The following is a 65874-nucleotide window of genomic DNA, read 5'->3' as shown; positions in this document are numbered from 1 at the left end:
TATCATCCATTTCTCTCAAAATCACTCATCTTTTATCGTCTTCTTCCTCTCGCACACATACTCAATCCTGTTTTTCATCTTTTCACAAACTCACTCAAATGGCCGCTGAACTCCCTTCAAAGCTCCTCACAATTACTTGGGTCTACTCAAAAACCAAGTCACAACGACCTTGATCCGTCATTGATGCTCTTGTGTCTTCAAAGTACAAAACTTTGTTGACTTCTGATGCTCCGGTTTACCTGGCAACCCAGAGAGAATTTGGAAGAATGCGACACTTGAAACTCAAGATTAAAACCCATAGCCATGAATTCCTCGATAAAGGGTATTCCAGTCAAAATAACTCCTCATCCATCTCAGAAGTATTTGAACTCGATGATCTTCAAGGTAAAACTTCTTTCTCAAAAACAAGTATCAAACGGATTTCATTGAAAGGGGTATGAAGGAACAAATGAAAAAAGAAACTTTAAAAAAAGGCAGCTTTCCTCCTGCCACAAGGTTTTTGTTTCATACTCTGCTGATGTGTATTTCAAACAAGAGCACTTGCTTCAATGAAATCCCATTGAAGATTCAATACCTGGGTTTATGCTATTTTAAATGGTGAAAATTTTAACTACTCCCAGGAGATCTTCAATGATCTGGTAAAAATGTTATAAAAAATCATTTTTACTCTTTCCAAGGTTCTTGAGCTTTTTATTTTCAAAAAGAAATTTGCAAAGGATAATGCTCATGTGCTTATCCAAGGTGAACCTTGTCAAATAAATGGCCTTACACCTGAAACATTTACAAGGCTATCAAACTTTCTTCCAAACACAAGCAGAGGCTCCTGAGCAGAATTTAGCAGCTACCACTGCTCCTCAGGCACCTGCTGCTGAGCCCACTGCTCAAGGTGATCACAGTAGCAAACAACTGATGTGAAACCCACACCTAAAACCACCAGAAAACCAAAACAAAAAGAAAACACAAAAGCCCCCCAAACCTAAAACAAAGGCAACTCTGGAAGACGAGATCCCAGAGCAACTGCCAGTGACAACACAAAGTCACCAGAAACCATTGTTGCTACTTCCTCCCAGTACTTGGTAGAAAGATCTCAACCTATGCCTCAAACTATTCCTGCTTCTTCACAAAAATAACAGGTTGTAAGCCAAGGGACACCACAATATGATACATATGAATCACTTGATTCTATGATCAATAGCCTAGCTCCCGGGGCAAATTCTCTTTCAACTCCAATACTCACTGCCACAATTCCAAAACAAACAAAACTTTTGTTGGATGCACTTGATATAGCTCAGACAGAAATCAGTTCCTCTCAACCACCTATCACTGAGAGCATACCTCAACAAGTGACTGAGTCTGAGCTTCCTATCATTGCTAACCCACCAACAACACCTGAGGAGGTTACACCCCTTGAGTTACAAGTAACTCTTGGTGGTAGTTCAAGTGGAGCAGCTACTACAGATGTTGAACCCACTGGTTTACATCTAGGCAATAGTTTCATAAGTGAGACTCCCTTGAAGGAAATTTCTTCCTTGGGAACCAGGGTGTTTCCAGTTTTCACTAGTTCACTAAAACTGGTTTCCAGACCTGAAGAAAGAAGTCCCCAGTACCAAGACAAAGGGGCATCAGTGGATGACTTTTGGAGTACTTTCCCTAAGTTCACTGCGGATACAACCACTGCCAGTGGGAAATCGGATGATCCCATTAACTTGGGTGATGATTTAATGTACCGAGAATTGACGGATAGAGTTGACAAGCTTGATACATCTGTTGCAGAAATCAAAGACATGCTGCAACAGTTGTTGAAAGCACAAAAGGTACCATCCACTGCTGCACCAACTCCAGCAGCTGCTTCATCATCTACTCTTACTCCAAATGAGCTGTGAGTTTATTTCAACCTCTGCTCCAACAACAAAGGGAATATGCTGATCAACAACATGAGATACAAGTGCGAAAGATCAGAAATATTATGGAAGCAAGGTTTAAAGATACCCAGGCAGATATCAAGGCAACAAAGGCCCATTTATTGAACATCACTGGCACTGCTCCTCCCTCTATCGTCTTTGTGGATAACCCACCACCAGCTGATGCCAAAAAGGGGGAGAAAATGAAGCAGTTGAAGAAAAAGGGATATGAAGATGGGTTGTACATTGCACCAGACAATTCTAGTATGCTTGCAGACATCCCTAAGCCAGATGGGTCTAAGAAGGTTGATGTAACCACAAATGCCATTGCTGATGCAAAAGCAAGAGTGAAAAAGGATATGGAGGCAAAAGATAAAGCAAGGTTTGAGCAGGAGAAAAGAGTTTTTATGGAGATGAATGAGCAGGGTACTTCTGAGCCTAAGGATGATCAGGAAAGTCCAAAGCCTGAAAGTCCTGAGCCTAAAAAGAAACAGCCCACTAGAAAAGTGAGGCAACCCAAATCCATACCATCCAGACCCACAAAACATACTCCCAAACCTCCCAAAAGCTCCACACATCAAACCTCCAAACCAGCAGTTTTAAAACACTGTTGTACCAACAGCTGTTGGTACTTCAGTGGTTTCAACAGCTGTTAGCCAAACAACTGCCACCACAACTTCAACACACACATCCACTGCCCTACCAAAAATCACCTCACCACCAAAAACAACTCCATTACCACCAATACCACCTACTAAAAAGCAGAAGACTTCCGGTGATACATCATCTGTTATAATGACAACAGTGGCTGAAACACCAGTTGTTTCAACAACTGTTAGTCAGTCAACCAACACTCAAATCAATACTACTCAACCCACCAAAACACCACCAACCTCTCCTAAACCTAAAAGGAGAAGGATAATTTTAAATGATGAACCTTCACCACCTCCTACATCTTCACAACCATTGGCCCTTGATACCATTCCAAACCTTGTTCCTCTCTCTTCAGCTCAAGTTCAAAAACCAAACACTGCCATCACTCCTGCAGGAGCTCAGTACCCTTTAGAGCTTAAAGCAGTTAGAGAGGAGATCATATCCTTCTACACTGAAGATGATCTTGCTAAAAGGAGTTTGCCATCTCTTGAAGGATATCCTAAGCTAAGTAACATTGAAGAATATATGAAGTTAAAAGCTCAACAAGCTGAGGATATCTCTAAAAGAAACTCACATTGGTAAATATGACAAAGAAATCCAAAGATACTATCAATATCCACATTGAGCATATTATGACATTCAAGAAATACAGGGGAGGCAAAATTCAATATAAAGAATGGACCCTTGGTGAGCTCAAAGAGGAGTTGGAAAGAAAAGAAAAAATGAACAAAGAAAAGGTTAAACATACTCCTCCAGTTTGGGCAAATTATAAGAAAAATGTACCTGATAAAGCTTTAAAGTTGAAGAGAATGAAAGAGGAACTTATTGCTGCTGATTTTGGGTCAAGAAATCAGGTAACAAGGTGTAAGGAAGAAAAAGTCACGACCAGTTACAAAAAGTTGGAAGAAATCAGAAAGAAAAATCCAAATGTTCCACAAAAGCCTGACTACCCTGAAGCAGAGGTTTCAGCTAGACCATAAAAACTGCAAGTCAGGAAATCCACCGCTCCACCTGCTGCCATCCTTTATCAAAGAAGGAGACAAAAGCAGATGGATGCAGAAACACCAGAGGATATAGCAGCAGGTGATGAAGTTATAAAAATAGTCCTCAAACAAATGATAGCTGAAAACCCTGAACTTGCTAAAGCTCAAAGCACTGCTCAGCCAGTTATCACCAGGCCACCATCTCCAAACTCATCATCAATAAAAACTATCCCAAGAAATCCACTGGATTCAAAAATACTAAAATGGAAAACTGACAAACAGACCCACGTATTGACTCTGACCAAATCCAATGGAGAAGTGAAGAAAATATCAAGGGAACAAGCACTAGGCCTGGGTGTTGAAGATCTGCAAGATCTCCTTGATCTTACACTGTGCAGGGATGAGGATGATACAGATGCCCTGGATTTTGAATTACAACTCAAAGGAAAAATAAGGAACTGTTTGGGGCAATAAAGATTCACAATAATGAAAGGTTTTGGCATCATCTGTTCCAGGGGGAGATTGTTGGGATTAAACCCTACAAATGAACAGTTGATTAAAGCCAAAACTGGATCAGAGCAGTGGATCCAGAATAAGCAGATGTTTGTTTTCATTCTCTCCCCTTGAAAGTGGTTCTAACAACTGATGACCTCCATCCACTGGTCCATTACATCAACTGCTGCCTTACAACATCTGATCTAGCATAAAGACTGATGAAGACTAAAGTTCTGTTGCTCAATCTACTGATATGGGTTAAGCACTGCTGAAGATATAAAGTACTGCAGGAATCACAACAGTGGAAAAGTAGTTTAGTTTATTTCTATTGTAATGTATTGTAATCGGTAGTTAGTGAGCAGTAGTTGTATTAGATCAGTAGTTAGAGGTTGTTAGGAGGTTAGATGTCACTTTCATGGTGACGTCAGCCAAGATGCTTCAGTGGTTTGCTCGTGCTTATAAATAGAACAGTACCCTGTACTGTTCTATTAGCTCTTCACCACTTGTCATCTTGTACGAACAACTCTGTGAGCTCAGGCTGAGGGGGAGTTTGTAATACATGCATAAAGTTGTAATTGAAGATTGAAATAGATTTAATCATTCGGTTCAATGTTCAAACATGTGTGTTGAAAGCAATTATCCTATTTGATTGTGTGTAAAAGTTTGTTTCCATTTATATTCCACTGCAATTACATATTCATCTTCTTAAATTCTCAAACAAAAAACAATCATAACAAACTCAGATCCTAACAATGACGAAAACTCGAACGGACGTAAAAACGATCCAAATTACGTGACGAACGGTATTTTTGCATTCCAATCACTAAAATAAAATATTTTAATGATTATAAAATTTTTGGGTGTCCGGATATGTTCAGAACGTAAGATACGCGCTTAAATGCAAACTTATGCACTTTTTGACGCTTTTAGTCCCTATTGATCAAAAAGTTTATTTTCGCATACCGAACCCCTCAAAGCCTATTTCTAAGCTATGTAAAGGATATTTAGGGTATGTTTGGCTTATGATCAAGTTCCAGAATGTTTGTTACTATACGAATCGGCATACTTTCGCATTTATTCAAAAATAGTCCCTGCGATTGAATATACTTGTTTTCGACACACCAAACCCTTCAAAACTTATTTCTAAGTTATGTAAAGGTTATTTAAGGTATGTTAAGCCTATGTCACTGTTCTGGAGTGTTCGTCGCGTTAAACTGATTACGTTTACGCATTAATTTGCGTATAACTTTCAAGAAAGCGATTTAAAGCTTGAAATCGAACTAGAATCAAAACGTAAAATCGTCAAACACAAATACACAAATATTAACACCAAAACACATCGTTTCATTGATAATTGATATTGTTTTACATCGTACATCGTTTACAGATCACAATTGTCACATTAGTCACTTGAAGACTTAATCATCCACCACTTGTTACTTGCTTTGAACTTGGTTATACCTACTTTGTGTTCATGTTAATTTGTGAAATCTTTGAACAATTTGTATTAGTTATGGTGATCCTTAGAGGAAAAATCTTTGAGTTGTCTAAACAATGTTGAAGCTTTTGTGATTATGATGATATGGAAGTAGATGTGATGATAAGTTGTTGATCTTCATGATAATATTCTAGTCTTGTTCTTAGAGTTCATATGCATCTTCATGTTGTTCATCATGAATGTTTGATTATAATTTTGCTCATGACATGTTGGATAACCCATGTGTAGATTGTAATTATGGAATCTTGTTACTTGTAATTTGGTTCATAACATGATACTAGGAATGGTGATTGTTAACATGATATGAATGATGATTTGAAATGTGTATGAATGCTTGCATTTGAATTTGGAAAGATCATAGTAATGTTAATGTGAATTCTATAGCATGTAATTGTGTAAGTATGATGATTTAGGCCAAAATTGTTATTTAGCATGATCATGCTTGTTATTCATATCAAGAACAACACTAGGGTATTATCTACTTAAAAGCAATATAGGGTGATTAGTGTGTTTTTCATATTAGTTTTCCCTAATTTGTCGAGTTAGGAGTTTTGGATGAACAAATAACTCTTGTTAAAAGATTAACATCAACTTTACAACCAAGCTTAAAGAATGATTCTTATGTGATTAGAGTGATAGTTATTTTAATTTTCCGAAAGAACTATAAAACTAGGATCCTTGGCCGGAACATAGTTAATTTAGAGGTTGTGTCATCACTAGTGCTTCCCGTAGTTATCACATGATCAAAAGTGGATACTTAGTTTAGACAACTTCCTATTAGATATGTTAAAATTTGTTACCTTAGTATTTTTATTACTTGCATGCTAAAATTAGGAAGTCAACTTGCTATTTGAAAAGCCTTTAAAATAACGACAATTTAGTACTAAGACACCGTATCCACAACTTGATATCCGGTTCTTACCTACATACTATATTACTATCCGACGGGTACACTTGCCCTTTATGTGTATAGTTTAGTCATAAGGTAAAATTATTTTAAAACTAAATTTGTGTGAACGAAATCCCTATATAAAAATATATCTAATCCAGGCACATGAATATCATAGGTCATAGGATAGCACAATTTGAGTTAATATAAAAATTAAATAAGAATAACCTTTTAAGTGGGAAGTATTCTGCTTCAAAAGTTATAATGACCTAAAGTGTAAATCCTGATTACCTAAGTTGGTTTGGGGTTGTTGCATTACAAATATTATTGTGTATATATAAACTTAAAAACATTCTCAGATCTTGATGAAAGAAACAAACCATCTGAAGCATTTAGATGAAGTAAGTACTTTCAAAATTTCATGTTTCAATAGAAGATATTGTGAAGTTCATTCACTTTGTTACAATATAGATTCACATTTTTTCTGAATGGACATGATGATGCACAACACTTTGACTGCACAATTTACCTTTTCTGAAAGTTAAGTTTTGATATGCACAATGCAAACAGAGAAGCAAGAAGAATAGGATATAATGTAAGGATACCAAAGGTGAGTGGTAATAGGTCATGATGGTACCCAAAGTAATCTCTTATGAAAGCTTCCACAGATTTAGCTTCCCCAAAGACTAAGATCTCCGTCTTCACATCACCATATTGAGAAGTAAGCATTGCTAAGTGACCATGATGTAGGAGTTAGATAGTACAGCCATATCCACCAATTCGGAATTTTCTGCAAAAAAAAAGGAAAAAAAAAAAACCCATTAGTCCCCACAATTCCATCATGTTGGATGCAATTATAAAATTCTCGTATGAAGGGTCAGATCAAGACATGCATGTGACATCCTAGGCCGACTTTTCATAAAGTATGTAGGACCGACGTCTTTTATGGTTATATAGTTTCCAAAACTTTCTCCAAAATTGAGGAATCCCATATGAGCTTTAACGTTGTCGTCTGGTGACCTCGAATGCTATAATGGAACCATCAAGAGTGGCACACAACCTAATCGCCAGATTCCTGCCTTAACCTTTGAAGGCCACCTTCTGCTGGTGTAATTACGCTTTATCTAGTCCCACCGGTAGCAGGGTATTGGTTGGTCCGATGAGTTTTCCCTGATGGCCTGTTCTCGCTCTAATTCAAAAACCTCAAATAAAAAAGGGCAGGTTAAGAGTTTCGGGAATTACCGGTTTAGGGATTAAAAATCCTGCAAACAAGTTAAACATTGTGTAAAAGGCAGATTGTAGAATGGCAGCTACTGGAAAGCTTGGTGTAACAGCAACGAGCAGCATTCCCAGATAGGTGAAGTACATCAATGTGCCACAAGAATGTATAGAAGTAGCAGAAAACCTTGTATGCTGACCAATAAATATCCAATCATTAGGATATGTGATGCACACAAAGGCAAGTGACTGGGCAAAGAGATATGGAACTCGATCGTCACCTACAAGATTTTAACAAAAACAGTTTTAACACATAATGTTGGCCCCGAACTTGGATCTTGATCTCTAACGATGAATAACTTGAATAACAACAACTTTATAATAATCGAATAGTGTCATACATACAAATCGAATGAGAGTAGTGAATACAAAAATGAAATCTAACTATCTCTATTTATAGTTTCTAAGAGGCACGAATGAATAGACACAACTCTTCGTGAAAGGGTATGTCTCTAGGATTGTGTGGTTGAGATTGATCTTGAAAAGGGTGTGTTGATTTCCAGCCACTAATCCGAACCGTCATGTCTTTTCCTTGTGCCTTGAAGTCGAAACCGAATGGGTGTGTGAGAGGGACACACCTCTTCGCTAAATGATGGTGGTTACCAAGTTCCATGTTGTCAACTTTAGTCCCTTAGTTTTCATAAAACGCCTTGTAACCGTCTTGTAGCAATAAACTAAACTATCTATTCTAACTAACTAACTTATGGATTAAGAGATTAACTCGTTTCATTCACCCCCTTAATCTCGAACATCCATGAGTTGCTTTAAATCTTGAATTCCGAGCAGTTCCCTCATTGTAGCAAACTTGATCCTTGCTAGTGCCTTTGTTAGTATATCTGCCCGTTGTAGTTCTCCACTTATGTGCTCCACAGTGATATCTTCGTTTTCCACGCATTCTCTTATGAAGTGATAGCGTGTGTCAATGTGCTTGCTTCTTCCGTGAAAGACTGGATTTCTCATGAGTGCTATGCTGAAACATTATCTACTCTGAGTGTTATCTTCTCTTCCTTCCAGCCTGTGATTTCACTTAACAGTCTTTTAAGCCATAGTGCTTGACATGCTGCTGCAGTGGCTGCCATAAATTTCTGATTCGCATGATGAGAGTGCCAACTGTTTGTTGCTTTTGTGACAACCAGGCCTTAGGTATTCTCCAAAGTAGAATACCAGACAGTTGTTCCTTTTCCATTCTTGTCCTATGTATTAACTCCAAAACTCACTGTCGCTATTAACCTGTGATCTTACATCCTCCGTGTTTTGTAAATGATTCCATGCTTCTTTAGTTCCTTTGATTAACAGTATTTGCTTTACTGCTTTCAGGTGTTGCTCCTTTGGTTCTTGCATGAATCTACTAAGTAGACTGACTGGGTAACATAGATCTGGTCTTGTATGTAATAAGTACCTGAGAGATCCTATCAGGCTTCTGTAGTGTGTTGCATCTACTAGATCTCCTTCTTCAGTCTTTGTTAATTGAGTTCCCGGATCATGGGTGTCTTTGTGTCATTGCAGGATAACATATCAGCGTCTTTGAGTATCTTATTGATGTATCCTGTCTGCTTGATGCCTATCTCACCCCCTGCTTGAATTACTTCGATTCCCAGATAGTATGCTAGCAATCCTAGATCGCTCATATCAAACTTGTTCTTCATCTGAGACTTGAAGATGTCTATTTCCTTCTTTGATGTTCCAGTGACTATCAAGTCATCAACGTAGACTCCAACTATTAGTGTAGAGGCTTCACTTGTTCTTGTATAGATTGCGCTTTCTAAAGTGCACTTCTTGAAGTTAAGTGACTTTAGGGTTTGATCTAACTTCATATTCCAAGCTCTTGGTGCTTGTCTTAATCCATACAGTGCTTTCGATAGTCTGTAAACCTTTCCTTCATTTCCTGGCTTTATAAATCCTTCTGGTTGTGATACATAAACTTCCTCCTTGAGGTCTCCGTGTAAGAATGCAGATTTCACATCTAGATGATGTACCTCCCAACCTTGATATGCTGCTAAAGCCAACATTAGTCGTACCGTCTCCATACGTGCTACTGGTGCAAAGACTTCGTCAAAGTCTATTCCATGTTGCTGAACATATCCCTTTGCAACTAGCCTTGCTTTGTGTCTGACAATATTTCCATTTGCATCTTTCTTAGTCTTGAATACCCACTTTAAGCCTATTGCCTTGTGATCTTTTGGCAATTCCGTCAAGCTCCAAGTGTTATTCTTGTTTATCGAGTCTAACTCAGCCTTCATTGCTTCAATCCACTTTCTGTCACTAGATGCTTTCTTGTAATTCCTTGGTTCTTCTTCAGCGAGTAATAATTCATGTGGATCTAACTGAATTTCTTCTGTTTCGTCATACAGTTCTTCGAGACTTCTTAGTCTTACTGGAGTATTGCTGATATTTCCTGTTGTACTTTCAGAAGTGGATGGACCTCCATTTTGTATGTTGCTTGAATTTCCTGCTGAGTTCTGATTGTATGAATATGCTGGCGGGGTTACATAGGAGTCTTGTTCTTCTGTCTGATCTACTCCTGAATCGTCATGATGTGGCCCGCTACTGCCTGGTCCGCTACTGCCTGGACTACTTGGCTCATTTTCTTCTAACTCTGGTGGTATGTCATCTTCATGAATGACAAAGTTCGTCCATTCGGGATTCCCTGAATCTACCGTTTCCATATAACTATCCCAGTTCCATGGTTGACCTTCCATGAACTTTACATCTCTACTGACACATATCTTGTTCTTTGCTGGATCATATAATCTATACGCCTTTGATCCTTCTTCTATTCCAAGATAAACCATAGGTGCGCTTCTATCATCTAACTTCTTTTGTTGAAGTGGTAGTACCTTAGCGTAAGCAGTGCAGCCAAAAACTTTCAATGTTCTAATTTGGCTTCCTTCCTTTCAGTGCTTCAAATGGGTCTTGTTTCACCAGGGCTTTTGTCGGAACCCTGTTTAGTACGTATATCGCGTGTCGTACTGCTTCACCCCAAAAGTTCTGTGGCATGTTCATTGCCTTTAACATACTGCGAGTAGTGGATAACATCGTCCTGTTTCGTCTTTCTACTACTCCATTTTGCTGTGGGGAGTATGGTGCTGTAAGCTGTCTTGCTATGCCATTTGTTTTGCAATACTTGTTGAATTCAGCCGATGTGAATTCACCTCCTCTATCCGTCCTTAGCATTTTTAACTTGGTCTGCGCTTCCTTTTCCACCTTTTCTTTGAACTCCTTGAATGTTTCGAATGCTTGATCCTTGGAAGTTAGTAAATATGCCACATGTAGCGAGTACAGTCGTCTACAAGTAAGAATATATACTTCTTCCCAGCATGTGTTGGTGGAGTTATAGGACCACACAAATCTCCATAGACTAAGTCCAGAGGTTTTAAGGATCTGAACTTTGCCTGATTTGGAAATGGTGCCCTACTATGCTTTCCTAATAAGCATGCGTCACAACTTGACTAGCATGACTTATTTGGGGAACTCCATGTACCAAGTTCTTACGAGTCATTTCTTTAATAGCGTCGAAGTGTAAATGGCCTAACCTCGCGTGCCATAACCATGCTATGTCTTCCGTCTTTGATAGTCAGATTGGTCTTCAGTTTGACCTTGTACAGCCTGTTCTTCAATCTTTTGACTCGCATTAGTAGCTTTCTGTTTCGATCTCGGATAGTAAGTAATCTCCGTCCATAACCACTTTGCAACCATTTCTGTAAGTTGTCCGAGGCTCAATATATTGGTCTTCAGACTTGGAATGTAGTATACTTGTGAAACAATCTTTTGTTCTTGATTCATACATTCCAGTAGTATTGAACCTTTGCCTTTAATTTCTACGTGTGACCCATCACCAAAACGTACTTGCCCTGTCACCGTTTCATCTAACTCCTTGAAGTGACTTCGCACTCCTGTCATGTGGTTGCTGCACCGTTGTCTAAGTACCATAGATTTTCGTCTCCTGAGGCATAACTTGCGGTTTTATCTGTTCCTCGTTTAGCAGAGCCCTTTCTTGAACATTTTCTTCTTGTATTGTCATCAACAATACGGGTGCTTCGTCTTCCTCGACGAGGTTTGAATGTTCTTGCACTTCGTCTTTCTCAGAACAATCCTTCCTGTAGTGTCCAAACTTCTGACACTTAAAACATTGGATCTTACTTAAGTCGGTTCTTGCAAACTTCCTCCAGTTTCTTGAATTTCCATTTCTGGGCCTTGATGTAGATCCTTCGTTTCTGGGACTTTGCCTATTTCCGTTGTTTCGCCAATTTCCACGCGTCTGGTTAAACCTACCACGACCGCGGTTTCCAAATTGCCTTCCTCTGTTGTTATCCTGATGTGTAAACATAAGCCTATCTTGGCTTTCCCCTTGATTTCCTTTCTTTAACTTGAGACGTTCTTCATACGTCTTTAATCTTCCGACCGCTTCTTGTAGCGTCATGGTTTCTATATCGGAGTATTGTTCCATAGAGGCAACGATTTGAGTAAACCTATCCGGTACGCCATTTAGGAGTTTGCGTACTAGAGTCGGTTGACTCATAGTCGATCCTACTTCTGTTGCTCGGGTAACGATACTATTGATCTTTGCGGTAAATGAATCAATAGTGTCGTCATCCTTCATTTGCAACATTCAAATTCTGACATTAGCGTGTGCATACGCGCCTTTTGTACCCGATCTACGCCAACGTGTCTAATCCTTAGATTTTCCCAAATCTCCTTTGCAGTCTTACAACTTGCAACTTGCAATACAACGTCCTCTGGTATTGCTTGAAACAAATATGCAATGGCAGACTTATCTTTCTTCGTGTCTACCGTTGCATTTTCTGCCGGTTCAATCGTTTCCCACAAACCATTCGCTTCAAGAATCGTCTTGATACGAATAGCCCAAACCGTATAGTTTGTTGGTTTCAGAATCGGACACTGAAACTGGGAAAGAGAATTTCCATTTATCGACTTTGCCCGGATGCTCCTGACATATCTTCCTGCCGAATAATCTTCACTTTCTAATAAACTTTCTTTTGGTTTCAATATATCTTAACAACCCCGATTCCCGAATCGTGTAATAACCAAAACAACCAAATCAAACTAATTCGCACTATAACCCCGGAATCAAAACAAACGAACCCTAGATTCCTAACCGTTCGGTTCAACCGACTTCCTAGAACCGAAAATAAATTCTGAAATTGAAACTTTGCGAATTTAAACGAAATTGAAACCTGATCGCGAATTCCCTGCGATGCCTTGCGATTCCCACGCCTAGAGCCTGATGCTCTGATACCACTTTGTTGGCCCGAACTTGGATCTTGATCTCTAACGAGCGTGAATAACTTGAATAACAACAACTTTATAATAATCGAATAAGTGTAATACATACAAATCGAATGAGAGTAGTGAATACAAAATGAAATCTAACTATCTCTATTTATAGTTTCTAAGAGGCACGAATGAATAGACACAACTCTTCGTGAAAGGGTATGTCTCTAGGATTGTGTGGTTGAGATTGATCTTGAAAGGGTGTGTTGATTTCCAGCCACTAATCCGAACCGTCATGTCTTTTCCTTGTGCCTTGAAGTCGAAACCGAATGGGTGTGTGAGAGGGACACACCTCTTCGCTAAATGATGTGGTTACCAAGTTCCATGTTGTCAACTTTAGTCCCTTAGTTTCATAACCGCCTTGTAACCGTCTTGTAGCAATAAACTAAACTATCTATTAACTAACTAACTTATGGATTAAGAGATTAACTCGGTTTCACATAACAGCATCATATAAATCTCCAAAAAAAATTGAATAGAAAGCTTTTGTGAATACCTGTGCAAGAGCATAAGCCCATGATGCATACATCCCAGAAAACCTTTCGCGATACAGAACAGTCCGCTCCATGGAAACATATGGTATAGCTGAAGACGAGTTGTTTATGCCACAGAAAATTACAGCAGTGAAACATTGAACCAAGAACATTGAATAAACTTTGTTGGTTATGTCTGTCACGCACACGCAAGGATATCATATTAGATAATTTCAGCGTAGTTTGAAGAAAACATAAAGGAGATGATATTATAAGAATGGCAATGATGCAACTTTATGGTGGAGATTTAATTTAATTCTTGGGATTCCATGGAATAAATAAATAGTTAATGACTATTACAGAAGGATAAGCTCTTCAACTACAAAACTAGGCCTTGATATATTCTTGATGTACTAAAATCCTACCTTTTTTTATAATATATCACTATATTTGTTGGTGTAAATGGAAATTTGAGCAATCATAGTTGCAATTTGTATATTAGAAGCATGTAAATTGTACATTGAAATATTTATTAAGTGATTGAATCAAAATGATTACGCCATTCTGATGGGTTTACATTCTAAATTGAGTTAGAAATCAAGTTTTACGACTAAACGCCTACAATTATTCATGCTTTATATGAGCATCTAAAGGATTGCGTGCGATATTCTTGAATGAGTAGCATGAACGCTTATGTGCACATAAATATCCATCTAGCCCAAAAGGAGTCCATCTATAGCACCTACATTAAAATGCATTTAGGAGCACACAAGAAATGCATGAGTACTTTTAAACTTACATTTTCCTCCCTTGGTCCCAGAAGAGTAACCCGAAAATAAGCGAGGCAAGGAGCATATGCAGGGAACGCATCAAGTTGTATGAGGGACTTCTCCAATAAGACAAGTGTTGTTTCCATAGGCAAGCCTTAAACTGGCCCCAACCATTTAGTGGGAAACGTGTTGGAAAATACAAGTCTTTTGAATCAGCTGGGGGTTTACTAAATGTGCTTACAAGTTGTTTATTGCTTCTATTGTAATAAAAAGAACATAATTAGTTAGACAAAAAAATAAATGCTCAAAGTAGACAAATGCAAGCTAATAGTTGAAATGGTATGGTACAATACATGCAGAAATCCTGGAATGTCAATAACTTTTTGGCAATCCTATAATTAAACATACATCTACAGGGGCAAGGCAGGACCTGTTTGAAAATCCTAAAGCAAAAGAATATGCAACACTGCTCCATCCACAGCAGAACACATTAACCTTTTACTCAAAAAGTAGAAGTAAACAAAAATCATTTTCTAACCCTAAACCAAAAGTTCAACTGGGGAAAGAAGGGAGTAAACAAAAGGCAGACGTACAAGATCACTACAAGCTTTAATTGTTTTAGTGAAAATCTTACCTTCAGACCTACCAATATCGTTGGACTAATCTTGTCATAATCCGATTGTTGGAGGGATTATTTAGAAAGGTTTATTGAGGTTATATTATTTAGTTAAGTATATTTATTCGTTTATTTGGTAAGTTCAGAATTGGTTTGATTTACTTTCCTAACTTGAGTGTAATTGAGTCTAATTACTAAGGCTATAGGGTGTGGTCATGATCCTTATGGTCTCCATGACCGTCCACGTCAGCGCCATGTCACTCACTTTTAATCCATCATTCAAAACCACTACCCTAAGGGTGTGGTCATGACCCAAACCACTATTCTCTTATTTTAATTTATTTTTGTGAAAAAGGAAAAGGAAATATTGAAAAAGGAAAGGAGGCTCATGGTTGTCATGGTTTAATCCATGCCAACCATGGTGAATGAGGTAAGGGGGTGGTAGCAATTCATTAATGGTCCTACATGGCGATTGATGACCCAACCATGCCCCCACACCCTTTAGCTTAATTAGGTTTCTTGGTCATTAAGTTTGGTTGGTATAAAAAGATGTTTATGGTTATTGGGATTGGTGTACTTTGCTTTTAATAAACAAGAGTCGAGTGAGTTCGTTCATCTCGTGTTTTTGTGTATGTTTGGACCCGATTTCCCAACAGTTGGTACCAAAGCTTGTAAACCGGGAAGGAGGAACCAATCACAGAAGAATACGGGTCATAAGAAGAGGAAGAAGAAGAAGAAAAGGAAAAAGAAAAACGAAAGGAAGATGTATAAAAAGAAAAAGGGGACATACTTTTTTTGGAAGAATTTTATTTTTTTCGAAGAAAACTTGAAGGTACGGTTGCATGGGCTGAATGTTGATCGTGGGTTTGGTTCTAGGTTTGAAGAACTGGATGAATGTGCTAGGCTAGGTGATTCCGTGGCCACATCGGAGTTAACAAAATAAAGTGGGTTTTTATTGGTCAACACAAAGGAATAAAAAGAAAGGAAATGGGAAGCGGTCGAGCTAAGGAAAACAAAGCAAGATAATCAATTAGCTAAGGAAAAGCCGCTTTAAAGCAATAGGATGTGGCTAGTTTTTGGGGTTGTGAGGTGTTGTACGGCGGCGATGACAAGGTGGTTTGAGTGACCAGTGTCGGGGAGTACGATCTGGCCAGCAGTGGTTGGTAGTATTCTGCAGGGATTGGCTGGTCAAGAATCAAAGAAGTGGGGTTTCTTGACAACACCAGCATGATTTCTTCTAACGAAGCACCAGGAGTGTTGATCAAGCAGGTTAGTTCAATAGCAAGTTTTACAACAGGTTTGATCGCATTAACAACTTTCAATCTAGGTAAGATCAAGACCAGTTTTCTTCGTCGCCTAGGATAAGAACAAAAATGCAGGGTAGCTCGTTCTTTTGGCAGAAGTAATCTAACTAAACAACGCGGTAAAAACGAATTAGCGGGGTACTTTTCATTTAGCGGCTCGGAAGACGGAAAAGGGGCGGGGATTGTTTTCTGGTTGGTGGCCAGTAGCAGGTGGCTCACGACCAGGAAGTAATCGTAGTAGCATGGTATAATAAAGGAATTGAAGGTGCCGATAAGGGTGCGTTTGTCAAAGACGCAAGGCGCAGGCGAGGCGCATAGGCCTCGCCTGGAGCCTAGGCGCAAGGCGCAAAAAAGCGAAGGCTTTTTTAAGAAAGGCGCCTATAGAGGAAAAAAATTAAAAGATATATTATGCTTTGAAAATTAACACAATTCCACATATAAAAAAAACTATTATAAAAGCCATTTAATTTTGGTGTTTTAATTTTTAAAAAAAGATGAGTATGGTCTGGTGATGGCTGATTAGATTAAAAAGGACAAGGAGACAAATCTTTATCCAATGGTTAAAAGGTTGACTTTTTAAGTCAGTTGAAACAATGGTTTACTGCTGTGAAAAAGCTGTAAAAAGCTTTAAAAAATAGCATAAAAAAGAAAGGAGAAAGCTGTAAAAGCTTTAAAAAATAGCATAAAAAAAGAAAGGAGCGCCTGACAGAATTAAGCCCACGGTTTTCTCTTGCTCGCCTGGTTCCGGGCGCTCGCCTGAGCACCGTTTTTACAAAAAAAAAAGCCCAGATTTGCACCTAAGCTACCACCAGGCGCTTTAGCCTCGCCTCGCTGCGCCTGAGCGCGCGCCCGGCGCGCTTTTGACAACATAGGTGCGGATGTGAAGGATAATGTGTCTAAAACAAGATTAGGGAAGTGATTGTTGGACTAATCTCATCACAGTCTGATAGTTGAAGCGATTATTTAGAAACGTTTACTTTGGGTGATTTTGATTTATAAAAAAAAGAGTTGAGCCGGGTGTTTTTGTGTTCATTTGGGGCCTGATTTTCCAACAAATATGTTGAGACCAAGTCATATCTAGAATAAATAGAGGATGGCTCTATTAATAGTCAGTTTTATAAAAATCCAAACCTGCTAATTAAAATCTAGATGGGCTAAATTTTAGAAGAGTCAAAGTCAAAAGGAAAGTCAAAAGGCTGAATTTAGGAAGTAACTCTTTTACTTTTCATTCAAGTATTTCATTTCATGTTCTAGTTTTTTTTTTTTTTTTTTTTTTTTTGAACGGCAAATTTGGATCACTGACGGACCATTGGAGTATCATCGTGCTACCGGTGGAACCACCCGATCATATCCATCTCCACTAGGCATAATGCCTATACACCAATTCAGGAGGAAACCCAATAAATATGGGAAAAACTCCCTTGTGGGAATCGAACCCAAGACCTATTGGTCACAAAGCCTTATCCCACCCACAAGATGCCACTAGGCTATAAAGCCATGGGTTGTTCTGGTTATCAGTATTTTTGTATTGGAGACAAGACCCTCTCGAATCGGGCTGACTATCTAAGTTTTCCAATAAACCAGCCTATTTTCTAGTTCCTAATAACCTCCCACCCCAACTCATGCCAAAAAAGAGCAATGTCAGCAATTCCATAGACATACAATGTAACTTACTCGTACAAAGTTGAAGTAGAATAGATTTGTCCAAAATCAACTCCAACTTCAGCTTCCACTGATGCTGAAGTAATCTCTAACATCCATGTTGCTGGATTATAGTTGTCTCTAATCTTCGGCACCCCAGAGATGCTCTATTTCAAAAGACATTTCATGTAAATTGAAGATTTTACAAATTATGATACACGAAAATTCCTTGCTGGAAGCAAAAAAGGGATGATGTATGTATAACATGTACATCTGTTATAAGGTCAACTAACCTCAAAGTATTCAATCACCCTGCATGAATTGTGCCCCACGGGCCCACAGTAGATCATGCGTCCACCATTTTTTAATAGGATTAACTGCAAGAACATGGATGGGCTATATATAAGATATTTGATGTCAAACTATACAAAAAAAAAAAATTGCACCCAACGGTCCAAAAATAGTTAAGTATCTCTGTTCTACCTCATCAAAGGCCTCAAAAATGTCAATGCTAGGTTGGTGAATGGTACAGACAATTGTTCTTCCTGTATCAACAATATTCTTCACAGCCCGCATAACAATGGCAGCTGATCGAGCATCCAGTCCGGTTGTAGGTTCATCCATGAATATAATTGAAGGATTAGCAACAACTTCAACAGCAATTGTGAGCCGCTTACGCTGCTCTGTTGATAGACCACTAACCCCAGGAATCCCGACCAAGGAATCTTTTATGGCATAAAGCTCCACTGTTTCCATTATTTCTTCTATAAATTTCTGTACATCCAATAGAAAACTTATGTCAAATTATCAAAAGTAATTAAGCAAATAATTTCTGTGTAAACTTTCCAGAAAGATATCTCATACGTATTTAGTTTTTGAATCAATGTCAGGATGAAGACGGAGCCATGCAGAAAATATGACTGATTCTTCAACTGTAATTTGAGGAGAGTGTACATCAATTTGTTCACAGTAACCTGAAATCCTTGCAAATGTATCTTGAACTTTTGGATACCCCCAATCCTAATCTCTCCTTCAACAATGCCACTTGTTTTCCTTCCAGCAAGAACATCAAGAAGTGTTGTTTTTCCAGCACCACTTACACCCATTAACGCTGTAAGAACACCGGGTCTAAAAGCGCCTGTGATGTCACGAAGTAACTGAAGTCTTTTCCCAGTAAAGCCATGCTCTCTCATTTCCTAACACAACAATCACCTATAGCATAATCTGAACAAAAGATGTTTAACATTTAAGATCTAAATGAGATAATTTTGACCATATACCGGTGAGGGTTCAACATAGTATTGTAGATCTTGAAAGGTAACTGTTAGTGGTTCAAAAGGTAACACCATTTTTCCTGTAAAATAAGTGCACAGATAAATATCTACTGATGAACAACAGACCCGAAATCATATGTATCTTAGTCAACAAAATGTTACAACATATCCTAACCTTCATGCGTCTCTAAGATATTAATATTGGAATTTTTAGTTGTTTCATTGTTGTGAATTTGGTGTTTAGATCCTTCACTTCCATGTATTTGAGATATCTTTTCCTTGGAAATAATGGCACGAGTACCCGGAGCTGAAATTGTAAATACGGATGCGAAGTAATGATAACAGGGAACTATAAATTCAAAATTCACTTACTATTAAAAAGATGAAGTTACCTTTAAAGTAGCTTAAAGCCAAGATGAAGCCTATGTTGAATAGCAGTGCAAAACCATACAAGGCACCAAGACATATCCAGTAATAGTATCCCTCAAAGTCTAGACCACGGCTTTTAAGTGTTTGTAAACCTATGGTTGTGTTTGTAGAAGTCATCTGTTTGAAAGTTTAGCCAGTATGTTATTTATGCAAATTCAGCTAGCGTAGATAAAATCTCAACTTGAAACAAGTTTTGATACGTTCGGAATTATGACACTGGACAACATTAAATAAGGACTCTAGTGATTTACCTTGTTCCATCTGGGAGAAAGAAATTCATTCACAGCAAGGCCTATTTCACCATATGACAGTGGGCAAAACCAGAATCCCCATTTTAACCAAGCTGGCATTGAAGCTGCAACCAGTTCACATCCCAATAGTTAAATCTGTAAATATTTATAGAGCTACATATAAAAAAATATAAATATAAATTCAGGGAACCTACTGTGTGGTATAATGAAGCCACCAAACGTTAGCAGAAATAATATTGATATACCGCCTGCAGTTGTAGAAGAAACGACGGTTTGAAACACTGATGCAAGGAACCGGAACAAGGATATTGAAGTGAAGTGAGCCCCAAAAAGTAGCAATAGCTGGCGGAAGAACCTATGCAAGTGGAAGCAAAATCAAAACTTCTAACATATGTACATAAAATAGTTTACGCGATGCTCACCTCCCTGGTTCAGGACTGTATCCAATAACATAATAAGTGAGACATGTCCAAATAGTGGCTTCCAACAATGACAGGGGAATCTTAAAATGGATGCTGGAATTGCATAAGCCCATGCGGGGTAGAAGTACATATCCCTCTGTTTATAGAAATTTGGAAGTCTTGAAACTGTCATAGCCGCTTCTGGGAACCCATCAACGATAAGAATTATAAGTGCATAAAAGAGTGAACCAAGGTAATAATTTGCATCAGTGCTATCAGGCTTCAATCTTGTTCTGAAAGACAGTCATTGTGATTACTGCAATTATGGTGAGCTGCACACAAGTAATAGGACAACTTTTCATATTAACAGAGAGATGATAGCTAAATAATGGCATAAGATGGTGAAAGTAGTGATTAGTACCTGGACTGTTTTGAAGATGTAAACAAAAGAATTTCTTTTCATGAGAAGAAGCTCTCTAGACATACAAGCTTTAAAAAAGATCCCATTTAGAAAGAGAATACACATGGAAAGAAATGGCATCTTCATGGTTTGCATCTCGTGAAGGGTTTAGATATATCATCATCAATTTCTTTACCCGAACAAGACTGCTTAAATCTCATGGATAAGGTTTGAACAGAGACATAATTATATGCTTCTTCGGTCCGGCACCAGTATGCTGCTTGATCTTTCCTTGACACAACCTATGAATAAGTTTTTATTGCATAATAAGTCATTTTGAGAACTTATTTCCCAACTGTTGGACATGGATGTGATATTACCTCTTGAAGGAAGTCAGCTACGCCTTTTCTCTCGGGGCACTTAAAACCAAGACCCTCAAAATACTCTAATACATTACTGCGGGGACCATGATACACAATCATACCTTCTGCCATTAACATAATGTCATCAAAGAGATCAAATGCTTCTGGTGATGGCTGAAGAAGTGAAATGAGTATAGAAGCATCTGTTATATGTGCCAACTGCTGAAGACAAGTGATTATCTGATACGTAGTGGAGCTGTCTAACCCATTTGATATCTCGTCCATATATAAAGCTTTTGTGGGACCGACAATCATCTCCCCTGCAAACAACCATACAAGGTAAATTATATTTGCATGAAGGTAGCAGGCAATAAAGGTGATCAAATAGGGCTGATGTATTGACCATGTCTAAAGGGCATCAAATGAAGAAGTTACCTGTAGTCAATCTTTTCTTTTGACCGCCAGAGATTCCTCTCCGCATGTCATCTCCAAACATGGTATCAGCACAAATATCGAGTCCTAAAATCTGGAATAACATGATAATGATGGCAAAATCAGTGTACTTTGCATATCCATATATGTAACAATATATGGTAAGCTCACATCAGCTAAAAGAAATACCTTTAGTATGTAGTTTGTCTGAAGAGTTGTCCTTTGTCCATCAATGGAAATTGCCTATGGAAATTAAACATGGTTGAGTAAGACAACAGTTCCTATATATTATCACAAATGAGAAAAAAATACCCCACCGTTCCATATTGCATTATCTTATATTCTCAAAATGTAAACAGCTTGACTACATGAGGTTTTGTTGTTTTTGAGGATTCACTCCAAATGATTACTAACCTATTCCCTTAATAAATCTGAATGGTTAATATCTTAAAACAAATAATATTGTATGAAAGTTCTATAAAGGATTTCGAATAACGTATAACAATATAATAACAATCATAATGAACATAAACTTAGGATTCATAAATTTGAGAACAGAAGTTTCAAGAACTTCTAGTCAAAGTTTGAATGAAAAGATAACTTGTCCACTACTGAAAGTGATCTGTGATCTACACGTACAGAAAACACCCTAAATATGCTCCACAGAAGACTGGCGGAGGAGATAGACCAGGAGGCAGAAGAAGGCAGGGCCAATGAATTCCAAAGTAACAGCAGGGGCATTACGAAGGTTCCGGAAATTTGGTAGTAGAAACGGAAAAGATGGATGTTACTACCGAAAACATCATGCAAAATTCCGGTAAGGTTAACGGAAACAACATCCCGTCAGAGAAAGAAGGTAACGGTAAGGATGGTGCAGGAGACAAAAACAATTATGAGGTTTCAGACCCGAAGTGAATAACGGACAGAAGGTTATTGGTAATGGGAATTTAGAGATGCCACATTTGTAATTTCTGATTTTTAAGAGAGTATCGATGAGGAGGTGGAGCTAGTTCCAAGGCATAATCCTTTTATGGGAACAGGGAAGGTTTTGAATGGGAAAAGCAAGATGTTTTTCTTTCAAGGCAGGAAAGGTATGGGCCCCAGCAGCATAGTTTTAAAAAACGCTTGAGGCGTGCGCCTCGAGGCGAAACGGCCAAAAACGAGTCTGAGACGTGCCTCATGGGGTTTTTAGTGTTAATGCGCCTCAGAGGGGCTGAGGCGCTAAGAAGGGTGCGCCTTAGGGATTTTGGTAGTTGTTTTGATGCTTTGACTTTTTGTGTCGATTTCAAGCATTTCATGACATTTTTATGTGTGTTTTGGTGATTTTGATGAATTTGATAATGAAATTAGTTAGTATTATTATTTTTATAATATATATAATTTTATATTTATTTATTGATATTGCCTCGGCCTTACGCCTCGTTTCGCCTCAAGGTTTACGCCTCGTGAGGCGAAGGAAAACGCCTCGAAACTCGTTTCTGTTCTTTTAAACCTTGCCCAGCAGGATTATTAAAAAAGTTAACAAACCTAATGAAAGAAGAGGAAAGAATTCGGTGGAGGTTAATGGGCTTCTTAGGCCAAAAAAAAAAGAACCAAGGCAAAGTGACCCCTTTGATCTAAATGAAACGATTGGCATCCAGGAGGAGAGCTCGTTATCCGTTAGTCAGGAAAATGATGCAGATAACAGGTGTGTTAATGATAATATAGAAGATTCAATGGTTAATATTAGAGAAGAGGAGGTGGAGGTAGCTCAAAAGGTGTCGGACTTGAACGACTTAAATATGTGGGTCGGTGAGGAGGAGGTGAATCTGGACACCGAGACACGTTTAACATCGATACTAGGGAGTGCAGTGGGTGTCGATCTTCAAAACCATGAAAGTCTGATTAAAGAATCGATCTTGGAAGAAGGTATTGAAAAAATAAATAGATGATTTTTTTTATCAGTGAACATTCGAGGTCTAGGGGAGGGGTTAAAAATAAAGTTGGATGGATCAAAGAATTGAGAAGTGCGAACGGGATCAATTTTGTGGCATTGCAAGAAATTCAGTTTAGGGACGTTTCGGGCATTGAATTCAAGAATTTTGGGGCTCTAGCAAGTTCGAGATGGACCACGTTCCGCCAATGGTGGATCTGGTGGAGTGGTTAGCATGTGTGATCCAAACGTCTTTGAGGTACATGATTCTATTAAACATAATAATTATATTCTATTGAGGCAGTTTATCAAGGGGAGCAGTATAGCGATTAATATTCTTAACATTTACGCTCCGCAAAAAGTTCCTCTAGAAAGAGCTCTTTTGGAGGATATCGGGGCGGTCATGGAGGATTGCTCAGGGTGGTGGGTCATTATGGGGGATTTCAATGCGGTCCGTACTCAGGATGAGATAAGGAATTAGAAATTTAATAATGCATGTGCAAAAAATTTTAGCGATTTCATTAACGATAACGGATTGTTGGAGTATAGCATGAAAGGGAGGAAGTTCACTTTCCTTATAGATAAGAGCAATAAACTCAGTAAAATTGATAGATTCCTAGTGTGTCAACAATTTTTTAACGAATGGTCGGAAGCATGTCTTACAGCCCTCCCTAGGCTCCACTCGGATCACTGTCCCCTAATATTAACGTGTACTCAAAAAACTTTGGCCCCAAACCGTTCAGAATATTTAACTCGTGGATGGACAGAAAGGATTTCGAAAGGGAAATTTTAAAGGTTGTGGAGTTATGTGATTATAGTGGGGAGGCAGATTTGGTTATAATGCACAAATTCAAGGTTATTTGGGACAGTCTTAAAAAGTGGAAGAAGGAAATCTTATCTAAAGAGGGGGAGTTAGAAGTCATTCTCAGAGAAGATTTGGAAAAATTGGATGAGTTAGCTGAAGTTAAAGAGCTATCGGAAGAGGAGTTATGGTCGAAAATGGAATGCATGAAAGAATTAAGAGAGTTGGAGGCTTAAAAAGCTAAAGATATTAAACAAAGAGCTAGGATTAGATGGGATTTGGAAGGGAATGAAAACACGGCTTTTTTGATTGATGGGGAATGGATCACGAAGCCCTCTTTAGTTAAAAAAGAGGTCATATTTTTTTTTATAAAAGAGTTCAACGAAAAGATAGCTTACAGACCTAATCTTATTTGTCACAACGTAAGAAGATTAACGGAGGGGGACGCGGCTTCTCTCACTGTGCCATTTAGTGCGGAAGAGATAAAACTTGCGGTATTCGAGTGTGGTGCGGATAAAGCGCCTGGACCGGATGGTTTCAACTTCAAATTCATCAAAAGGTGGTATTGGAACTTATTTGAGATTGATTTTTCTAATATGTTAGCTTCTTTTTCCAGTAAAGGTACAATATCACCCGGGTGTAGTTCTTCATTCATAACACTTATTCTAAGTGGGCTTGGTAGACTATAGACCAATAAACCTTATCGGAGTTATCAGCAAAACAATCTCAAAAATCCTTGCAACTCGTCTCAAGAAGGTGATTTGGTCCGTCATTTCAGAAAACCAGACATTGTTTCTTAAAGAAAGGTACATTCTTGATAGCCCCCTAATGCTTAACGAAATTTTGTCATGGATTAGAAAAGCTAAAAAAAGGCCTTCCTTTTAAATATTGATTTTGAAAAAGCCTATGATAATGTCAATTGGAAGTTTTTCTTAGATGTCATGGGTCAAATGGGTTTTTCTATTTTATGGTGCAAGTGGATTGAAGGGGTTCTAGCTTCAGCCAGTTCTTCGGTGCTGGTTAATGGTTCCCCTACCTTTGAATTTAAATGTTCTAAAGGTATTAGGCAAGGCGATCTGTTATCTCCCTTTCTATTCCTCATCGTTATGGAGGCATTGTCTAGCATTTTTTTAAAGCAAGAGAAGAGGGGCTTCTTAATGGTATTCAAATGCCAAATAATGGCCCGGTTCTTTCGCATCTATTATATGTGGACGACGCTTCAACTCTGGGAGACTGGTTAAGAGACAATGCGGTAAATGTTTCGAGAATTTTGAGGGTTTTCTATTTATGTTCAGGTCTAAAGATTAACTTACACAAATCTATGTGGGTTGGGGGTAGAGTCTTGTGAGGTCTATGAGATAGCGGACATCATTGGGTGTAACATTGGGATTACGGTGAGGGCTAATATGAACAGACTTAATTATTGGAAACCGGTGATTGAAATTTTTTATAACCGTTTATCATTGTGGAAAACAAGAACTCTTTCGATTGGGGGTAGGCTCACTTGATTAATGCGGTGCTTGAGAGCCTTCCAATTTATCTTTTCTCTTTACATAAGGCCCCAATTGGTATTATAAATGTTTTAGAAGCTAAGATGAGAAAATTTCTTTGGACCGGGTCTAGTGAGGTAAATAAAATTCACTGGGTGGCTTGGGATTAGGTAACTCATTCTAAAAAGAGGGGGGGGTTGGGATTAACAACCTCAAAGAGGTAAATGAAGCACTTCTAGTGAAATGGGTTTGGAGGTTTAGGGTGGAGAACCAAAGTTTGTGGAGGAAGGTGGTGGAAGCGTGTCACTTTAAATTAAATCATTGGAATTTGCTCCGCTAAACGATAATATTTCCGGATGTTGGAAAAACATTGCCCTCTTGGTTTCAAAATTGAAAATAAATGGAAATGGTTTAAACAATTTTATAAAGGGTAACGTCGGGAATGGCGTTGACATTAGTTTTTGGGCCGATACGTGGACGGGCGATTAACCATTCATGGTTAAGGCAATTTGATATCATTTGGAATTGGAGTAGAGATCCAGAGTCGGAAGCTGAATTAGGTGAATGGCAAGACTGTCATGATACTCTCGTAGGTGTGGTTCTTTCCAACGAATCAGAGAAATGGATGGGTGATGTCTCCGGAAGTTTCTCGGTGAAATCGATTAAAAAATTGAAGGAAGAAGATGGGCAGTTAACTCATCTCCCGGATTTTCAGTAGTGCAAATGGGTTCCGCTTAAATGCAACATTATGGCTTGGAGAGCAAACCTTGATAGATTAGCCACTAGGTCGAATCTAAGGAGAAGGAACGTCAATAACTCGTCGGTTTTGTGCCCTTTTTGCGAGGATTAGGAGTCGGTGGAATATCTTTTACGGCTTGTATAATGGCTAATAGAGTATGGTCAGGTTTTAGCGGTTGGTGTAATATTCCACCCCTTTTCATTTTCGATTTCAAAGATATTATGGAAGCTCATAAGTTTTCTAATTTGGGCAACAAAGCTAAGAAGATCATTCATGGTCTTGTGATTATAACGTGTTGGTGCATATGGGAAGGAAGGAACAAGGTGATCTTCAACGAGGGTAATCCTGACTCGCAAGACATACTGGGAGAGGTTAAATCTAGAGGGTTCGGGTGGTTAAAATATAGGTCTTCTTTAAAACACATTCGGTGGGAGGAATGGTGTAAATACCTGTTGTATATGTTATAATTATGTGCCTTTTGCCCGATTGGGTCGGAGGTTTGTTTTTGTTTGGCCTCTTGCCTGTTTGGGTCGGAGGTGTTTTAACCTCCATAAACAATAAATATTAGCATGTTACCTTCATAAAAGTGTCTATATCGGGATCTGGAATAATCCCTCCTTCTTTCTCCCTTCTGTTAACCTCCATCATAATATCTTTAGAGAATTAAAGGATTTTGAATTAGTTCGTAAGACCTTGTCCCTTGGAATGGAATACAAAACTATGCAGTTTTTGTTGTGTGTGTGTAGAAGTGGTCTGTCATACCTGCACGGCTTCCGGTACCCTGACAACGGGATGAGAAATCAAGTGTTTCCCTGACAGTCATCTCAGGAATATGCAAATCATTTTGACTTGTATAGGCAGCAGTTCTTTGGGGAACAAATTCTTCTAGTTTGTATCCATTATAAGAAATTTCACCACTAATCTGTATTGAATGGATAAAACATTATTGAGTGAAAGTAGTTCATAGGTAGTAGCTCTCACTACAAACCAAAATAAACATCTCAGTGATCTTGACAATGGTTATTCCATCAATTGTGGTTTGTTTAACCCATCATCCGTTCGTCCGCATTTAACATGTTAAATATACCATAATAAATTCAATTTAACATGAATAAGATTAATTATTTAAAAAAATCGGAGTTTTGCATATAAATACATGTCGAAGTCTTTATAATAAAAAAGTTCAAAAACTAAAAAAAAAAAAAAAAAAAAAAAAACCTTAAAAAGAGTAAAAAAAAAGGTTACAAAACAAATTTATAAAATGATCTTTTTATTAGAATGACTTCTACACATCTTTATATTTTTAATAACTTCTATTTTTTTAAATTAATTTTTTTATGATATATTTACATGTTAAATGAATGGTTCCCTATTGAACCTCACACTACACACGCGCGGCCCATGCGCGCACACACGCACACAATTCAATGGGATATTACTTGTTTTAAACCCCCCATATATATACATATATATACATACATATATATATATATACATACATATATATACACACACACACACACACATATATATATATATATATATGTATGTATAAAGTGAAAGTGTAAAATACAATATTGCTTAACGTACGAGTGTACACTATGGAAATTACGCATGTTGAAACATAATTACGCATGCTGAAAGGATTCCGAGATTGTGAAGTAGATTCCGAATATGATCTTTTACGCATGTTGAATGAAGGTTCCGAGTTTGCCAAAGAGATTCCAAGTTTATGAAGTAGGTTCCGAGTTTGTGAAGTAGTGTTCCGAGTTCATGTCAACATGCGTAATTATGTTTTTCACATGCGTGATTATGGTTTTGAGTTTCACAATGTGCGAAATTTCACAGGCGTACGCTCGTACGTTAAGGAATATTGTACGTTAACCAGCCTCTGTGTGTGTATGTATATGTGTGTATGTATGTATGTATGTATGTATGCATGTATAGTGGAAGGTTTAAATGAGAACACTAAATACTGTGAGAACGAATAAAAACCACCAGAACTTGGTCAAAAGCAATTCAAATTCAAATTTTTTACACTTATCATTATTATTCGAATATAGTATTAGAAATTAAATTTACATATATTCGTAAATAAAGAAAATTTACACATGTGTAAAAAACTTATTAAAAATGATTCTGAAAGGAGAGATGAATTATTTAAAGATAAATTCTTTTTTTGATATTGTATTTTAAATATAATGATGTTTGTATTAAGAAAAAATATTTTGATTGGTTTTTTCATTCATTCTCATGGTTTTCGACGAGCCGGTTCCAACGCCGCTGGAATGAGTCCAATCGTAGTTCGTTTGAGTCGGTTCCCCTGCTGTTCCCCACTTTTTTAGTGTTCCCCAATGAACCTTCTCATATATATATATAATAGTTCAACTATTCTTTGCATGGATACATCATGCTTATAAAATCAAGAAAATGTAAGTTCTAAAAACCTTGAGAGATTTCTCTAGGTTCCCTGAGAGTGCTTTCAACAATGTTGTTTTTCCACATCCCGGAGGACCAAGAAGCAAGGTCATCCTGAAAAAATAATCAAACAAGCAAATATTAAATAAGGCCTTGTTCACTTGTGCAGCTTATTCAAATTATTTTAACCACAATCAATCATATCTATATAGACTGAGTGACTGATACCACTAGTTTAGGTCTCCTCATTAGTGATTTATGCAACAAATTAGGATATCTAATGATCTTAATAGTGTATAATATCCTAGAATTTATCATTTGAATTCTTGATTATAGAAGACTCGGGAGAGCGTGCAGTTGTAATCTTACCTTCTTGGCTTAATAACACCACTGACATCATTTAAGATGGTTATCTTCGCCTTATTAGACGTCAGACCAGGTATCATGACAATGTCCTGTCAGAAAAAAAAAAGCAATCTTTTGGAACTTTGATAATAAATCAAGGAAGATATCACCGAAAGACCGGACATGAGAACCACGCACAAATCCTTTTACTTTTTTTTGGGAACAACTATTTCATTAAAACAACACCCATCTAACAAGCAGCTAGACTGGGGCAGAAAGACAACACAAAAGCAAAGACAATAGACAATTAGCCTTATTATTCATCAACATCTCTCCACTTCGACCACTCAACGGACACGGACTTCGCACGGTTATTAATCCATAAGAAGCTCAAAGATTTGATTTCTCCGATAATCTTGTTGATCTTTACCGGCTCATTATACAAATCCTTTTACTTTATTTGATACATTTAGTAATCCAAAGCAAGTGACACGCCCACCTGGCCCATATGCTACATAATATATTAATATTACCCTTTAGTGTCATGATTGTATTAAAACTATAACCTTGGCAACCCATTCAAAGCAAAATCACAAAACTGTAACAGGGTAACATTGAAAAAATGTATCCGTCTTTATATCAAGACGAGAAGTAAAACTTTGTACTACATGCTTCAATTAAGCCAACAACAATCTACAGTTCTATAATTAATTAAAAATTAACAAGTCAACACTATATTTATGAATTATATTTTTTTGGCGTGGGACCCACTCCCACGTGTTATCCGTAATCTCCAAAAAAATTAACTAGCCTAGACCATCGATTAACTTTAACGAAAATTATAGGGAATGTTGGTTGGTAGATGGTAGTTGTATTAATTAGTTTAGACCCTAGTATGTTATTTTTATTTATTTATTAGTCCCTCTCTCCTTCTATATATAGAGAGACCCCTTGTACAAACAACACATTCAATCAATACAATCAGATTTCCTTCTTCATTTTATACCAGTTTCAGTTACAGGGAAAATGTTTACCAGACATAAACGGCTAATTAACTTTTCCATAATACATTTTGAATGATTTAATATTTGTACATAATTTTGACACAAGACGTACCTTCTTATTCACTAAAAAACATTATATCAAGGAATAAAATAAACCTTGTAAATAAAGTGTTGATTGTGATTAGTAATTCGGTGAACTGGATATTAACTTTGAACGAACAACAATAAACAGTTTGTTATTTATAATCAGTTATGCTTAGAAAATAGAGTAATGTTCACAGTTAGATACTTACGGAAAGCGAACTTTGCAAAGAATTCCAGAGAGTTGGGAGAGGCTTGCCATGAACTACTTCACACTCGGCTTCTACACAAAGATTCTTGTATCTCACCTCCACAGAGGGCAACTGGACTCCAACCCTAACAAAACAGATTTAACTGTAAGATAATGCGTTATGTGTAAAACATAGCGGAACTATTGCATCTAACTGAACAGAAAATTTGTATAATGAGGAAATTGAAACTAACGTATGAATTTAGTACCAATTATTCAAACAGAAAATGAATACTTACTTGTCTGTTCTTTTTCTAAGCTTCTGCAACAATCGAAGGTTGTCGTGCTCAATGTGTTTAATGAGCTTCTCAATGAACATGTGTCTCTCAAGAGGAAGGAGTTTAGTGACGTCAACCACCTTCTTTCCATCTTCTTCATCGAACAAGACGATCTCAACCTTTCAAATGTTGACAATCTATCGATTGCAGCCCATTGTAGAAGATTCTCCTCTGTCTCATCATTGTTGTTCACAGAACTTATTCTGAATTGGCATGCCAACTAGATGAACGACGACGAAAAGATGATCTGAAACTTCTTCCAATATCTGATAGCTCAATTCTAAATGACTCTATTTCTTCAGAGCCAACTAACTGAGCCATAATAAAAGGCTTTGTAGAGCTTTCTCCTTTCAGTGAGACCAGTATATAAAGAGAATGCAATTATATAGACATATTATGTATATATACAGATATACATATACATATGTATAAACAAATACATATGCATATATCAGGGGAGGGGTTCCTTCAAATGATGATAATGTAGCGCATCATGATTCATGCATTACGCATTCATAACATATAAGGTTTTTTAATGGAAAAAAAAACATATTTTATTAGCTTAAAAATATATATTTGAATACTGTATGTGTGTGCGAGAGAGTCAAAAACAAAGAGAATTTAACTAACTATATGGTCAATTGTCTTGCAGATGAAGAAAGAACAGACTACACGAAAAACCGTTCAATTTCCACAGCTTTAAAATGGTGATACACATGCTCGCAGAAAGCATGATTCCGTAAAAATTTGACTTTCATCTATACGTAAATTTCCACTTGCCACCATCATTATCAGTATCCACATTCAAATAACATACCAAAAGAAATAATACAATTAGTTGATTTGATTTTAATCAAATATACAATAAGATACGGTCAAGGGTCAAATTTGTCATCGTTGAGTAGCACCAAGGATGCGAACCATGTAGTTGGCCCTGAGAATACAAAGACACCGTTCAAGTTCCACAGCTTTGAAATGGTGATGCGCATGCATGCAGAAAGCATGAATCTGTACATTGAAACAAGGTTAGCATGCTCTTTCATAGAATATAAGAATGTTGCTGAAAGCGTTAAGAAACAACAAATAAGCAGCATGATCTGTTCCCATTGGTTTTCTGCAACATGGACTACCTTCTAAGCATAATCTTTTATTTTAATATTATTAATATATGTAATTAAATAACAACTACCCTTAAATTAATGTAGTTTTTTTTATAATCCATAGTTGTTACCTTCCAGGCATGGTGCAGGGCATCACATAGGTATGGACTGAGATTCCCGATATAATAATCATATCCACATTTCCAAAAGAGTCCATTTATTATTGTTGAATGTCCACAAAATCTGCAACTTTTTCTTGCAGATTCTGATCCACATCACATAGATTTTGAAATAGCCGTGAACTTCGAACTTCGTCGGTCAATGGTCAAAACATTGCATTTAGTATATATGAGGTTTATAGAACAATCAAAAACTAGAGGTGACAAGCTTGTTGGGTTGGTAGGTTGAATTAATGAACACAAACACTAACATGTCAAAGACATCAACCCTAACATGAACTAAACAAGTTGTAACCTATTCATCTAAGCGAGTCAAACAAGTTGACAGGTTGTAAACAGGTTTTTTTAAGAGGTAAAATGTCTGTAGTCTGCGGACTACATCTGCAGACATTTGTAGAAGAAGAGGTAGACCAAACCTCTGCAATCTGGTTGTTTGTTTTTTAATGTATGCAGACTTCTAAAATAAACTGGTGGTGGTTGTGCTAGACGGTGGTGGTCGGTGGTGGATGGTAGTGGTGGTGATGGACGGTAGTGGGTGGTGGTGATGGACGGTGGTGGTGGTGGACGGTGGTGGTGGTGATGGACGGTAGTGGGTGGTGGACGGTGGTGGTGAACTGTGGCGGTGGTGGTGATGGTGATGGTGTTTAACTCTCCGCAACCTTAGAAGACCTTAAAAGTGACTGGCCAAGTCAGCACCAAGAAGAGATCGCGCAGACGTTTTTTAATGAAACGTCTTCGAAAAAAACAAACAGTCTGCATGTGGTCTGCACGGCGCAGACAAAACAGAGCTTGCGTAGAGCTTTTCAGAAAAAAACAAACAGCACCTAATTGTAAACCAGATGGCAGGTTGTAATAGATGGGTTAAACGCGCAGTAAACACAACACGATGCTAATTAAACGAGTAAACCCTAACAATAAAAGGAGATAAACATGTGAACAACTGATCAGTAGTTTAGGAAGTTAAACATTGAAATTGAAAAACATTCACATACCAATACATTTCAATCGAAATCATAATGCCAGCACTCTTCCTGAATCATGATCCACCACAGATTAGTTTCGCCATTGATGCCCAAATTTCAGGAAACAATGAAGAATCCACGGAGAAGTCCTGTCGGTTCATATAATTTAAAAGTATAAACCGCTGCTCCTACCAGATAAAAACTCCAACGCAAATGAGAAGGTTTGTTTAACAAACAAGATTGACTCGTTGCGAACCTAATCCAGCTTTTAATTTGTATAATTTTTATTTACCATACTAGATATACTAGTTTAAGAACCGTGAACTTAATGGATGGACTAACACACAAATATATAACTTAACATTGTTGAAATAATCATTTGAAATAGAGTAAATTATAAGTTTTATGCTTTATGTTTGTCCCAAATTTCAGGCGCTGTCCTTTATCTTTAAAATTGATGAGTTTTGTCCTTAACGTTTCAAAATCTTGCACGTTATGTCTTTTAAGGCAAACCTAGTTAATTTTCAATGTTAAATCTGATCATGTGCAAGGCACATGGGGGCATTTTTGTAATTTCGTTTTTTTAGGAAATTTATATAATTAATTTAAAATAAAGACCTAACCATCTTCAAATTGCAGACAATCATCTCTCTTTGTACCCTCTCTCACTAAAAACCACAATCACCTCCACCTCCACCTCCACCTCCACAGCCGTTGTCACCATTCCCCACCACCGCCTCCGCCATACCCTTCACCTGCCATCACTGACCACCAAACCCCCTGCACCCATCTCACACCACCCACCTTCTCCATCATCACTCCGACTGAGCTGAACCATTGCTATTATCACCTCACAACCACAACTAAGCTAGCTGAAACAAAAACCTAGGCACTTTAAACCCCCCAAAAACAAGCTGTAAAAATCAACAAATATCATTTATCACCAGGAATTCCAACATAATTCAAGTAATTTGGTTCCTCATCTCTTCATCAATAACAGCCCAATTGCAGTGCTAAAGCGGTTCTAAACGTTTTTAGTCGACAAAACCCTTGATATTTGGTGAGTCTTGACCTAATAACAAAGCTAGATCCAACAACATTGGTGCATAAACACGAAAACAATTAATGACATATGATAATCGAATTCAAAGAAGTAAATCTAAGCCACTCCCCACCACCGCCGCCGCCATACCCTTCACCTCCACACTCACCAGTAACTTCAGATCTGCATTTTATCAACACATCTCCATCATGCCCGGTTTAGTTTCCGTCAAAACGCCACCACGAATCTCTATTCCAGAAGACAATCACCAGATCCGCACCACTCCCGACTCAATCAACCCCAAAACAACACACCGCGCAACGGAGGCCTCCATCACCCTCTCCGTCATCCTCACGCGCCAAGCCGTCGCCAGATCGGAGCTCCGAAAAGAAGAAATCTCCAGAAAATCAGTTATTACTAGATGAATCCTTTCTCGATAACCCCCGATCTAGGTCCTTTTCTGTTAAAACTCGCGCGTGACACAATCATTATGTTTATTTCTTAATAATTTGTTTTTGAGCTGTTTTGTTATCTATCTGCTACAGGCAATCATATTGGTTGTTGTTGACTTTATTGTCATTTTGTTGCTGTGTTATATGACAAACTGTTTAATTGATCGCTTGTGTACTCATGTGGATGTTCAGATGTTCAGAGAGACGTGAGGGAGAGTGATTGAGTGGAGAAGATGAAGCTTTGTAAATATATATTTAATATTTTTATTGAAAGGGTAAAAAGACAAATTTGCCCTTATGTGGGGTCTATGTGACCAGATTTAACATTGAAAATTAACTAGGTTTGCCCTAAAGGACATAACGTGCAGGATTTTGAAACGTTAAGGACAAAACTCATCAATTTTAAAGGTAAAGGACAACGCCTGAAATTTGGAACAAACATAAAGGACAAAACTTGTAATTTACTCTTTGAAATAAATAAAAGTTCAAGAACTAATGAAATTAGTAAACTACAGTGAACTGAAAAAAGGAAGTGACACAAAAATCACAAGTCATTAAAAACTTCTTTATACACCATATTTGATGTTTTATTTGTAGGTTTCCCATCTTTGTCGGTGTTTAAATAGAATTTGGAAATGAACGAAATGTTCCATATGCCTACCAGAATACAATGTGAAGGAGATAGTCAGATGCATATGCATATGTTGGGTTTCCATGGTGATCGGTCATAATTTTATTTATCAAAAACCCGGTTCAATAAATAATAGTTAATTAATTAAGCAAGTTAATTAATAAAACGCAGCGGAAAAATAAACAAGTGATCAACAAAGCGAAACCCGACAGGATCCTGTTACATGCAAATACGAGCACAGTGAAAATATATTTAACTACCGATGAGAAAGATATACCTCGGTTAATGACTAACCGGTCGAGACACCGAGGTTACAAGTGCTAGTGTTACGAACCGACGAATGCGAGTGTGAACCCGTATAGCAGCGGCGGTGACCGCGGCGGCGAGCAGCAGCGACAACAGGGTGGGCTGGCGGCGTCCGACAGGCGGCGGCAAGGCAGCGACGGCGGTCGATCCGACGGCGGCTTCGGTGGCAGCGTCGGCCTGTCCGGCGGCAGCTGTGGCCGGTTTGGGTGTATGAGAGTTTTTAAGTTCTTGCATCTTTTTGTTCATTTCTAGTTCAACAATGCAAGACCCAACATCTTAAAGCCATGGAACCTTATGCATGTTTGCCAAGTGGCACACATGCATAGTGCATGTGTTGCAATTGGCCAAAGTGTTGGTGCACGTCAAGTGGCAGTAGATGGGTGCATGTGCGGCATGTAGCAAAGGTGCATGCGCGACAAGTGGCGTATGTGAGTATACCCGTCTCACCCGGTCCATGTACCCGTCTCTTAGGTAATACCCGCATATCGTTCGTAATTACCAGTTAAACAGGTTAAGTGGATTTTTAGTTCGTTGCCCAAAGTGTAACTCTTATGGGTCGAGACCCGGTCGGCAGCGTTGACTTATCGAACCGGACATAATTTCCAACAGCTCCCACTTGGACAGTCTCTGATAAGATCTCAACGCAGACAGCCAGCGGTGCTCTAGCTACACATAGCTGCCCCAACAGGTCATGACACTTTAAAGTCATTAGCTAAGGTATCTTCTCTTTAGCAACGGATTGCTACATGAAGACAGTAGACTTATGGCAATCTTCATCATCTATCCTTTCTGTAAAAGACATCAATTGAACAATGAGACATGGACCGGATTCGATCTCACATGGCGTTCAATCATTATCGTTCTCGTTCATAGAGTCAAAATGGTCAAATCAAACACACAGTAAGTTTGGGTAAGGCCTTATACTTTACCAGTTTGAATCAACGAGGGCGCCCAGATGTCTAACTGTTACATATAAAAGTACAAAATCCCATCTTGACTAAATACAACTCCCACTGAACTTTAGAACCACTCCCAACCAATGCCTTTATGACTGATAATTACGCGACAGCGTTTGACATTGATTAAAGAATAGTCTTTAGTAAATGAAAGTTCTAGTATGTATCTCAGGTCAGAGGATACTAAATGAGTATACCTAAATCAAATACATCTTATGAACAAGATCCATGAAGATGATTTGATGCGAGTTACATCCAACGTCATTCACAATGAGGTTTGTGAGTTTGGAAGTCAACCCCTTAAGTCCAAAGTCAAAATAGTCTTAATTCAGAGTCGTTCCCACGAGTCTGACCGACTATGGACAATTTAGAATACAAGATTCATGGACTAAACATATCAAAATCGAACATAGTTCTAAGATTCAAACTTTGCATTTAGCCAGTAAATCAAAGGTGAATTCAAAACGTACAACTGTTTGAATGTCCATACATCTAAATACTAAATCAAAACAAATGGTTATCCAATCTAAGACCGATAGCATTCCCATGCTTGTCCTGAGACATCGGATTATTGAACATGTCTGCTAAGTTTTGATCTGTGTCTATTTTGCTTATTAAGATGTCTCCTCATTCTAGTATTTCCCGTATATAGTGGAACTTTCTTAGAATGTGCTTAACCCTGTGATCTGGGCTCCTTGGTTTGAGCAATGATTCCTATGTTATCACAGAACACCTAGATTGGTTTTTGAATACTTGAAACAACATCAAGGTCGTTGATAAACTACTTCATCCAAGCAGATACTTTCGCAACATCTGATGCAGCTATTCATTCGGATTCGGTGGTTGAATCCGCCACTACACTCTGTTTGGAGCTTTTCCAATAGACAGCTCCTCCATTGAGAGTGAATACGAATCCTAATTGTGAGCGACAATCATCTTGGTCACTTTCGAAGCCAGCATCCGTGTAACACCTTACAGTCAGCTCCTCTTCCACTCCTCCAAACACCAAGAACATATCTTTGGTTCTTCTCAAGTACCTCAGAATGTTCTTTATTGCAGTCCAATGGGCAATGCCAGGACTATGCTGAAAATTACTGGTTATGCTTAAAGCACACGAGACATTAAGTCTAGTACATAGCATACATGATTGAACCAATCGCTGAAGCATATGGAACTACTTCCATTTGCTTAATTTCAATGTCCGTTGAAGGAAATTGCAATTTGTTCAATACAGTTCCTTTAGTCATAGGAACATCTCCTTTCTTGGAGTCTCCCATCTTGAAGCGTGTCGACATTTTTGTCTATGTACGTTGTTTGACTTAGCCCTAGAAGCCACTTAGATCCATCCCTATAGATCTTCATTCCTAGAATGTAAGCTACTTCTCCAAGAACTTTCATTGCGAAGCAAGATCCCAAAAGGTGTTTAACTTTGTTAAGCATAGGGATGTTATTTCCAATTATTAGTATATCATCCACATACAAGATGAGGAATGATATGGTGCTCCCACTAACCTTTCTGTAAACACAAGCCTAATCTTCATTCTTGACAAAACCAAACTCTTTGATCCTCTGGTCAAAATGAAGATTCCAACTTCAAGATGCTTGCATGAGTCGATAAATGGACTTATTTAGTTTGCACACCTAAGTTGGATATTTAGGATCGACAAAACCTTCAGGCTGAACCATATAGACATCTTCAGAGAGATATCTATTAAGAAAGGTGATTTTGACTGTCACACCCCAACCGCCGATGGCGGAAACATCGGGATGAGACGAACAAATCGCTCAAAAGCATCATAACACTAATTGTGACAATATAGATTAAATCAAATTTCATAAATTCTAAAATGTCATACATTGTTCAAACATGATCAAAACATAATTCAAATTTCAAACATAGTTTATTTCTAGGTGAGTTTCTAGTCCACCCCAACTTGCTTCTTCATCATCTTGTCTATCAACCTGCAACATGTATTAAAATAACATCAACAAAAATGTTGGCGAGTATACAAGTTTGATATATAGCATAAAGTAGAATAAAAAGTTTAAGTACTCATATCCAACATGAACAACATAATACAAGTTACTAATATGCTGAAACGGTGTCACTATATGTCAAACTCAAGTTTCCAACGCAAACACCCCAAGACTCAAGGGCGGTGCGTACTCCTATAGCATAGTAGTTTAATAAGTATAAGAAGTCTAATAAGTCTCAGAAGTCTTAGAAGTTTAATAAGTTTAGCCAGGTTAATGAGCAAATAGACACGAAAAGTTTACATAGCATATGAGATTAACAAGCATCAAATTGTTTCATATTTAAATATGGATAGTGTGTGCATATAACAAGTTTCATGTGTTGCGTGTTTTTGTATAAAACACATATTGCACCCAAAAGTGTTAAAAATAAAAATGGTATCGAGTATACTCACATTGGTTGCGTTGCGATTTCTTGTAATAACGCACGAGTAAAGATGGAGAATCCAAATTCACAAGAGTGATTATCCTAGATATGGAATACCACACGTGAACAAATTTATAAAAAAAGTTAATAAAATTTCTATTGTTTATCGATTAGAATTGATTACATTTTTAATTATAACGTGGCCTTTTTAATATTTTGATATAAAAGAGTTATAATAGATTATTTAGTTTTACTAATAAAGGTTTTACTTAATATTAGTTTGGTAATTGATTTTAAAATAACTAATCTGATAGCTAGTAATCTTTTAAATAAATAGGTTTTAAAAGATTTATAAATATCTGTTTTTAAAATAAGAAAAGTAGTGATAGTATGAATAAATCTTCAAAAGGAAAAGCAAAAGAAAATAATACCTAAGAAAACAGAAGGAATTATTATTTCACTTAAACTAATATTATGTTGATTCTCTTATATGGGTTTTTTTAAACAAAACAATATACGTACTATTATGTATCTACCATATATTACATTTTGTTTGAAATGAAATAAAATTGTTATATATGATTCGTCTATTATTTTATGGAATAATAATAGAAATATCAATATGGTATTGGTTTTTTTTTATTAAACTGGAGGGGATCATCTTCTTCATTTACTAAGAGAACCATTCGAATATTATATGCAAGTTTTTACTTTTCCAAAAATTTCAATTGATTTCTTTTTAAACCAATGAACGGAAACAAAAAAGACAAAACTAAATATTGTTTGTTATCTTAAATTGTGATTCTCCGTGTATATATATAAAAAACAGAAACGTAATATGGATCGAAAAGGGAAGTATGTATACCGAACAGTAAGCTTCGGCGTGATTCGAACAGCTTTGGCGATGAGATGATGTGAACCCGAACCAACGAAACAGTTAATCCGAAAGTTCCGTCGAAACTCCGGTGAGTTTAGCGACTCGCGGGTTTTCTCCGGTGACGACTAGCTCCTCCGGCAAGGGTGTAAGGTTTGTGCGAAAGATGTTGTGGGGTTGTGTCGAAAAGATAAGAATAGAGAGGGTGTTACAGTGTGTCGTGGTGGTGTCGAGGGTGTCATTTATATAGTGTTTCGCGAGTCTCGTAAATTTGGAAAATGGTTTGTGAGGAGCTGTATGTGTTTTACAATACGTCTAGGTTCGTGGTTGTATTAAAAGGAAACCCGGAATTATATCGATCTTCGAACAATCTGCGCGAAATCAGAAAAGAAAGGAAAAAGGAAGGTTGCTGATTTCGTTTTGGGCGGCAAAAGTTAAAAAGGAACTTCCGTTTTTTTCGCGCATATATAAGATTAAAGGTTGTGGTATTGGTATCATTGCGAAACAAGAAAGTGGTGGAGTGGTTGCTGCGTTGTTGTTTGTTTCGGTGGAGACCCGGGTTCGATCCCCGTCTCCACCACTTTTTTTAAATGAATTATGGAATATTACAACGGACACCCTTGACTATTAAAACTTGTCTAATTGAAATGTTAACTTGGTTAAGCTATAAAGCCTTAAATCTCACTTGAATCCTTAACAAAGTTAACTTGGTTTACTAACTAGGTTAGTTGGTATTTACTAACTTTAAAATCTAACGAGGCTAACTAGATTATTTTTATAAAAATAAAAGAATAAAACTTTTAAATTATAAATTTATTAATTTAATTAATTAACGAATGAAATAAATAATCATTCTTATAAACGAAATAAAAATCTTTAAACGATCATTCATTTCACGAAGCTTCCGAGTTTCGAGAATTAGGATCCGAATTTCATTTTTTAAGAGTTTTAATTAGTTTAATGAGTATAAAGTGTCGATAAAATCAGAATCCTTGAATAATATATCGTTCAAACGTGAATTTCGATTAACAGTTGCACATAAGACTAACATGGATACACCAACATGATTAAAATACTTTGTTTTCTTATGATCAATAGTCTCGGATTACAAATTGAAACGAAATAGACTACAACAAGAGTACAAGTGTCTAAAAACGGGAAGTACAACTTGACTTGCTAAATAAGAAAGTACGAAAATGCGGAGCGCTACTTGACATCCATTTGCCTAGTACGTAATCACAGTACGCAATTATGGCAAGCAATATCCTAATTAATTTAATCATAGCAACGCGGTGAGAGGGTCTCATCATAGTCAATACCTTGAGTTTGAGTGAAACCCTTCGCAACTAGCCGTGCTTTATAGGTGTGTACATTTCCATGTATATCGGTTTTTCTCTTCAAAATCCATTTGCTCCCTACTGCCCGAGATTTGGGGGGTAGCTCAACAAGTCCCATACTTGATTGTCATGCATGGATTGCATCTCGACGTTCATGGCCTCTTGCCATTTCTCAGATTCCGAATCTAAGATTGCAGATTTGTAGTTTAGTAGTTTCGTCATTAGACTCAGCTACTAATAAGACTTCGGGACCTTTTAGACGCCATAAACATCTATCAGATTCTTGCAATTCTACTACTTCTGCAAACGCTTGTGTTTTATGTCTGATTCATTGGCAACAACTACTTGTTGATCAGACAGTCCGACTACATTAGCGGTTGTTTGTGGTTCTTGAATTTCTTCAAATCAACCACATTACTTCCAGTTCTCGATCAACAAGTTCTTTTCCTCGAGAAAGTGTCCCTTCGTTTGATGGAAATCAAATTTGCATCAGGATGGTAGAAATAATATCCGCTTCTATTATATATACGATGAAAACACTTTTCGCCTTGAGGATCAACCCTATCATCAGAATCACTTGTGATGTATGCATCACACCCATACTCAAAGGTATTCTAAATCGGGTTTACGCCGATGCCATATCTCATATGGCGTTTTTTTGTTTACCTTTTTTTTCGGAGCTAAATTGACAATGCGGGAAAAGATCATAAAGAGCATGTCCCCAAAAGGAGTGAGGCAAGTTAGTCTACATATCATCATACGTCACGATCGAACCATATTAAGTAGAGTTCGATTTCTCCCTTCACTCACCCCATTAAGCTGGGGTGTGCCAGGTGGAGAGGGTTGTGAAACTATTCCACACTCTTTCAGATGATTGAGAAAACTCAAAGCTAAGGTATTCACCACGTCGATCTGATCGAAGTACTTTATCTTTCTATCAAGCAGATTCTTTCGCAGCATCTGATGTAGCTATTCATTCGGATTCGGTGGTTGAATCTCCACTACACTCTGTTTGGAGCTTTTCCAATAGACAGCTCCTCCATTGAGAGTGAATACGAATCCTAATTGTGAGCGACAATCATCTTGGTCACTTTGGAAGCCAGCATCCGTGTGTAAACACCTTACAGTCAGCTCCTCTTCCACTCTTCTAAACACCAAGAACATATATTTGGTTCTTCTCAAGTACCTCAGAATGTTCTGTATTGTAGTCCAATGGGCAATGCCAGGACTATGTGAAATTACTGGTTATGCTTAAAGCACACGAGACATTAAGTCTAGTAATAGCATACATGATTGAACCAATCGCTGAAGCATATGGAACTACTTCCATTTGCTTAATTTCAATGTCCGTTGAAGGAGATTGCAATTTGTTCAATACGGTTCCTTTAGTCATAGGAACACCTTTCTTGGAGTTTCCCATCTTGAAGCGTGTCGACATTTTGTCTATGTACATTGTTTGACTTAGCCCTAGAAGCCACTTAGATCCATCCCTATAGATCTTCATTCCTAGAATGTAAGCAGCTTCTCCAAGAACTTTCATTGCGAAGCAAGATCCCAAAAGGTGTTTAACTTTGTTAGCATAGGGATGTTATTTCCAATTATTAGTATATCATCCACATACAAGATGAGGAATGATATGGTGCTCCCACTAACCTTTCTGTAAACACAAGCCTAATCTTCATTCTTGACAAAACCAAACTCTTTGATCCTCTGGTCAAAATGAAGATTCCAACTTCAAGATGCTTGCTTGAGTCGATAAATGGACTTATTTAGTTTGCACACCTAAGTTGGATATTTAGGATCGACAAACCTTCAGCCGAACCATATAGACATCTTCAGAGAGATGTCTATTAAGAAAGGTGATTTTGACTGTCACACCCCAACCGATGGCGGAAACATCGGGATGAGACGAACAAATCGCTCAAAAGCATCATAACACTAATTGTGACAATATAGATTAAATCAAATTTCATAAATTCTAAAATGTCATACATTGTTCAAACATGATCAAAACATAATTCAAATTTCAAACATAGTTTATTTTCTAGGTGAGTTTCTAGTCCACCCTAACTTGCTTCTTCATCATCTTGTCTATCAACCTGCAACATGTATTAAAATAACATCAACAAAAAATGTTGGCGAGTATACAAGTTTGATACATAGCATAAAGTAGATAACAAGTTTAAGCACTCATATCCAACATGAACAAACATAATACAAGTTACTAATATGCTGAAACGGTGTGACTATATGTCAAACTCAAGTTTCCAACGCAAACACCCCAAGACTCAAGGGTGGTGCGTACTCCTATAGCATAGGAGTTTAATAGTATGTGAAGTCTATTAAGTCTCAGAAGTCTTAGAAGTTTAATAAGTTTAGCCAGGTTAATGAGCATATAGACACGAAAAGTTTACATAGCACATGAGATTAACAAGCATCAAATTGTTTCATGTTTAAATATGGATAGAGTGTGCATATAACAAGTTTCATGCGTTGCGTGTTTTTGCATAGAACACATGTTGCACCCAAAAGTGTTAAAAATAAAAATGGGATCGAGTATACTCACATTGGTTGCGTTGCGATTTCTTGTAATAACGCACGAGTAAAGATATAGAATCCAAATGCACGAGAGTGATTATCCTAGATATGGAATACCACACGTGAACAATTTAATTATTTATAAAAAAAGTTAATAAAATTTCTATATTTATCGATTAGAATTGATTACATTTTTAATTATAACGTGGCCTTTTCATATTTTGATATAAAAGAGTTATAATAGATTATTTAGTTTTACTATTAAAGGTTTGACTTAATATTAGTTTGGTAATTGATTTTAAAATAACTAATCCGATAGCTAGTAATCTTTTAAATAAATAGGTTTTAAAAGATTTATAAATATCTGTTTTTAAAATAAAAAAAGTAGTGATAGTATGAATAAGTCTTCAAAAGGAAAAGCAAAAGGAAATTATACCTAAGAAAACAGAAGGAATTATTATTTCACTTAAACTAATATTAGGTTGATTCTCTTATATGGGTTTTTTTTTAAACAAAACAATATACGTACTATTATGTATCTACCATATATTACATTTTGTTTGAAATGAAAAAAAAATGGTTATATATGATTTGTCTATTATTTTATGGAATAATAATAAAAATATCAATATGGTATTGGTTTTTTTTATTAAACTGGAGGGATCATCTTCTTCATTTACTAACAGAACCATTCGAATATTGTATGCATGTTTTTTACTTTTCCAAAAATTTCAATTGATTTCTTTTTAAACCAATGAACAGAAACAAGAAAGACAAAACTAAATATTGTTTGTTATCTTAAATTGTGATTCTTCGTGTATATATAAAAAACAGAAACGTAATATGGATCGAAAAGGGAAGTATGTATACCGAACAGTAAGCTTCGGCGTGATTCGAACAGCTTTGGCGATGAGATGATGTGAACCCGAACCAACGAAACAGTTGATCCGAAAGCTCCGTCGAAACTCCGGTGAGTTTGGCGACTCGCGGGTTTTCTCCGGTGACGACTAGCTCCTCCGGCAAGGGTGTAACGTTTGTGCGAAAGATGTTGTGGGTGTGTCGAAAAGATAAGAACAGAGAGGGTGTTATAGTGTGTCGTGGTGGTGTCGAGGGTGTCGTTTATATAGTGTTTCGCGAGTCTCGTAAATTTGGAAAATGGTTTGTGAGGAGCTGTATGTGTGTTTTACAATACATCTAGGTTCGTGATTGGTATTAAAAAGGAAACGCGGAATTATATCGATCTCCGAACAATAGGCGCGAAATCAGAAAAGAAAGGAAAAAGGAAGGTTGCTGATTTCGTTTTGGGCGGCAAAAGTTAAAAAGGAATTTCGTTTTTTTCGCGCATATAAGATTAAAGGTTGTGGTATTGGTATCATGTGAAACAAGTGGTGGAGTGGTTGCTGCGTTGTTGTTTGATTCGGTAGAGACCCGGGTTCGATCCCCGTCTCCACCACTTTTTTTTCTTTTGAAATGAATTATGGAATATTACAAGGACACCCTTGACTATTAAAACTTATCTAATTGAAATGTTAACCTGGTTAAGCTATAAAGCCTTAAATCTCACTTGAATCCTTAACAAAGTTAACTTGGTTTACTAACTAGGTTAGTTGGTATTTACTAACTTTAAAATCTAACGAGGCTAACTAGATTATTTTATAAAAATAAAGAATAAACTTTTAAATTATAAATTTAATTAATTAAACTAATGATTAAATAAATAATCATTCTTATAAACGAATAAAAATCTTTAACGATTATTCATTTCACGAAGCTTCGAGTTTCGAGAATTAGGATTCGAATTTCATTATTTTAAGAGTTTTAGTTAGTTTAACGAGTATAAACTGTCGATAAAATCAAGAATCCTTGAATAATATATCGTTCAAATGTGAATTTCGATTAACAGTTGCACATAAGAGTAACATGGATACACCAACATGATTAAAATACTTTGTTTTCATTATGATCAATAGTCTCGGATTACAAATTGAAACGAAATAGACTACAACGAGAGTACAAGTGTCTAAAAACGGGAATTACAACTTGACTTGCTAAAATAAGAAAGTACGAAAATACGGAGCGTTACATTGACATCCATTTGCCATAGTTCGTAATCATAGTACGCAATTATCGCAAGCAATATCCTGATTAATTTAATCATAGCAACGGGTGAGAGGATCTCGTCATAGTCAATACCTTGAGTTTGAGTGAAACCCTTCGCAACTAGCCGTGCTTTATAGGTGTGTACATTTCCATGTATATCGGTTTTTCTCTTGAAAAATCCATTTGCTCCCTACTGCCCGAGATTTGGGGGTAGCTCAACCAGGTCCCATACTTGATTGTCATGCATAGATTGCATCTCGACGTTCATGGCTTCTTGCCATTTCTCAGATTCCGAATCTAAAATTGCAGATTTGTAGTTAGCAGTTTCGTCATTAGACTCAGCTACTAATAAGACTTCGGACCTTTTAGAAGCTATAAACATCTATTAGATTCTTGCGAATTCTACTACTTCTGCAAACGCTAGTGTTTTATGTCTGATTCATTGACAACAACTACTTGTTGATCAGACAGTCCGACTACATTAGCGGTTGGTTTGTGGTTCTTGAATTTCTTCAAAATCACCACATTACTTCCAGTTTCTCGATCAACAAGTTCTTCCTCGAGAAAGTGTCCCTTCCGTTTGATGGAAATCACATTTGCATCAGGATGGTAGAAATAATATCCGCTTCTTTTATAGTATCCGATGAAAACAACCTTTTCGCCTTGAGGATCGAGCCTATCATCAGAATCACTTGTGATGTATGCATCACATCCCCATACTCTAAGGTATTCCAAATCGGGTTTACGCCCATGCCATATCTCATTTGACAATGCGGGAAGAGATCATAAGAGCATGTCCCCAAAAGAAGCGAGGCAAGTTAGTTCTACATATCATCGATCGAACCATATTAAGTAGAGTTCGATTTCTCCCTTCACTCATGCCATTAAGTTGGGGTGTGCCAGGTGGAGAGGGTTGTGAAACTATTCCGCACTCTTTCAGATGATTGATAAACTCAAAGCTGAGGTATTCACCACCTCGATCTGATCGAAGTACTTTTATCTTTCTATCAAGCAGATTCTTTCGCAGCATCTGATGCAGCTATTCATTCGGATTCGGTGGTTGAATCCGCCACTCACTCTGTTTGGAGCTTTTCCAATAGATAGCTCCTCCATTGAGAGTGAATACGAATCCTAATTTGTGAGCGACAATCATCTTGGTCACTTTGGAGCCAACATCCGTGTAACACCTTACAGTCAGCTCCTCTTCCACTCCTCCAAAAACCAAGAACATATCTTTGGTTCTTCTCAAGTACCCCAGAATGTTATTTATTGCAGTCCAATGGGCAATGCCAGGACTATGCTGAAAAATTACTGGTTATGCTTAAAGAACACGAGACATTAAGTCTAGTACATAGCATACATGATTGAACCAATCGCTGAAGCATATGGAACTACTTCCATTTGGTTAATTTCAATGTCCGTTGAAGGATATTGCAATTTGTTCAATATGGTTCCTTTAGTCATAGGAACACCTCCTTTCTTGGAGTTTCCCATCTTGAAGCGTGTCGAAATTTTTGTCTATGTACGTTGTTTGACTTAGTCCTAGAATGTGACAACCGTCACTTTTCCGTACATTCTGTACACTAAATGAACAGTGATCTGTGCCTTAATGAACATACATGATCTAGTTTACAAGAGAAATAAGTTTCTGAATTCCATACAAGTGAATTCATGTACGTTTTATACTACAAAATATTGCTTTATGCAAAAACGAGAGCGTTGCGTCAAAAATATTAGTAAACTCACCGGTAAGACACACTGTGTCAACGGAACTGCAGAAAGCAGTCAGACAATAAAATTGGAGCCTAGGTGTAGGTCCAATAACAAGAATACATTAAAACCCAAGAGTACATACAAGGGTTTAATATATATGCTATATGAAAGCAAAAATAAGCACTAAAAAGCACCCGAAACACACTTTAAGAGCAGAACTAATTGCGACAAAACTGCGAAACGAACGTTGATGGCCGCCCGGATAATATTTAATCCAACAAATATTCTGTTATGATTAAAATTTTATTTTAATTAGGTTCGTGTTGAAAAATAAATTAAAACGCTTAAAAACGTTATTTTTCAAGTTTAAGCACGTACCGTGTGTTCCTACGCGACACAGTGCTTACACTGCAAAACGCAGACAACGCAGAAAACCTAGGAATATTCCAGGAATATGCTAGGAATATGCTAGGAATATTCCAGGAATATGCCAGGAATATGCCAGGAATATGCTAGGAATATTCCAGGAATATGCCAGGAATATGCCATATGGAATGTCTATAAATACCTTGAGATGGCACACTAAACAATTCACCACCCAACACCACAAAACTACTCTCTCCTCTCCCTCAAAAACTTTCGGCCGAACACCCCTTGATCATCCATCATATTTTTCGATTTTGTTCTTCACATTCCAACATCATACAAGTGTCAAGTGTCACGCATAAGAAGGCTTGGTGCACTCGGAGCTCGAAGGACCTCTTTCTCTAGCTTTTATCCACCACATTCGCGTCTAGATACTTCCCTAGCCTCGAGCTAGTGGTATGTTGCTTAAAACACATTCTTGAGCTATTTTGAAGTGGTTAATGTGATGTGTAATGATTAAAACTCGAAATCTTACAAAAATGGTGCATTAAAGTCTACTAAAAACATGAAAAATGATGGTTAAAAGCTCACTAGTTGTGTAAATGTTGTAGTAATTGAAATTTGTGATTATTTAGGCCCGATCTACGTTGTGGTAGCTCGGATCATCATTTAACCCTGTTTGGTTAAGATCATGGATCTTGACATAAGCTTGTTTGAAATGGTGCAAGGGTTAAAAGGTGAAACTCTACCACACAAGAAACATGAACTTGTGTAAAAGTATTTTTTACTTATGAAATAGTGTCTGAAAACTAGCCGATCTATGTGTCCACAAGTGGTATTTTCAAAAGACCAAGCGTCAAAAGAAATCACATGTTCTAATCCGGATCTTACACAAACAAAAGTGATTTTTTGTGATCAAACAAGTGTGCGAACACTAGTGTAACAAAAGTTTTAACAAAGAAATAATTTTCGTAAAAACCGACTAGAAGTTGTGGAACTTCATATTCTTTAAAATAAAGTTTTTTTTTTTTTTTTTTTTTTTTTTTTTAAAATTAAACTTATTTTTAAAGATAACAAGACTTACTAAATGTGCTAGTAAATTACTACACATTTTTGTAAATATGCAAGTTCATGAAATGGGGAAAATTAGTGATTGTTGTTGATGATTATTGTTGATAATTGTTGTGATGATTATGTTGATAATTGTTGTTGATGATTATTGTTGATAATTGTTGTTGATGATTGTTGACGATTTAAAGAAAATAAACACATGTTTTGAAAACATGGGAAACCTCCATTTTTAGGGGAAACTCTGTCAAAATTTTATAAATTTTGACACTTAGAAAAATATAAGTTTTTGAAGAACTTATTCCCTAAAAATGTATTTAAAGGTATTACCAAGGTTTCCCTAATTTTTGGTGATAGAAATGAGGATTTCTTCAAAAAAAAAGTGGATATAAATATGTATATTTTTGAGAGAAAAATATATATTATTTTATCACCAACTTTTGTGCTAAGTGAATATAGTATGTGTTATACGTGCTAGCGTATTGAGACGTAAAGATACACTAAATACTCATGAGGAGTATAAACATGAAAATACACATACAACATGCTTAGACACATACAAGAGGATATATTTATGAAAATATATTACTTGGACAAAATACATAATTCGGGTGCAAAATACAAGATACGTATATTTATTTTTGAGAAAATGATATAAGACAAATAGTTAAAAATATAAATATTTTTAACACAAGAACACAAATACAAAAGATAGTGACTTGCACTTGTGCGATACAAGTCTAGTGACTAACGTTAATAAAACGCGTTTAGGTCACGACGCTAGATAAGCAACTCCGGTGAAGTTTACGACGCAGGAACGCAAAGTTGTGAGTTCATGCTCCCCCTTTTCTTTAACTGTTTTTGGTTTTATAACTCTCGGGGGTGAAATACATGTTACAAATATTATAATTTTTTTACAAGTAGTAAAAATACAAGAAGCACTCTTGGTGAGAACGAGTACCGAGTGCAATACGAATCGAGAATACAAAAATACGAGAAGCACACTTGGTGAGAACGAGAACCAAGTATGATGTGCTTTAAGAAATGCCTAGAAATTACTAGATCATGTGAGCATAGACTTAATACTAAAAATGCCATAAAGTCTTGGTGAAAACTAGTACCAAGCCATTAAAAACATTCAGTAATTAGGGACGAGGGTTTAGATCTAACGGGTACGGCCGAGCCCCACTCATGGTCCTTATGTGACCTCTTGAGTGCTTCGGTGTCCCAGTCGAGGTAAAATCGACACAGTCGAGGTAAATCGACACAGTCGAGGGTAATCGACACAGTCAAGGGAAATTGACACAGTCGAGGTTAATCGACACAGTCGAGGGTAATCGACATAGTTAAAGGAGCCAACACTAATGCTCCATAAGTCCTCACATGCCTTAAAGGAGCCAACACTAATGCTCCATATGTCCTCACATGCCGAAATGTCTTTGTACAAACATTCAATTAGTACGTGGTGTACACAAGAAAACTTGATTTTTGCAAGAATACTTTATTTATACAAGATACATACCATGTTTTCATACTCGGTATGCAAAACGCATGAACTCGCTCAACTTTATGTTGATGTTTTCCAAAATTACATGTATTTCAGGTGACAGGATGGATCTTGGGCGCAAGTGTTGTAACTAGAAGTAGACTACAAGTTTAGATGTCATCCACTTTTGTTGAATTGTAACCTAGATGAAGGTTGTGTTTTAAAACTTAAATGACAAGTGTTTGTGATCCTCAAAATTTTCCGAATGGATGAACATCGTTTTAAATCATGTAGTTGTTTATTATGATCGAATGCAATGATAACAAGCTAGTCACACATCATACGCTTCCGCAAAAGACAGGGTGTGACAGTTTGGTATCAGAGCTTCGATTGTAGTGAACTAGGATTCCTTCTCGAGTCTAGACTACAATCACTAAAGTGCTTTCACAAAAACATTTTACAAAATGGTTTTCATTGCATTCACGAAAGCGCCAAGATCCACGAGTCAGACACTTTTCAAAGAAAAGACAAGGCAAGGACATTAGTGAGGAATACCCATAGAGTAAGGTGCCAACCAAGGCATAGTCTACAAAAGTTAGACTTGACAAAATGACCCCCCCCCCAAAACGAGAGTTATACGTGGTATAATGCATTAAGTTACTTGATTATGCTAAGTAGCATATTTGTTATTTGTATTCATGCATACGAATAAGTGTACGGAATGATTATTGACGTGAATAAAATTCTTTCGACTCCGACTCCTATTACGGTACGTGACTCGCACGATGAAGCTATCGACCTCGCGTCCTTTGCAAAGCTCGTGGCTGGGAGTGATTACCAGACAAGACTCTGAGCTTACTTCCGTAGGAGATGGCTGCTCTTCCCTCTCGAACGTGAAGATGCCAAACTACGGTGGTGATGACGAGGCAGAGGCGGCGACCTTGAACGAACTCTTAATCAACGGGACGAGATCCCTCCGGATTATGTGAAGCAAAATTGACAACATACTTGACTAGAAAAGGAAGATGAAGTATTCATCACGAAGGTGCCCCTCCAACTACTAGGAATTCTCTCCATTCCTATTCCATCTAATCATCGTGCCTATACGCGCATAACAGTAACGAATGTTAGCGCATGGACCTCCGCAATGGTCCTTTCCATGGCAAGGAGTGTAAGGACAGTAGTGTCCCCTCCTAGATCAATCATCTGCTTGGACGAGAGAAAATTGGGGTAACTGTGCAAGACAATTTATTATTACGGGGGCCCACGTAATAACGACTTGTAGTGCACAGAAATCCTGGTGGACTCTACGGGTCGAGCTAATGAAAACCACACCAAATTCAATGTATAGGTGTCCTCACCTTCATCTGGTAGAACATCACATAGATCAGTGCTTTAGCACGTAAGAAAGTAGGAAGCCTGTCTCAGCCTACTTCGTGACTGACACTTCTACCTGCGTACGAGACGTTTGAGGAAAACGACATTTAAGCAAGTGAAGATGAGAAACATTCAAGAGATTCAGCGACTTTGCACTCTCTATCACCCATACACGAGCAACCCCCTCTAAGGGAAAATGTACGCCCCAGTAAAGCCAAAAACCTAAGAAAACCAATGTAGCGGGAAATAACTGAAACCTAAATGACCGAGGCAATGTAACCTCAAGTTCGTTTTAAGCCAAGTTGGCAAGCCTAAGTGAAGGCTCAGTAACTGTTTCCCGCTCATACATTGAGTATTTATGTATACATGTGAAATTGGGTGATTACATAATGGCTTATGGTGCTATGTACCTCATAGACACCTGGAATGTTGCCTAACCTACTTCATACCGTTTTGGCAGAAGGGAATGCCGCCCAGGCGAGACACAAACACCAGTACGCTACCAAGAACAGAAGCCGAGCTGCAAGAATGCATCTCGCAGGCAATTGCACGACATGAAGCCCTCCGCTCTAAGCACATCAATGGCACGACTGAGAATAACCCTCCAACTGGCTGCACCTATAAACAGTTCCTGGACTGCAAGCCTTTGAATTTTGATGGCACAGGAGGTGCCGTTGCATTTGTTCGTTGGACAGAAAAGACGGACTCAGTTCTAAGAATGAGTAACTGTTCACCCCAACAAAGCGTTACCTATATCTCAGGGTTATTTCTGGATGGCGCACTCTCATGGTGGAACCTTCAGGTTCAGACCCTTGGTGCAGATGCTGCTTATGCACTGAGCTGGGACGAGCTCAAGGAAATGATGGAAAAGAAATACTGTTCTAGGACTGAAATCCAGAAGCTTGAGGTGGAGTTCTGGAATTTGAAAATGGACGGACCGAAGATTCCTGAATACGTCCAGCGATTTCACGACTTGTCTAGGGTCGTCCCCTACCTAGTCAAACCGGAATTCAAGAGGATAGAACGATTCATTTGGGGACTTGCACCCCAGATTAGGGGCATGGTTACTACCTCAAAACCCTCAACCATCGCAGAGGCTATCGATATGAGTGTCACCCTTACTGAAGAGGCTCTACGTGCGGGAAAATTTTCGGAATCTGAGGATAACAAGAAAGAGACTCATGTGGAGTCGTCAAGCAACAAGAAGAGGAAGTCCTCAAACCTAAAGATGAGCACCCAACTCAACTATGGAAGCTCTAAAGCAAACAAAAGAAAGAAAGTGAATTCGCCACATGGCAGGAGCACTGATGGAGCCATTAATAGGGCAGGTGGTAATGTTTACTCGGGGACTAAGCCGAGGTGCAGAGAATGCACTTTTCACCATAAAGGTCGATGTCTGAAGCCTAGGTGTGGAAAGTGTGGAAAAGAAGGGCACAACAGGGACGCCTGTTGGGCGAAGGACCCAGATGGAAGAAATAAGAGAATACCCGGTTGCTACAAATGTGGTGAAGCAGGGCACTTTAGGAAAGATTGCCCAAAGAAGAAACAAGCAAGGAAGGGTTTTCACGATCGAAACTCGTGAACCACGCTAGGATCCAGATGCGGTTACGGGTACGTTCCCTATTAACCACCCTTATGCATCTATTTCTAATACTGGCATCAACCTTAACCTTGCATGCTTAGAACTTAAGAAACTTCTTGGCCTAGTCTCAAGTAAGATAGACGTCCCGTATTCTTTAGAAATGGGCATATAGAAGGATAGCTTAAACAGTCGAAGCGATTAAGGATCGTGATTAGGCACTCAGAGGGCCGTAACCTTCTGTTACCATTGACTCGTGAGGTCATAATAATCAGCATGGATCGGAAATCCAAGTATGCAGCTGAAGTCGTCAATACGAGAAAATCAGACGCATCCCTCGTGCGAATGATGAAACCCAACTTTACTGTAATAGGCGCAAGGATGCTAGACCCCATAAGGCGGCAGATCTACGACATCCTTCATTGGTCGAAGAGGCATAGAAATGCCTCTGAGTAGACTGCAGAACCTGGGAACATCCCCGCGATGGAAGAAGTTCTAGTAGCCTTTTCAAAAGACTTGCCAGAAATGCCCCTTCGCAGCGTCAAGAGAAGTTTAGGATAAACCACGTGCCAAGAGCAGCACCAGTGTCGAATAATGTCTTACCGACTAACTTCGTCCGTAAAGCATGAGCTCCGGACGTAACTGCAAGAGCTACCAGACAGAGGAAGTTAAGGACATGACGCCTTTAGTTAGGGATATGAGGAGAAAGTTGGCAGTTCCATTTTGCGTAAATTCCTGAGAATTGAGAATCAGAATCCTTTGCCAACGACTGGCAACATAAACAGACAAAATCATAAGATCCTAGTTGCCACCCAAGGATCAACTTGAGGACAGGATGTCCATGACTGTGTATACCAGAAGGAAGTGTCCCTGAAACGACCTTTAGGACTCGCTTTGGAAGTTACGAGTTCCTTGTCGTACCATTTGGCCTAACACATGCATCGACAATATTCATGGACCTCATGAAATCGAACGTGTAAGCCATACCTAGATAAGCCATATACTTATTGACTACATTCTCATATGGCCAATGACCAAGGAAGGTCGTGAGCAACAACTGCAATTTACCTTGCAACTCTTAGAGAAAGAACAGTTAAGCGCTATGATGACGAAAAGCGGATTTCGAATTCGCGAAGTGAGAACTTTCAGATCCATGATGGATAAGAACGAGATTCATGCCAACCCTGCAACCAAGAGCTAAGGAGCTAGAGTTGCAATTATGTGACGCCTCTCGACAAAGTCTCGATTGTACGCCGATGCAACAAGACCACGACATTACATACGTGGCACATTGATTAAGGAATCATGAGAAGAACCCTTGAGATAGGTACAGTCATTGCGCGCAGCAAACTGGGCGTTATTACCTGAAAGAAAACGTTGCACGATCTTTACTGATCGCAAGGGATTGCAGCACACCGATGATCGTAAGAACTCGAATATGAACTGAGCTGTTGAACGATGCAGACTGTATGAACAAGATGCGTGCTTGTGTGATAAACTTTGATAAAAAGTTGGAACACTCACTTACCCTTAGTAGAGTCTTCCTACAACAGTATTTATCACGCCGCCGTCTAAACCGCTTTGTGTAAAGCTTTAGATGGAACGTAATGAGTCAATTCCCGTTGTGTTGAACGGAGACCGGGAATAATGGATCAACTGGCCGAGATGGTCCAGGAAAAATCTAGAGGCAAGGTCGTTCATATATGCGATTATATCAAGACAGCCCGCAGAACACAGAAAGATTACGCCGATGAGAGGCAGAAATCGTAAGAATTTGAGACAAGAAGCACGACTAAATTGAGAGCCGCGCCTAGAAAGGGCGTAGTGTGAATTGGAAAACGAAAAGATTGAATCCCCGGTGTAGGGATCAGAACCATTGTTCACAAGATGAAGCTTCCAGAAAAAGATCAGTAGTGATCGCGACACATTCATGTGTCTAGTCTTTAGAGGAGTCTGACGCAAGGAACAGTCATAGTTCCCACAAATAAGATTCACGTCAATGATATACTATACAACCTGTTGAGGTTTCGGACCAAGAGTCCACAAAATGCAGAAAAGACATGATTGATTTACTTGAGCATGATAAAATACATGACATGAGAACACAAAGACGTGTTTCAAATATAAGTGACCATATTGGTTTCACAACTCCCCTGCGACCGATGGCATCGCTTGAATTTCGGGACGAAATTCTTTTAACGGGGGGAGACTGTGACAACCGTCACTTTTCCGTACATTCCGTACACTAAATGAACAGTGATCTGTGCCTTAATGAACATACATGATCTAGTTTACAAGAGAAATAAGTTTCTGAATTCCATACAAGTGAATTCATGTACGTTTTATACTACAAAATATTGCTTTATGCAAAAACGAGAGCGTTGCGTCAAAATATTAGTAAACTCACCGGTAAGACACACTTGTCAACGGAACTGCAGAAAGCAGTCAGACAATAAAATTGGAGCCTAGGTGTAGGTCCAATAACAAGAATACATTAAAACCCAAGAGTACATACAAGGGTTTAATATATATGCTATATGAAAGCAAAAATAAGCACTAAAAAGCACCCGAAACACACTTTAAGAGCAGAACTAATTGCGACAAAACTGCGAAACGAACGTTGATGGCCGCCCGGATAATATTTAATCCCACAAATATTCTGTTATGATTAAAATTTTATTTTAATCAGGTTCGTGTTGAAAAATAAATTAAAACGCTTAAAAACGTTATTTTTCAAGTTTAAGCACGTACCGTGTGTTCCTACGCGACACAGTGCTTACACTGCAAAACGCAGACAACGCAGAAAACCTAGGAATATTCCAGGAATATGCTAGGAATATGCTAAGAATATTCCAGGAATATGCTAGGAATATGCTAGGAATATTCTAGGAATATGCCAGGAATATGCTAGGAATAATTCCAGGAATATGCCAGGAATATGCTAATATGCTAGGAATATGCCATATGGATGTCTATAAATACCTTGAGATGGCACACTAGACAATTCACCACCCAACACCACAAAACTACTCTCTCCTCTCCCTCAAAAACTTTCGGCCGAACACCCCTTGATCATCCATCATATTTTTCGATTTTGTTCTTCACATTCCAACATCATACAAGTGTCAAGTGTCACGCATAAGAAGGCTTGGTGCACTCGGAGCTCGAAGGACCTCTTTCTCTAGCTTTTATCCACCACATTCGCGTCTAGATACTTCCCTAGCCTCGAGCTAGTGGTATGTTTGCTTAAAACACATTCTTGAGCTATTTTGAAGTGGTTAATGTGATGTGTAATGATTAAAACTCGAAATCTTACAAAATGGTGCATTAAAGTCTACTAAAAACATGAAAATGATGGTTAAAAGCTCACTAGTTGTGTAAATGTTGTAGTAATTGAAATTTGTGATTATTTAGGCCCGATCTACGTTGTGGTAGCTCGGATCATCATTTAACCCTGTTTGGTTAAGATCATGGATCTTGACATAAGCTTGTTTGAAATGGTGCAAGGGTTAAAAGGTGAAACTCTACCACACAAGAAACATGAACTTGTGTAAAAGTATTTTTACTTATGAAATAGTGTCTAAAACTAGCCGATCTATGTGTCCACAAGTGGTATTTTCAAAAGACCAAGCGTCAAAAGAAATCACATGTTCTAATCCGGATCTTACACAAACAAAAGTGATTTTTTGTGATCAAACAAGTGTGCGAACACTAGTGTAACAAAAGTTTTAACAAAGAAATAATTTTCGTAAAAACCGACTAGAAGTTGTGGAACTTCATATTCTTTAAAAATAAAGTTTTTTTTTTAAGAAATTAAACTTATTTTTAAAGATAACAAGACTTACTAAATGTGCTAGTAAATTACTACACATTTTTGTAAATATGCAAGTTCATGAAATGGGGAAAATTAGTGATTGTTGTTGATGATTATTGTTGATAATTGTTGTTGATGATTATTGTTGATAATTGTTGTTGATGATTATTGTTGATAATTGTTGTTGATGATTGTTGACGATTTAAAAGAAAATAAACACATGTTTTGAAAACATGGGAAACCTCCATTTTTAGGGGAAACTCTGTCAAAATTTTTATAAATTTTGACACTTAGAAAAATATAAGTTTTTGAAGAACTTATTCCCTAAAAATGTATTTAAAGGTATTACCAAGGTTTCCCTAATTTTTGGTGATAAGAAATGAGGATTTCTTCAAAAATAAAAGTGGATATAAATATGTATATTTTTGAGAGAAAAATATATATTATTTTATCACCAACTTTTGTGCTAAGTGTATATAGTATGTGTTATACGTGCTAGCGTATTGAGACGTAAAGATACACTAAATACTCATGAGGAGTATAAACATGAAAATACACATACAACATGCTTAGACACATACAAGAGGATATATTTATGAAAATATATTACTTGGACAAAATACATAATTCGGGTGCAAAATACAAGATACGTATATTTATTTTTGAGAAAATGATATAAGACAAATAGTTAAAAATATAAATATTTTTAACACAAGAACACAAATACAAAAGATAGTGACTTGCACTTGTGCGATACAAGTCTAGTGACTAACGTTAATAAAACGCGTTTAGGTCACGACGCTAGATAAGCAACTCCGGTGAAGTTTACGACGCAGGAACGCAAAGTTGTGAGTTCATGCTCCCCCTTTTCTTTAACTGTTTTTGGTTTTATAACTCTCGGGGGTGAAATACATGTTACAAATATTATAATTTTTTTTACAAGTAGTAAAAATACAAGAAGCACTCTTGGTGAGAACGAGTACCGAGTGCAATACGAATCGAGAATACAAAAATACGAGAAGCACACTTGGTGAGAACGAGAACCAAGTATGATGTGCTTTAAGAAATGCCTAGAAATTACTAGATCATGTGAGCATAGACTTAATACTAAAAATGCCATAAAGTCTTGGTGAAAACTAGTACCAAGCCATTAAAAACATTCAGTAATTAGGGACGAGGGTTAGATCTAACGGGTACGGCCGAGCCCCACTCATGGTCCTTATGTGACCTCTTGAGTGCTTCGGTGTCCCAGTCGAGGTAAATCGACACAGTCGAGGTAAATCGACACAGTCGAGGGTAATCGACACAGTCAAGGGAAATTGACACAGTCGAGGTTAATCGACACAGTCGAGGGTAATCGACATAGTTAAAGGAGCCAACACTAATGCTCCATAAGTCCTCACATGCCTTAAAGGAGCCAACACTAATGCTCCATATGTCCTCACATGCCGAAATGTCTTTGTACAAACATTCAATTAGTACGTGGTGTACACAAGAAAACTTGATTTTTGCAAGAATACTTTATTTATACAAGATACATACCATGTTTTCATACTCGGTATGCAAAACGCATGAACTCGCTCAACTTTATGTTGATGTTTTCCAAAATTACATGTATTTCAGGTGACAGGATGGATCTTGGGCGCAAGTGTTGTAACTAGAAGTAGACTACAAGTTTAGATGTCATCCACTTTTGTTGAATTGTAACCTAGATGAAGGTTGTGTTTTAAAACTTAAATGACAAGTGTTTGTGATCCTCAAAATTTTCCGAATGGATGAACATCGTTTTAAATCATGTAGTTGTTTATTATGATCGAATGCAATGATAACAAGCTAGTCACACATCATACGCTTCCGCAAAAGACAGGGTGTGACAGTTTGGTATCAGAGCTTCGATTGTAGTGAACTAGGATTCCTTCTCGAGTCTAGACTACAATCACTAAAGTGCTTTCACAAAAACATTTTACAAAATGGTTTTCATTGCATTCACGAAAGCGCCAAGATCCACGAGTCAGACACTTTTCAAAGAAAAGACAAGGCAAGGACATTAGTGAGGAATACCCATAGAGTAAGGTGCCAACCAAGGCATAGTCTACAAAAGTTAGACTTGACAAAATGACCCCCCCCCCAAAACGAGAGTTATACGTGGTATAATGCATTAAGTTACTTGATTATGCTAAGTAGCATATTTGTTATTGGTATTCATGCATACGAATAAGTGTACGGAATGATTATTGACGTGAATAAAATTCTTTCGACTCCGACTCCTATTACGGTACGTGACTCGCACGATGAAGCTATCGACCTCGCGTCCTTTGCAAAGCTCGTGGCTGGGAGTGATTACCAGACAAGACTCTGAGCTTACTTCCGTAGGAGATGGCTGCTCTTCCCTCTCGAACGTGAAGATGCCAAACTACGGTGGTGATGACGAGGCAGAGGCGGCGACCTTGAACGAACTCTTAATCAACGGGACGAGATCCCTCCGGATTATGTGAAGCAAAATTGACAACATACTTGACTAGAAAAGGAAGATGAAGTATTCATCACGAAGGTGCCCCTCCAACTACTAGGAATTCTCTCCATTCCTATTCCATCTAATCATCGTGCCTATACGCGCATAACAGTAACGAATGTTAGCGCATGGACCTCCGCAATGGTCCTTTCCATGGCAAGGAGTGTAAGGACAGTAGTGTCCCCTCCTAGATCAATCATCTGCTTGGACGAGAGAAAATTGGGGTAACTGTGCAAGACAATTTATTATTACGGGGGCCCACGTAATAACGACTTGTAGTGCACAGAAATCCTGGTGGACTCTACGGGTCGAGCTAATGAAAACCACACCAAATTCAATGTATAGGTGTCCTCACCTTCATCTGGTAGAACATCACATAGATCAGTGCTTTAGCACGTAAGAAAGTAGGAAGCCTGTCTCAGCCTACTTCGTGACTGACACTTCTACCTGCGTACGAGACGTTTGAGGAAAACGACATTTAAGCAAGTGAAGATGAGAAACATTCAAGAGATTCAGCGACTTTGCACTCTCTATCACCCATACACGAGCAACCCCCTCTAAGGGAAAATGTACGCCCCAGTAAAGCCAAAAACCTAAGAAAACCAATGTAGCGGGAAATAACTGAAACCTAAATGACCGAGGCAATGTAACCTCAAGTTCGTTTTAAGCCAAGTTGGCAAGCCTAAGTGAAGGCTCAGTAACTGTTTCCCGCTCATACATTGAGTATTTATGTATACATGTGAAATTGGGTGATTACATAATGGCTTATGGTGCTATGTACCTCATAGAGACCTGGAATGTTGCCTAACCTACTTCATACCGTTTTGGCAGAAGGGAATGCCGCCCAGGCGAGACACAAACACCAGTACGCTACCAAGAACAGAAGCCGAGCTGCAAGAATGCATCTCGCAGGCAATTGCACGACATGAAGCCCTCCGCTCTAAGCACATCAATGGCACGACTGAGAATAACCCTCCCACTGGCTGCACCTATAAACAGTTCCTGGACTACAAGCCTTTGAATTTTGATGGCACAGGAGGTGCCGTTGCATTTGTTCGTTGGACAGAAAAGACGGACTCAGTTCTAAGAATGAGTAACTGTTCACCCCAACAAAGCGTTACCTATATCTCAGGGTTATTTCTGGATGGCGCACTCTCATGGTGGAACCTTCAGGTTCAGACCCTTGGTGCAGATGCTGCTTATGCACTGAGCTGGGACGAGCTCAAGGAAATGATGGAAAAGAAATACTGTTCTAGGACTGAAATCCAGAAGCTTGAGGTGGAGTTCTGGAATTTGAAAATGGACGGACCGAAGATTCCTGAATACGTCCAGCGATTTCACGACTTGTCTAGGGTCGTCCCCTACCTAGTCAAACCGGAATTCAAGAGGATAGAACGATTCATTTGGGGACTTGCACCCCAGATTAGGGGCATGGTTACTACCTCAAAACCCTCAACCATCGCAGAGGCTATCGATATGAGTGTCACCCTTACTGAAGAGGCTCTACGTGCGGGAAAATTTTCGGAATCTGAGGATAACAAGAAAGAGACTCATGTGGAGTCGTCAAGCAACAAGAAGAGGAAGACCTCAAACCTAAAGATGAGCACCCAACTCAACTATGGAAGCTCTAAAGCAAACAAAAGAAAGAAAGTGAATTCGCCACATGGCAGGAGCACTGATGGAGCCATTAATAGGGCAGGTGGTAATGTTTACTAGGGGACTAAGCCGAGGTGCAGAGAATTCACTTTTCACCATAAAGGTCGATGTCTGAAGCCTAGGTGTGGAAAGTGTGGAAAAGAAGGGCACAACAGGGACACCTGTTGGGCGAAGGACCCAGATGGAAGAAATAAGAGAATACCCGGTTGCTACAAATGTGGTGAAGCAGGGCACTTTAGGAAAGATTGCCCAAAGAAGAAACAAGCAAGGAAGGGTTTTCACGATCGAAACTCGTGAACCACGCTAGGATCCAGATGCGGTTACGGGTACGTTCCCTATTAACCACCCTTATGCATCTATTTCTAATACTGGCATCAACCTTAACCTTGCATGCTTAGAACTTAAGAAACTTCTTGGCCTAGTCTCAAGTAAGATAGACGTCCCGTATTCTTTAGAAATGGGTATATAGAAGGATAGCTTAAACAGTCGAAGCGATTAAGGATCGTGATTAGGCACTCAGAGGGCCGTAACCTTCTGTTACCATTGACTCGTGAGGTCATAATAATCAACATGGATCGGAAATCCAAGTATGCAGCTGAAGTCGTCAATACGAGAAAATCAGACGCATCCCTCGTGCGAATGATGAAACCCAACTTTACTGTAATAGGCGCAAGGATGCTAGACCCCATAAGGCGGCAGATCTACGACATCCTTCATTGGTCGAAGAGGCATAGAAATGCCTCTGAGTAGACTGCAGAACCTGGGAACATCCCCGCGATGGAAGAAGTTCTAGTAGCCTTTTCAAAAGACTTGCCAGAAATGCCCCTTCGCAGCGTCAAGAGAAGTTTAGGATAAACCACGTGCCAAGAGCAGCACCAGTGTCGAATAATGTCTTACCGACTAACTTCGTCCGTAAAGCATGAGCTCCGGACGTAACTGCAAGAGCTACCAGACAGAGGAAGTTAAGGACATGACGCCTTTAGTTAGGATATGAGGAGAAAGTTGGCAGTTCCATTTTGCGTAAATTCCTGAGAATTGAGAATCAGAATCCTTTGCCAACGACTGGCAACATAAACAGACAAAATCATAAGATCCTAGTTGCCACCCAAGGATCAACTTGAGGACAGGATGTCCATGACTGTGTATACCAGAAGGAAGTGTCCCTGAAACGACCGTTAGGACTCGCTTTGGAAGTTACGAGTTCCTTGTCGTACCATTTGGCCTAACACATGCATCGACAATATTCATGGACCTCATGAAATCGAACGTGTAAGCCATACCTAGATAAGCCATATACTTATTAACTACATTCTCATATGGCCAATGACCAAGGAAGGTCGTGAGCAACAACTGCAATTTACCTTGCAACTCTTAGAGAAAGAACAGTTAAGCGCTATGATGACGAAAAGCGGATTTCGAATTCGCGAAGTGAGAACTTTCAGATCCATGATGGATAAAAACGAGATTCATGCCAACCCTGCAACCAAGAGCTAAGGAGCTAGAGTTGCAATTATGTGACGCCTCTCGACAAAGTCTCGATTGTACGCCGATGCAACAAGACCACGACATTACATACGTGGCACATTGATTAAGGAATCATGAGAAGAACCCTTGAGATAGGTACAGTCATTGCGCGCAGCAAACTGGGCGTTATTACCTGAAAGAAAACGTTGCACGATCTTTACTGATCGCAAGGGATTGCAGCACACCGATGATCGTAAGAACTCGAATATGAACTGAGCTGTTGAACGATGCAGACTGTATGAACAAGATGCGTGCTTGTGTGATAAACTTTGATAAAAAGTTGGAACACTCACTTACCCTTAGTAGAGTCTTCCTACAACAGTATTTATCACGCCGCCGTCTAAACCGCTTTGTGTAAAGCTTTAGATGGAACGTAATGAGTCAATTCCCGTTGTGTTGAACGGAGACCGGGAATAATGGATCAACTAGCCGAGATGGTCCAGGAAAAATCTAGAGGCAAGGTCGTTCATATATGCGATTATATCAAGACAGCCCGCAGAACACAGAAAGATTACGCCGATGAGAGGTAGAAATCGTAAGAATTTGAGACAAGAAGCACGACTAAATTGAGAGCCGCGCCTAGAAAGGGCGTAGTGTGAATTGGAAAACGAAAAGATTGAATCCCCGGTGTAGGGATCAGAACCATTGTTCACAAGATGAAGCTTCCAGAAAAAGATCAGTAGTGATCGCGATACATTCATGTGTCTAGTCTTTAGAGGAGTCTGATGCAAGGAACAGTCATAGTTCCCACAAATAAGATTCACGTCAATGATATACTATACAACCTGTTGAGGTTTCGGACCAAGAGTCCACAAAATGTAGAAAAGACATGATTGATTTACTTGAGCATGATAAAATACATGACATGAGAACACAAAGACGTGTTTCAAATATAAGTGACCATATTGGTTTCACAACTCCCCTGCGACCGATGGCATCGCTTGAATTTCGGGACGAAATTCTTTTAACGGGGGGAGACTGTGACAACCGTCACTTTTCCGTACATTCCGTACACTAAATGAACAGTGATCTGTGCCTTAATGAACATACATGATCTAGTTTACAAGAGAAATAAGTTTCTGAATTCCATACAAGTGAATTCATGTACGTTTTATACTACAAAATATTGCTTTATGCAAAAACGAGAGCGTTGCGTCAAAAATATTAGTAAACTCACCGGTAAGACACACTGTGTCAACGGAACTGCAGAAAGCAGTCAGACAATAAAATTGGAGCCTAGGTGTAGGTCCAATAACAAGAATACATTAAAACCCAAGAGTACATACAAGGGTTTAATATATATGCTATATGAAAGCAAAAATAAGCACTAAAAAGCACCCGAAACACACTTTAAGAGCAGAACTAATTGCGACAAAACTGCGAAACGAACGTTGATGGCCGCCCGGATAATATTTAATCCCACAAATATTCTGTTATGATTAAAATTTTATTTTAATCAGGTTCGTGTTGAAAAATAAATTAAAACGCTTAAAAACGTTATTTTTCAAGTTTAAGCACGTACCGTGTGTTCCTACGCGACATAGTGCTTACACTGCAAAACGCAGACAACGCAGAAAACCTAGGAATATTCCAGGAATATGCTAGGAATATGCTAAGAATATTCCAAAGAATATGCTAGGAATATGCTAGGAATATTCCAGGAATATGCCAGGAATATGCCAGGAATATGCTAGGAATATTCCAGGAATATACCAGGAATATGCTAGGAATATTCCAGGAATATGCCAGGAATATGCTAGGAATATGCCATATGGAATGTCTATAAATACCTTGAGATGGCACACTAGACAATTCACCACCCAACACCACAAAACTACTCTCTCCTCTCCCTCAAAAACTTTCGGCCGAACACCCCTTGATCATCCATCATATTTTTCGATTTTGTTCTTCACATTCCAACATCATACAAATGTCAAGTGTCACGCATAAGAAGGCTTGGTGCACTCAGAGCTCGAAGGACCTCTTTCTCTAGCTTTTATCCACCACATTCGCGTCTAGATACTTCCCTAGCCCCGAGCTAGTGGTATGTTGCTTAAAACACATTCTTGAGCTATTTTGAAGTGGTTAATATGATGTGTAATGATTAAAACTCGAAATCTTACAAAAAGGTGCATTAAAGTCTACTAAAAACATGAAAAATGATGGTTAAAAGCTCACTAGTTGTGTAAATGTTGTAGTAATTGAAATTTGTGATTATTTAGGCCCGATCTACGTTGTGGTAGCTCGGATCATCATTTAACCCTGTTTGGTTAAGATCATGGATCTTGATAAGCTTGTTTGAAATGGTGCAAGGGTTAAAAGGTGAAACTCTACCACACAAGAAACATGAACTTGTGTAAAAGTATTTTTACTTATGAAATAGTGTCTAAAACTAGCCGATCTATGTGTCCACAAGTGGTATTTTCAAAAGACCAAGCGTCAAAAGAAATCACATGTTCTAATCCGGATCTTACACAAACAAAAGTGATTTTTTTGTGATCAAACAAGTGTGCGAACACTAGTGTAACAAAAGTTTTAACAAAGAAATAATTTTCGTAAAAACCGACTAGAAGTTGTGGAACTTCATATTCTTTAAAAATAAAGTTTTTTTTTTTTTAAGAAATTAAACTTATTTTTAAAGATAACAAGACTTACTAAATGTGCTAGTAAATTACTACACATTTTTGTAAATATGCAAGTTCATGAAATGGGGAAAATTAGTGATTGTTGTTGATGATTATTGTTGATAATTGTTGTTGATGATTATTGTTGATAATTGTTGTTGATGATTATTGTTGATAATTGTTGTTGATGATTGTTGACGATTTAAAAGAAAATAAACACATGTTTTGAAAACATGGGAAACCTCCATTTTTAGGGGAAACTCTGGCAAAATTTTTATAAATTTTGACACTTAGAAAAATATAAGTTTTTGAAGAACTTATTCCCTAAAAATGTATTTAAAGGTATTACCAAGGTTTCCCTAATTTTTGGTGATAAGAAATGAGGATTTCTTCAAAAATAAAAGTGGATATAAATATGTATATTTTTGAGAGAAAAATATATATTATTTTATCACCAACTTTTGTGCTAAGTGTATATAGTATGTGTTATACGTGCTAGCGTATTGAGACGTAAAGATACACTAAATACTCATGAGGAGTATAAACATGAAAATACACATACAACATGCTTAGACACATACAAGAGGATATATTTATGAAAATATATTACTTGGA

General features: G+C 38.0%; 1 protein-coding gene and 1 long non-coding RNA gene across 2 annotated transcripts; both read right to left on the bottom strand.

Moving 5' to 3' along the window:
• Positions 1 to 6791: 6791 nt before the first annotated feature.
• Positions 6792 to 31057, bottom strand: LOC110890473 (pleiotropic drug resistance protein 3). The gene is given in 35 exon segments (XM_035989590.1): positions 6792 to 7150; positions 7152 to 7210; positions 7663 to 7794; positions 7796 to 7852; positions 7855 to 7909; positions 13476 to 13618; positions 13620 to 13659; positions 14263 to 14490; positions 17828 to 17961; positions 18088 to 18171; positions 18278 to 18568; positions 18659 to 18810; positions 18813 to 18990; positions 19075 to 19148; positions 19244 to 19375; positions 19461 to 19614; positions 19749 to 19852; positions 19943 to 20103; positions 20171 to 20255; positions 20258 to 20445; positions 20447 to 20481; positions 20571 to 20645; positions 20647 to 20710; positions 20712 to 20851; positions 20930 to 21231; positions 21347 to 21437; positions 21533 to 21586; positions 26863 to 26939; positions 27049 to 27208; positions 28734 to 28818; positions 29074 to 29159; positions 30347 to 30470; positions 30624 to 30768; positions 30771 to 30864; positions 30867 to 31057. Coding segments are annotated over 35 exon segments (4305 nt in total). The 5' UTR covers positions 30984 to 31057; the 3' UTR covers positions 6792 to 6945.
• Positions 31058 to 31331: 274 nt separating this feature from the next.
• Positions 31332 to 33169, bottom strand: LOC118491658. Its single transcript, XR_004891727.1, has 2 exons — positions 32934 to 33169; positions 31332 to 31670 (listed from the first exon to the last, which is right to left on the bottom strand). It is a non-coding gene; the product is annotated as an uncharacterized LOC118491658 (long non-coding RNA).
• Between the last annotated feature and the right edge of the window lie 32705 nt (positions 33170 to 65874).

The sequence above is a fragment of the Helianthus annuus genome, chromosome 4 (genome assembly GCF_002127325.2).
Source record: "Helianthus annuus cultivar XRQ/B chromosome 4, HanXRQr2.0-SUNRISE, whole genome shotgun sequence".
NCBI lineage: Eukaryota > Viridiplantae > Streptophyta > Magnoliopsida > Asterales > Asteraceae > Helianthus > Helianthus annuus.
Note: the sequence above shows the minus strand (reverse complement) of the source record. Positions and strands in the feature narration are given on the sequence as shown.